This window comes from Lactuca saligna, chromosome 3 (assembly GCF_052625555.1).
Source record: "Lactuca saligna cultivar CGN05327 chromosome 3, ASM5262555v1, whole genome shotgun sequence".
In the NCBI taxonomy this organism is placed as follows: Eukaryota; Viridiplantae; Streptophyta; class Magnoliopsida; order Asterales; family Asteraceae; genus Lactuca; species Lactuca saligna.
This window is the reverse complement of record NC_136419.1, coordinates 180,633,743-180,705,831: the sequence shown is the minus strand read 5'-3', so window position 1 is coordinate 180,705,831 and position 72,089 is coordinate 180,633,743. Positions and strand designations below refer to the sequence as shown.

The following is a 72,089-nucleotide window of genomic DNA, read 5'->3' as shown; positions in this document are numbered from 1 at the left end:
TATATATATATATATATATAGGGGTTGGAGACAACCTTATAGTGGTGGTGGTGTTGTCTAAAATATGTTATCTTCTAAATATTTAAAATAAATTAGGAGAGGTGGGGTGGGAGAGTCAAGATGTATGACTCTACTTCAGGTAAATCCACTATCTAACTCTATTAAGCTCCTATTTGTAGATTCTTAATACATGATGTGATAAGATTGCATTTTGATGTTTTGTAGGATCGAAGAAAAGAAAGGAAGCTTAAAGGAAGAGTAAGTTGAGTGTGATCACCTAGAAATGGATTTCGATCGCATTATTCGAAGATCGGATTTTGAGCAGTTGTTTAAGAGTTAGGATAGATTGCTTAGAAATCTTAAGTAACATAGTTTTCATTTGTAATTTCATTGTACGGACAAGTTTTTTCCGCATTTTTATAAATAAAATAAATTTTGTTTTGTCTTATTTATCCTTGCAATGACATTTGTGAAAATTGGTGTTTGTATGTTTCTATTGATAGCAATATTGAAAAGGATGTGATTCTTAGTTATGTTATTCGTGGTAGTGTTAGAAATTCACAAATAAGGAAGATTCTCATCACCCAAGTTTCAATTGGACAAAAACTTGGAATCATGTGACTGGTATTGTATGATGAATGAGAACCTTCATATTTGGGAAATTTAGACCAATTCCTTGTTCACATAAGTATGTGAGTCAAGTGAAGGACTAGGGGATCTAGTACGCATTATTATGCACTAGGTCAAGTCCACCACAAAGAACGATAAGAATATTCGTCATTATTTGCTAAAAGTTTAGTAAATATGATTATGCTTACAAGATTAAGTGGAATTCTGAATCATTGAAAAAGTTTCAATGTATAGGAGAACGAATAAGAAGCATCAATTAGGCAGAAAGATAAAAGTTTCTCCAATCTAAAAAGAAGGTAGAGTACTTAAGTATCGTATTTTATGATCAACTTAGTGATTATGAAACCGTGTTACAGTTGATCCTCTAAGGAACCCTTATTGCACTAGTATGGCTAAGAAGAGGAATCAGAAATTATTGGAATGGTTAAATCAAAAGGTGAATCATACTTCGTTCCAAAATCAAATCTTAGAGTTGAAATCCAAGATTGTGACTTGAGTGACACATATTAAAGAAGTTTTATAACACACTCATCAAATGTGGACTAGAAATTGTCTTCTTATTCTTGCACATTTGAAATTGGTAAGTTGTGATGTCTTGGATAAGACAAAGATCAACTAAAACTAATTGTGTGAAGTGTTTATCTTGATAAGAACCCACACTAACTCTTGAATATTTGTTTGTCAAGGAATGTTTCTTGACAAGAGAATCTTATATGTCAAGAAGTCAGTGGGAGTCTAAATGATCTTGAAAAGTTTCAAGAACTAATCAAGAGTAAGCCTATTGTTAAACACTAGTACACGACTTGAGGTTTGTAATCTATCGTGTTGACATATTCTTGTTTCTGTGTCATTCCAGTTGAGTTGAATATGCATGTGAGTTCTATGAGTTCTCACTTAAATATATAAAGGCAAAGCACCTTAATCATTGAAACTTCATTGATCTGTATGGGTGAGCTGCACAACTACTTAGAAGACATGGTAGGCACATGTGCTGCCAGATGGCAAGAAATAAAAATTGAACAAGTTCAGTCCATGTGAGTTTGGATTTGTCACAAACATTGTCTTATGATTATGGTTATCAAAAATTCACATGGATAGGAACACATACACCATAAAAATCTAAGTGATAAGGTTTCTCTCCGCTTCATGAAAATGATTATGAGGAAACGCTTTCACTAGGAACATTTTAATAAGATAGCGTTTGTGTAAATTGCATTATCAAATTTGATTATGATTACGACACCCCTCTTCATAGTTTGAATTGTGAGATTTGACATTTAGTTTGAACATTTAGGACGTATTAATATAAGTTCTGAAATAGTTTAGACACACACATGAGCTTTCTAATGTAAGGTGTATAGGCTTATCGAAGCATCATGTATCAGAAATATGAACTTCGATGAGAAAGTCAATAAGTATTGATTTGTGGAAGTCTAACTATTTTTTGAGTACATGTCAAAGCTAGTGGGAGCATAAGTGTTATACTGATAAGGATATAATCATCATGTTAGTGGGAGCATGATTAATATGTGTTGCAAGTTAGCAAATATTAATTATAGAAAACAAGAGTTTCAATTTGCAACGTCGTAGAGGTTGAAAAGTTGGTTTTCTATAATTAAGGGGGAGAAATTTATACTTCATTTCAAATCTAAAAGCTTAGATCGAGAAATTTTAATAAAATTTAGTCAAATGACATATATGAATGTTATCTTGAAAAGGTTCATCATAAGAAAATTCTATATATGTAACGTATCATGTCTTTATGTAAGATATTATGTAACGTATCCCATACGCTTCAGATATAGGATCGATTACATATGCTGTAATATTCGACAATTCTAGTAACACCCCGAGTTCAGAAGTGCAAGTTCAGGGTTCTTAGTGTAAATAAGGAAGGCCGACTCGGCGAGTCGATGGATAGACTCGGCGAGTCGAGTCACGATTCTGGTCACACGTTAAGTGACCAACTCGGCAAGTCGGAGGCTGGACTCGGCGAGTTGGTGCTGGAATGAGAAAAACCCTAATTCGGAGTTTGTGCTATATATAAAGAACATAATACCCTCCCTTCAGCCTCTTTACATTCCCTTTGAGTCCCAGAAACCCTAATAGCCATGGGTGAGAGCTTGGAGAGTGTTTGGAGCTTGAGGAGTGAATTTGGTGGAGGAGACTTGAAGAGAAAGACGCAACCATCAAGGATTTTGTGTGGATCCAGAACCCACTCCAGTTTGGGACACATTTGTGAGGTATTAAGCTGTTATCTTGAACTTTTCTTCTAGAATCATTCATATGTGGAGGCTAGGGTTATCCCTGGTTAAGGGAATTGTTATAGAAGCTAGATCTGAAGCTGAAACTTCAGATCTGAAGCTCTTTTGAGACCTAAGTTCATAAAGTTTCAGTCCTTGGATGATTGGTGAAGCCCCTTTTGTCTAAAACCCAAGCGCTAGTTGTGTGTTTTGAGTTTATATCTTCTTGATATCACGTAAAGTTTGCAACTTTACGTGAGGAATAGCTTGTAGAAGGGTAGATCTATGGATTGGAGCCCCATCATGGCTTAAAAAGCCACTGCATGGGTTAAGAGCTGGAGATACTCGGCGAGTTGCATGGGTGGACTCAACGAGTTGGATGAAGATAGGAAAGAACTCGACGAGTTGGAAGAACAACTCGGCGAGTCTGTTCTTGGACTCGGCGAGTCTGGTCATGGAGTCCTAATCTTTTTTGGTTGAGTTGTGAATCGGTGAGTCGAAGGATGACTCGGTGAGTTGAGCATGAAGTAATTCAAAGTTTGTTGAACTCGGCGAGTTGAGTCGTGGATTGGGGGTTTCCGAGTATAGGGACTCGGCGAGTCGACGGGGTGACTCGGCGAGTAGAGTTACACAAAAAGGTGGACTTTGACTGAGGACTTTGACTTTGACCAAGAGTTGACCAGTTGACTTCCAAGGGTATTTTGATAATTATTGGTATTTATTGAGTTCAGTCATTTGGTATTGATCAGTGGTGGAGTTCGTGTCGGAGGTTGGAGCAGCGTGATCTTATCTCTTCAATCAGCAGTTGCGAGGTGAGTTATCCTCACTATATCAACATGGTCTAAGGCAACAAGGTCGGCCCTTTATCGGATGAGAATCCGGGTAGTTGTTATGTTGTTGCTTTGCTAGATGTTTTCATCCTGGTAGTTAGGATGGTATATGTTAGAGACCTGGTTAAGGTCGGTATCCTGGTATATAGGATGATGCTATGTTAGTGACCGGTTAGGTCGGTATCCTGGTTAGGATGTTTTTATGATATGTGATCTGTTAGATCGGTTGACTAGTGGTGAATTTCTATATGATTATATGTTTATGTGCACATAGTTGTTGGACTGGGGTTGGGTTGAGGCGGGTCCTGCTTTGTGCTGTAGGCTAACATACCCAGGGCGGACCAGATATCCCGAAGGCCCAGCGAGCGGTCCGGATAGGCTATAGGCCCCACGAGGGCGGACCAGACCTGCCGAGGCTCGGAGAGTGGACTAGGCCGACTGAAGGCCCGGTGCAGGCGGACCAGTCATATTGTAGACTTAGAGAGTGGACCAGGTGGGTTGAAGGCCCGGTGCGGGCGGACCGACCACACTACAGACTCGATGTATGCTACTAGACTCAGAGGGTGGACCAGGTGGACTGAAGGCCCGGTGCGGCGGACCAATCACATAGTAGACCCGTAGTGCATGGCTGTTTTGTTTATGATATGATATGTTATGTGTATGGTATATGTGGTTGGTATTTTAGGGGTAACTCACTAAGCTTTCGGGCTTACAGTTGTGGTTTAATGTTTCAGGTACTTCAGGAGACCGTGGCAAGGCAAAGGCGTGATCGTACCGCTCCTCATGTTTTATGTATTTATGATGTGGTTCTGGGAAATAATCTGATAATAAATGAATTGAAAACCTTTTTGTAATGAATTAATGAATATGGGTTGTTTTTGAAAAGTTTAAATTGGTTGAAATTTTTTGGATGTTACAAGTTGGTATCAGAGCCTTGGTTTGAGTGAATTGGAGGAACATTCGTGTGAATCCAATCTCAAATCAAGGAGAATTTTCAAAAAGAAATTAAAAATGGTTTTCAAAAATAAGTAAAAGAGGATGCAGAGGGTACGATCAACCGGAGCCAGAAAGTTACCCCAAAACTTACCATACAAGTTATTTGTTTATGTGATATGTTAGAACATCATGCTAGTGTTAGGCTAGGGATTTTCAGGAAGTGCATGATAGAGTTGCCTGATTGTGATGCCTGCTAGCCTAGGATCTCCTTTTATAAGAGTTTTGTTGTTCCTCTAGGAGTGAAGATAGAGTGCTTGCTATGTTCATTAGTGTTTGGGGCGTTGTGATGATACTTGAGACAAATATGGGTAGGTGTGGAAGGTAGTATGGGCCTGTAGTAGTGAAAGCACAGGACCCATACGCGTATCAAGGAAGTCACAACCTCTGGGTGGTTGATTAGAGAGTCATTCTAGGTGGTTATGAGAGGTTCTGAGGATCTCTTGGTGTATTGTTGAATGGCGATTACGAGACGTTTCGAGGCAGGATCCGGTTCGGGATCAGGAGCGGGAGAGGGTGGTCAGGAGGGGTCAGCACCACCTGAGATCGTTGGCCATATGAGTACGGACGAGTTGGATGCCAGGATTCGTGAGATCCTGCATGATGAGGTTGCTGCTATGTTCTGGGCTGAGTTGCCGGAACTGTTTGGGTCGATCAAGACCGCTATGGTCGAGTACTTTGATGATCACTATGCAGCTCTTATAGAGACGGATGCCGCGGTGGCTACAATGGCTGTAGCAGTGGCAGGAGGAGGAGCCGGTAGAGGTTTTCAATATCGGGACTTCAATAATACAAAGCCCCCTACTTTTGATGGGGTTCAGGATCCGATTGTTACGATGCGATGGTTGTCAGATGTTGAGGGATGTTTCTTCACATGTTCATGCTCTACTGATCAGAGGGTGAGGTGTGCTCTGAACCTATTGAGGCTCGGGGCAAAGGATTGGTGGAGGTTGACTACGGGGTCTTAATCTGATGCGCAACGTGCTGCGGTTTCATGGGATCAGTTTTGGGAGATGTTCAACACTCGTTATGTTCCAAGGGTTGAGAGAGAGAGAGGTTGGCTCAGGAGTTCCTGGAGCTGAAGCAGGATACAGAGTCAGTGACGGAGATCACCAGGATGTTTACTGAGAGGGTGATGTTTTGCCCTGAGTTTGCTTCGGAGCAGGCTTAGATGTCCCGATACCTGAGTATGATCAAGAGGGACATCAGGCAGTTTGTGTCCACGCAGAGATGTGATATCTTGTTAGAGTTGTAGGAGGCCGCTCGGCGGCGTGAGTTGGAGATTGAGTTGCAGTTGTGAGAGCAGAGGCAGGCCCCAGTGTAGTCGCAGTCGGCACCGAAACGCTCCAAGACCGTTGATTCAAGGATGGGAGATCAGAGCTGCCGCACTTGTGGGAAGTACATGAAGGGTCACACCGGAGTTTGTAGGTCCGGTGGTGCGTGCCGCAAGTACGGAAGACAGGGGCATTATGCGATAGATTGTCATCAACCAGCCTCAGTTCAGGATATGAGGATTTGTTATCAGTGTCATCAGGTTGGTCACACGAGGGCCAACTGTCCGCAGCTTACTGTCGGACCAGTGCAGGCTCCAACACCGGCCACTTTGAGGATTACAGGTGGAGGTCAGGGTAGAGCAGAGCCCCCGAGGGCTCAGGAACGTGCTTTTCAGCTTATAGCAGAGGAGGTCAGGGCAAAGCTGGATTCAACTGCAGGTATGTTTCCTTCTTGATATCTTCTTATCTTATGGTTGTTATGGAGTATTTTATACATGCTAGTCTCATTCGCATGATTCATGGTATAGTATTCGTTCATCTTTTCGTCATGTTTATCATATGATCGAGGGTTTTGGTATTGGGAGTCTTAGTTGGTTATCATCCATGGAATTGTTGGTGGGGAATTAGGCTTTTTGGTGTGCTTGTCGCGTATAGCATTTGTAGTTTGAGGAGTACTCAGTTGAGGGTCGAACTCCCTTAGAGTATGAGATATGTGCGGTTGGAACGTGATTTTGTGGAAGTGCTTGTTTCAGGATCAGTTCATGGGTAAGAGGAGTATGTTGAGTAGGAATGATTGATTATGCCGGTTCAGTCACCGGTGGTTTGTAGTCAGTGCTCTAAGTGGGGATAATTGGAAAATTCTCAAGAGGATCGACAACATGAGAGGTCAATTAGCTGTGCGGGTTTCAGCAACATTTCAGTCAGCTAAGAGCGTGGGATGGTATGAGTAGGTGGCAGACGGTTGGGGCAGGATACAGACCAAGGTTGGGCCTAAGGTTAGGCCGAGATTTGAGGATATGGAATGGAGTTAGAGTTCGGAACCCCAAGAGGGCTAGAACAATATGTACGGGAGAGATTCCCGGAAAGAATGGTTCAGGGTGACGTAAGATAGTTTTGAGCGGTCCGAACAGACTGAAGGCCAGAAGGTGTACCAGTCAAACCGAAGGCTCTGGGAACGGTCCAAACAGGCTGAAGGCCTAGGAGGGCGGTCCAGATATGCTGAAGGTTCCAAAAGTGGTCCAGATAGGTTGAAGGCCTGGTAAGGCGGTCCAATCATGCTGAAGACTCTGCATGTGTTAGCGGATCGGTACGAGTAGAATGAGGAAAAAAAGTGTCACCAGGGGGTAATAATTGATATGGTCTGGCCCCAAGCATTGATCATGTTAGTGGAAAGCGGTGCATGGACCCGATAGTCCCTGCGAGCAAACTCAGAGTATATGGAAGTTCAAGAATAGCAGTTTCTCTACATGGATAAGGTAGAGTGAAGTGTAGCTCATTGGCACGTGCAGGTGCGGTAAGGGTTGTTGAGTGGATTTCTCGAAAAGGGAAGGGCATGTATCTCCGGAAGGAGCATGAGTACTCCAAAAGAGGAGGAAGTATAGTAAGTGGATTATCGTCAATGCTTCAACTATTGGTAGCAAGTACTGGGATGGTTCCAGTGGTATGGAAACACATCCGGGTTGGGAGTCTGTTGAGGTTGCGGAATGATTTCCAGTAGTGTAGAACAAGAGGAGTTCGGAAGGGATGAAAGGAGGGAGCCTTGGATTTTTTGTATTGGTGTGATCAGGAGGTGATGTATGTAGTAGTAATTCATTCCAGGGATGTCTGGAGGTATCGTCAGTGTGTCGGGTTTTCCACCCCGAGGATGTTAGAGCAGAATCAGCATGCATACGTGATTGCAAGAGAGAGCTCATGAGAGTTTCTCAGGAGCTGAAGGATGTGGCATCCTGTCAGCTCGGGAAGAAACAAGTTGGATTCGAAAAAGAAAGCGGGATAAGTCCCAGAAGTGAATTTGATAAAGGATATTCCAGTTGAGTAAGAGGGTAGCAGCTTGGTATTGGGTCGGGACTCAGTGGTCCAGGGTGATGTCTAGCTTTGTAAGGGGCAATTGATTTGTTGTGATCTGGGGTGATGAAAGTATCATCGGGTGATCATTGGTTAATGAAGGTTGTTATCGGGGAAAGAAGTTGGTGGCCAGCTTGAATCGGTTGTCGTAACTCTAGGAGAGAGGAGTTGGACTTTATAGTGGTTCGATAGCATCAATCGGAGGAACCTGGGTCGGTTGATATCAGGAGGTGCATTGTGGGAGTATCATCGGAAATTGTGTGCTGCAACAGGCTTCGAGGACGAAGCCTAATTTAAGTGGGGGAGAATTGTAACACCTCGAGTTCAGAATTGCAGGTTTAGGGTTCTTAGTGTAAATAAGGAAGGCCGACTCGGCGAGTCGATGGATAGACTCAACGAGTCGAGTCGCGATTCTGGTCACACGTTAAGTGACCAACTCGACGAGTCAGAGGATGGACTCGGCGAGTTGGTGCTGGAATGAGAAAAACCCTAATCCAGAGTTTGTGCTACATATAAAGAACATAATACCCTCTCTTCAGCCTCTTTACATTCCCTTTGAGTCCCAGAAACCCTAATAGCCATGAGTGAGAGCTTGGAGAGTGTTTGGAGCTTTAAGGAGTGAATTTGGTGGAGGTGACTTGAAGAGCAAGAGGCAACCATCAAGGATTTCGTGTGGATCCAGAACCCACTCCAGTTTGGGACACATTTGTGAGGTATTAAGCTATTACCTTGACCTTTTCTTATAGAATCATTCATATGTGGAGGCTAGAGTTTTTCTTGGTTAAGGGAATTGTTATAGAAGCTAGATCTGAAGCTGAAACTTCAGATCTGAACCTCTTTTGAGTCCTAAGTTCATAAAGTTTCAGTCCTTGGATGATTGGTGAAGCCCTTTTTGTCTAAAATCCAAGCGCTAGTGTGTTTTGAGTTTATATCTTCTTGATATCACGTAAAGTTTGCAACTTTACGTGAGGAATAGCTTGTAGAAGGGTAGATCTATGGATTGGAGCCCCAACATGGCATAAAAAGCCACTGCATGGGTTAAAAGCTGGAGATACTCGGCGAGTCGCATGGGTGGACTCGGCGAGTTGGATGAAGATAGGCAGGAACGCGACGAGTTGGAAGAACAAGAGTTGCGAGGTGAGCCCCAACATGGCATAAAAAGTCACACAGAAAGGTGGACTTTGACTGAAGACTTTGACTTTGACCAAGAGTTGACCAGTTGACTTCCAGGGGTATTTTGATAATTATTGGTATTTATTGAGTTCAGTCATTTGGTATTGATCAGTGGTGGAGTTCGTGTCAGAGGTTGGAGCAGCCTGATCTTATCTCTTCAGTCAGCAGTTGCGAGGTGAGTTATCCTCACTATATCGACAGGGTCTAAGGCACCAAGGTCGGCCCTTTATCGGATGTGAATCCGGGTAGTTGTTATGTTATTGTTTTGCTATATGTTTGCATCCTGGTAGTTAGGATGGTATATGTTAGAGACCTGGTTAAGGTCGGTATCCTGGTATATAGGATGATGCTATGTTAGTGACCGGTTAGGTCGGTATCCTGGTTAGGATGTTTTTATGATATGTGATCTGTTAGATCGGTTGACTAGTGGTGAATTTCTATATGATTATATGTTTATGTGCACATGGTTGTTAGACAGGGGTTGGGTTGAGGCGGGTCCTGCTTTGTGCTGTAGGCCAACATACCCAGGGCAAACCGGATATCCTGAAGGCCCAACAAGCGGTCCGGATAGGCTATAGGCCTCACGAGGGCGGACCAGACGTGCCGAGGCTCGGAGAGTGGACCATGCCGACTGAAGGCCCAACGCGGGTGGACCAATCATACTGTAGACTCAGAGAGTGGACCAGGTGGGTTGAAGTCCCGGTGCGGGCGGACCGACCACACTACAGACTCGATGTATGCTGCTAGACTCGGAGGGTGGACCAGGTGGACTGAAGGCCCGGTGTAACGGACCAGTCACATAGTAGACCTGTAGTGCATGGTTGTTCAATTTGTGATATGATATGTTATTTGTATGGTATATGTGGTTGGTATTTTGGGGGTAACTCACTAAGCTTTTGGGATTACAGTTGTGGTTTAATGTTTCAGGTACTTCAGGAGACTGTGGCAAGGCAAAGGCGTGACCGTACCGCTCCTCATGTTTTATGTATTTATGATGTGTCTTTGGGAAATACTCTGATAATAAATGAATTGAAACCCGTTTTGTAATGAATTAATGAATATGGGTTGTTTTTGAAAAGTTTAAATTGGTTGAAAATTTTTGGATGTTACAATTCTGTCTTTTCCAAATGCCTAGGGCATTAACAGGGAAAAGGACCCGAACCGGATATTACTAAAGTAGTTAAACAATTGTCAAGGACAATCTAAGGTTCGCCAAGGATAGGTCACTTGTGGGCAGTTGGTAGTATAGTAATGGATGGACCATATTGACATAATTATAAATAGATATGATTCTATTTACAATGAGTTGTCATATGGCAAACATGGAAATGTTTCCATAATGGGAGTTGGATATTAAGAATCTATGTATATTAGAAACTTTTATGTAAGAAGGATGTTCAAAGGAATATACTTTGAATGTGAGACTTCATAGAGTACTTTATAATATCATTGGCAAAGTCTTTGTGACTTTGGTGCTATGACATTACAAAAGTATTACTGCATAAAATATTAGAATCTAACATATTCTGATTGTGGCAAGAATTTGATGTTCTTACACTTGTGACAAGGATTGGGAATTGTGAAATGGGCATCATTCGAAATGTGTTCAATTGATATATTTCATAAAGTAAGGATCATAGATAAACATACTGTGCATGCTTGGAGCATGGGATGACTATTGTTTCAATTCAAGTGTTAAGTTGATTATCCGAAACATTATACAATGAATAATGTGTAATCGATATGGTGATTAAATAAAAGGTGTTTTATTTATACTCAAAAGTTTGAGACCATATTGGATTCGATTATTCTTGTGTTTCAGTTCGCATGTTTTGACTTCCAAAATAACTAGGTTATTCAAACATCTACATTCAATCATACTTTGGAAGTAGGTAATGAGGTAAGACTGTCATGAATCTGACTGTAGATTGTCCAAAGCGTTTTAGACATAGCAAAAGTCTATTGCAGTGCTCATGAGTGCTCCTGAAATAAGATTTGAGTATTGGATTAAACCCACGCTCACTTGAACCACTTCATGGATTTTATCACGGGTGATTAGTGAGACGATAATATCGCATATTCTTGAAACAGAGACATGTAAGTTGTCGTTTCTAAGTCGGTTGCACATTGACATATGTAAACGCACCAGTAACTTGGTGTTATAAAAGATATTATTGTGTGTGATTTGATGAGTAAGTACAAGCGAGCCTTTGAGTCGAAGTTTATCCATTCCTTTTACCCTAAGAGGGATAAAAGCGATATTTTTGGGCCCCTCGATGATTTAGTGATGACACCCTAAGCGCTTGGCCAAGCCAGGACTGATTTGATTTGTTCAATTAGTCAGTCGTCATAAATCAGAAATCGGGAAACAACACATGAACAAAGAGAATGATTATAATCCATGTCTCAATTCATACGATATACAGAATGGAGGAATATATGATCCCTTATCTAAAGGACACGTTGCTGATAAGATTAGAGTTCGACAACAACTTTTGAAAGCTACGATGGCTAATTAGGTTCTGAATTCGTACTTGAAAAATAGTTATTAGACATATCCAAGTGGGAGACTGTTGGATTAGGTGTCTAAGCCCATAACTATTTTGGTATGAACTTGACCCGATTATGAGCATGGTCATTTTGGGTTGCGTTCACTCATGCAACTTGATAAGATGACAATAGGAGAGAGAGTAGAATTTATTATATGAATAATAAATTAATACTTAAAATGGTTTTATTAATATATACAAGATTAATACATTATTTGGAAATCATATTATTTAATTAGTATTGATCAAAAATTAGTTTGGAATTAATTTGATGGTCAAAAGAGACTGATTAAATAAAGGGGACTAATATTGTAATTATCAGATAGTTTCAAGTTGGGCTATAGACTCCTAATAGAAGGGGTTGGATGAAATATATGGGAAGCCCATAAGGATTTCGTCTTAGGCGCCTTCTAGAAGGGTTCTATGGATTGCTTAAGGCCTAAACAAAGAATTAGGGTTTCCACCGGAAACCCTAGCAGCCCACACAACTATATAAGGACCCTTCAGCATGTGGAATACGGCCTATGCTTCTTAGAGTTTCCTTAGACGAATTCTTCTTCTCTCCCAAGTTATGCTGTTTGCATTGAGTGTTTGTGACTCCATTAGAGGTGCAACACTTGGGGAACTGGGCTTTCAGAAGTCAAGATCAAGAACGATTAATCATGTTATTACTACATAACAATAGAGGTAAGATCTAAACCCTAATCATATGTGATTTTCCGGATTTTGTATGCTAGTTTTAGGGTTTATGCTTTGGTATTCAATGTTGTATGTTCAAATTAGAAAAACCTAGATCAAAGAAATTAGGGTTGCATGTACACCATATGAATGATGTTACGCTCAAAATCCATCAATAAGACTATAAGACTTCGATATAATATCTTCATAACATACAATACTCTACAATTTCGTCTTTCAAATACACCATTTTGTTGTGGAGTGTAAGGCGATGAAAATTGTGACCAATTCCTTTATTTATCAAGAAATATTCAAACACTTAGTTTTTGAACTCAATTCCATTGTCACTTCTAATCTTTCGAACAAGATTTCGCAACTGCAACTCAATTTGCTTCACAAAATCTATCAACTTTTGCAAAGTTTCTGACTTTTTTTTACGAAAGAACACCAAGTGAATCGTGAAAAATCATCAAAAAATAACAAGTATATACTTATTACCTATGATGCTTTCAATTAAAGATGGATCACAAATATCAGTATACAATAATTCAAGTGGTTCGAATATCTTGTTATTCATTATTGAAGTATGAATCTTTCTACTTCGCTTTCTCATTGTGTAGGCAACACACAAATGATCTTTCTCAAATTTGAGTAAAGGAAGTATTCGCACAAGATCTCCAAGAACAAGCTTGTTGATGCATTTAAAAAAAAGATGCAAAAGACTTATATACTATAACCAACTATCCTCTAAAGATGCTTTCATAAGTAAAAAAATATAAGGTTTTCCTTCAATGGGCTACATGTTGAGAGGATACATCTCACATTTCCTCTTTAATTTCAGAACAACTTTATCTGATTCCTTATGAACAATTTCAGATCCTTCCTCATCAATTTTAACTTTTAAGCTAATACCTCCAACAACTTGAGAAACACTTATCAAATTATGTTGTAATCCTTCAACATATGCTACATTCAGAATTATGAATTTTCCATTGGTTATCATGTCATATCCTTTGATTTTTCCACTCGTATTGTTTTCAAACTTCAGTCTTCCTGCATCCTTCAGACTCTGAAATTCTCTTAATTATGACTTCCAACTAATCATATGACGAGAACAACCGTTATCGATATATCATTCTGAATCATATTGATCGTTACCCACCACATGTGAAATCCCACCTATTTAGGAACCCAAACCAGCTTGGGCCCATGTGAGATTTTGGATTCCAAATTGATTTCGTAATCAAAACATTATTCACAATTTTTTCCTTTTTAAAAACCGAAATCTTTTTATCACACAAATCTATTTCAATTAATGGATTTTTTTTTAAATAAATTCTTTTGCTTTTGGAATCATGTTTTTCAAATATTCCTTTTCCTTTTCCTCTTTCTTTTGTTTCATTTCAATTTCCTTTAAAATAACATCTTGATTTGAAACAAATTTCTTTTGAACAAAAACTTGTTTTATTTTAGTTTTCTTTGAAAAGACTTTGATTTATTAACATTTTTGTTTGATTTCTCATTTTTTTTTCAAAAAAGAATTTGAATCAAATGTGAATGTGAATAATATTTTTGATTAAAAGACCTCGATGAATTAACAGACTTTTGATTTTTCACATGAGACGTAGAACAAACATCTTTCTGATTTTTAACAGAATTTGACATTGACTCTTTTTGTCTCCAAATTTTTTTGTCTTTCCTTTAAATTCTTTTTATATCTAGCAATCATTGCATTTTTTTTCTGTCTTTCTTTTTATTGACAAAATGATTTGGTTGATCATTTATTTTAGTTTTTTCAATCAACCAATCATCATTTGAAACACATTTCACATTTTGAGTTTCATTTATCTCAACAACCTTATGTAAAATCATCACATCATTCAAAGGTTCCAAAATGTATTTTCCTTTTACTTTCCAAGATGTCTTCTCAAAAAGACCTTTGGTTTCATCATCATTATCAATTGGTGCATACCAAAAATAATTATCACAAGAATTATCATTATTAGTCTTAACAATTGAAGTCAAATTAGGAGTATCACACATTCTTTAATAAAAAACTTGATTTGGTGTTTTCTGAACTTTTGGAAAAACAATTCACAACAATGAGATATGCTTCACTTGACGTATTGTTCATTTCGTGAAACTTGCTATTGCATTGGTCTTTTGTACGGCATTCGCCACGATCTATAACGATGTGAAATAGCTTTACAATGTGAAATGTGGTTTAGCTTCCCTGAATGTATTCGAAGAGATGGGATTTTTTTTTGGAATATAGTTGGGCTAATGGGTTGCATGATTTCATATTGTTGTGGAATTTGTTGATAATGAAAGTGTTACGGGTGGGGTCAGGGCGAAATCATAGAGTCAGTAAATTGATGAATCCAAAGGACGAACATTTGTATGTGATTTGTTTCAATCAAATCTTGGGGTGAGATTGGAGGGAGTGTTGTTTGGATTTATTTCTGAAACACAAAAGTTTAAGTTTTTGTATAGAATTGAATGTATTGTGGTGGTGTGAATTGTGTGATATAGAATATGGTATTTGTTGTGGTTAATTTAAAAAACTTTACAAAAATAGTCATTTTAAAACAATCACACGCACAACGACAACAAAAAAGGTGTGGTGGGCTCATCTTGTGCGGTGGCCTTATTGTATGTCCCTCAACTAAAGGGTGTTGTGTTCACCGCACCACCAGGTGACATGTCACCTATCGCGGTTTGTGGTGCCCTCCATTCTGACCTGTTTAAAAGCAAAAAGATCCGAGCAATATCAAAAATATATTTATATTAATAAGCAATTTCGGTAGCGACGTTGCTTGGTAGGTCCCCCCTATTTTCCCTTTTTTAATCCTATTTTTACTTGGCAATTTCAGCCCGTCTTTTTTAGGCCTAATCTTTACTTGGCAATTTTATCAGCTGTCCTTTTTTTATTATTATTTTTTGGTCCCTACCACGTTTATATTTGTAATATGTCACTTTCACCCCTCAAATTTCTAAACTTTTGTAAAATCTGATTTTTTTTCTTAATAACATCTTATAGCTTTTATTATTATTTGAACATTCTTTCGTTAACTTAAAAAAAATCGTACTTACTTATTTTTATCTAATTGTCCCCTCAACTCTATCAAATGTCAATTTGACATCCTCACCTTTAAACTTTATAAAGTGTCGATTTCATCCCCTTAAGTTTTCTAAACTCTCATGTTAACCTATAAACATACTGTTGCATCGACATTGTATATTTACCTGCCAACATATGAAATGACATCTAACTTCTATCAATATAATCATCAAAATTTAATTTACAAAATGTATTGATGCCGACTGTGCTAGTTATACTTTAAAAACTCAATCATTTTCGTATAACCTAAATCCAAACAACTTCCGATTCCGACAAAAATCTATTAGAAGTTTGCAAAAATATGTATAATTAGGACAGTGGTCCAAAAAAGGATGTGTGATGATTTATCCACTTCACTTATGGACAAATATACCTTCCATTTAATTTCTAGGTATTTGATTACGAATAGGTGGTGATTTGTATAACACTTTTTAGCCATACACAACAATTAATGTGTAACACCTAAAGTCTGGAAGGCCAAGAAGGAAAGAAAACCTTAAGTCAAAGGGGTCAACTCACCGAGTCCAGGGCGAAACTCGGCGAGTCCGAGCGGGATCCAGGTTCAAGAATTAGTGACCGACTCGGCGAGTCGGCTATGGGGACTCGGCGAGTCTGGTCCGAACAAGGAAAACCCTAATCCCGGGAGTTGTATCCTATATAATGGGTGTTATGTCCCTCCCTCAGCCTCCTTATCATCCTAGAGAACCTGTAAACCATAGATTTCGTGTGAGCTTCCATCATTTGAGAGAAATAGCTTTGGAGGAAGGAAACTTTGGAAAGGAACTTGAAGATCAAGAAGGTTGCTTCAAAGGGGAGGTAAAGATCCGGGATCCACTTCAGTTGGTGTTCATCTTGGAGGTAATAAGCTGCTATCTTCCCTCCTTTGCATCTAGATCTACTTTTGTTATGAGATTTGGGGGTTTTGTGGTTGTTTGAGACCCAATTTGAGTTTGGGACCTAGATATGTCGTTTCCACTTCAGATCTAGTGTTGGGATGGTCCAATACATCATAAAGCATCAGAAGATGAGTAGTTGGTGAAGCCCTTTTGTCCCTAAACCTAGCCCTAGAGTGTTTTGAGCCTTGATCTCTTTAGTTATACGTAAAGTTTGCAACTTTACGTGAGGATTGAGCTTTGGGAGTAGGGATCTATGAGTTGGAGCCCCTGCATGGCTCGAAAAGCCACTGTATGGATTAAGAACTGGTGCAACTCAGCGAGTCACATGGGTGGACTCGGCGAGTTGGATGAATTTGGGCAGGAACTTGGCGAGTTGGAAGAACAACTCGGCGAGTTGGTTGAAGATAGCCTTGGACTCGGCGAATCTGTTCTTGGACTCGGCGAGTCTGGTCTTGAGGTCCTAGCCTTTTCTAGTTAAGCTGAGAATCGGTGAGTCAAGGGACGACTCAGTGAGTTGAGATGGGATTTTTCAGAGTTGAGGGACTCAGCGAGTCAGCGGGCTGACTCGGCGAGTAGGGTCAGTCAGGAAGTTTGACTTCGTCTGAGGACTTTGACTTTGACCAAGAGTTGATCAATTGACTTCCAAGGGCATTTTGGTAATTATTGGTATTTATTAGGTTCAGTCTTTTGGTATTATCAGGGGTGGAGTTCGTGTCGGAGGTTGGAGCAGTGTGATCTCATCTTTTCAGTCTGCAGCTTGCAAGGTGAGTTTACCTTTGTGTGAATGGGTCTAAGGCCACAATACCGGCCCATATAGATACAAGTAGGAAGACCCGGGGGTTAGCCCTAGGCTCAGTATGCTAGTATAATATTTAGGACGAGGTCCAATGATAGCGGGCGGGTGCCCAAGGAATGGTTTATATTTTAGTTTATACTTGTTGTCTGTGTGATACATGTATGTGCCTGGTAGGGAGGTGAGTGTGGGTGAGATCTCGTATCTCACGGATAGTAGAGTGTGGATGGTGTTCCACATCTCATTAGCAGCAGAACAGGGGCGAGGCCCAAGTTAAGGAAAGAGTGAGTGTGGGCTAGGCTCGTATCTCACTATCAGTAAGGGCGTGGACGGGGTTCCATGACTCATCAGTAGCAGGACAAGGGCGAGGCCCAAGATAGGCGAGGCCTCAGGATAGGATTTGTGAGTATATGTTAACTTATGTGTTCTTATATGCTTATGTGCTATTATATGTTAGCGGGCGGGGCCCAGTGACAGGCGTGACCTAAGTTAGAAAGATCTGTATCCTAGCGGGGCTCGAAGCCAGGTAGGGGTGTTGAACGGGTAATTTTTTCAGGTTTTCGGGTAATTCGGGTTTTTCATGTTAGAAAAATTACCCGTTACCCTACCCAAACTAAATTCGGGTAATTCGGGTATCGGGTCGGGTTTGGGTAATTCGGGTATTACCCGATATATATAATTCTTTTTTTGAATTTCACCTGAAAATAAATTTAATGAAATAAATACGTCGTGCTTTATTAGTCTTGTTTATATAAACAAACGAGACATAAACGAAGTTACTCAAGCTTTGAACATTGAGATTTTATAGTCAATAATACATGAGATATCAAGTAATTTTTTAACAACTTAATCTAATCTAATAAGATGTTAAAAAAACAAACACCTAAAGATCTTAATTTAAAAGTTTAAAATATTTAAGATAAATGTAGCCATAAGTTTTGCCATGTTCTGAAGTTTTGTCAGGATAATGAGTTTGTTAGTTGCAATAAAAACTATAATATAGAAAACAGTTAAGTTTTAAAGAACGTGATGATATATAAAAATTGCTTTTAATATTGTTAGTGTCGTATTGTCATAATAAATATATTTATGTTTTACAATAATGATAGTTAGTTTAAGCATGATCAAATACCTGCTATATAGTACAAGCTCTACAAAAAAAAGGAATTTTTAAAATAATTTGGGTAATTCGGGTATACCCGAAACCCAAAAAATTTACCCGACCCGAAAATAAATCGGGTAACTCGATTACCCGGAAAAATTTACCCGATACCTGAAAAAATCGAACGGGTAATTCGGGTATCGGGTATTTTCGACAGGGCTAGGTCCAAAATAGCGGGCGTGGCCCAATATGTGCAGTATGTGGTTATGCATGGTATGTGGTAGGGTGAGGAACTCACTAAGCTTCGTGCTTACGGTTTTCAGTTTTGGTTTCAGATACTTCCGGTAGTGGAGGGAAGAGCTTGGGGTGATCGCATGACACACACCATATATTAGACAGTCTGTGAATGTTTTAATCTGATAATGAACATGTGTTTTGGAAATTAATACTCTGGTTATGATATCGATTGATAATTATGTTTAAGTAATGTTTAATAAAAGAAATTTTTAGTCTCGAATTTTTGGGTCGTTACATAATATTTTAGATGATTGTATTGTACAACTGTATGAAACATAATTTTTTTGTATGGCTAAAAAAGATTATGTACGGATAATTTCCCATTAAGAAACGAAAACCCCATGATTGCATACTCCAAACATGCATGACCCACATCCCATGGTGCTGCTTCTTTAGCGGGAAATGCTTCTTCCTCCTTCGACAATGTTTTTTTGGTCGATAACACTTCTTTAGCCGGTTTCCTCTGGTGTTGTTGCTTTAACGACTTCTTCTTCTTCATATCCCACTTTCAAACAGTAACTCTAAATTTGAGGTTTGATATTGATTCTATTAAAATATGCGTGATATATTGTTTTTTATTATGCTATACCTCAATAACAAATTACGATTTACGATTATATCTTTAGTAAACTTTTAACTGATTGTCTCGGATCAATTAAACCAACAAATGTCAATTTTAAGTTTCTTCATAGTTTTTAGTAACTTCATGTACATGCATACGACACATTAGTAATTTAATGTTCACTTGAGTATTATGGAAAGCCATGTTGCTTCTTATAGAAAGAGCACCTAGAACATGTAATTTAGAAAATTAGGACATTCATATTTAGGAATAATTATCAATTAAATTAGAAGTTATAAATCCATATTTATGGTGAACTTTTATAAGTTCTGTAAACAAATGTAGATGCACTTGGGACAAATTTCTTTAGTCGAAGATTTGATGTACTTGGGATGATACATTCATGGTTGTGTGATTAGTTTTGCATGATTGACAATTTATTATTTTTAAAATGCGGTTTCGTTCGGTGTAACTAGTTCCGGTTCAAAAAAAAATTCCAAAATTTGTAATTATTTTAAAACCACATGTTAACTACTTATTGATTCTGAGTCTATTAAACTTTTGTGTCTTGTTCCTTAATGTGATGTTTGATTGTGTTAAAATTAACTCAACAAGAATTATTAATCAAATTCTATGATACAAAATCAATAGCTCTATTTATCTAACTTCAAATTTGAATCATATGATGAATTACTAAAGAGTGTACAGAATTTTTATTATGCCTAAAAGGGTATGTAGTATCTGTTCGAGATTTATAGCGGTTCCTATTGAGATAAATTGTGACCACAGATAAAAGGAAGAACACATGATAAAGTTTGATAACATGCCACTTCCAAATTAAATACATAACCAACTTTTTCAAGTAAATATACAATAGAAGTAGTAATTAGAATATTTGATATATATTAATCTGAATATTTTTATTGGGTAACATTTTATTATGATTTGATATCCATTATTTTGAAATTTTTTTTTTTAAGTGGTTGATTTGTAATAGATTTGTTTAATTAATGTGCTTATAACATTTTTTTTTTTTTTTTAAAATTAATTGTTTTATTAAATTAATGTGTTTTATATCATCTCTTAAAAAAATAGATTCGGTGGTGTAAAAAATACCATATAAAAAAATAAGTATTAAAATGAGGGGTAGAAATGTTAAAAGAAGAAAATTGATGGTGTATTCGATGAGAAAAAAAAAAGAAAAAAAATAAAAGAGGTATAATAGTTATTTTTTAAAAATATCTATAATTTAATAAATTGAAATAAAATTTATAATTCTCAAATATAACGAGTTTGACATATTTATGATGAGGTTATCACCCATGAAAACCACGGTCGGTATATTAAAAACTTTATATAAATATAAAAAATAAATGTAAAAGAAATTAAGATATTATCGATCGTAAGTAATTATGAATTAATTTATTAAATAAAATAAAGAATAAAATTATTAGAATATAATTTTGTATTTTATATGAATGACTAAAAAAAACACGTATTATTTTTTTAGGTTTTATTGGTTAAAAGAAGTAGGTGTCCTTTATTTTCAGTGTATCAGTACCCAAAAGCAAAAGGGATCAGTGACCTCACATGGCGATCTTCACTTCATTTCTGCCCATAAATACCCACAATACCCACGAAGCAAAATCACAACAAGATCATCAATCCCTTCCTTTCCATTTTGCATAGACAGACCCCACTTCTATTGAGCAGAAAGGAAACATCATTCAACAGTAGATCACGATCATTCTTAACAGCTCGCCTCGCAATTGAGGGCTCTTAGTCCTTGAACCGAAACTCTGATTTTCTCGCACCCTTCTCTTTCTTTCTTCTATTTTCTACTTCTTTTTCCGTCTATTTCTTAATCCTCATTTCCCGAAAACCTTCAATAGCTGCTGTTGTTAATGGTAATGACTCATTATTATCCGTCTTTTACACAATTTCCTTCCTTTAGTCACGTTTCTCGAATTGGATTTGTTAATTAAGTGGATAATATGCAGGAGAAAACGTGAGATTCAGAAATATTACTGGGTGGAACACTCATGGCGTCTGATCTTGACAAAGAAGAACCCCCTGACCCTGAGGTAAAATTACAGTCCATGCATTTAATGTGTTTTGTTTGATAATTTGTTCTTGAGATCCTTCAATTGTTTACCTTTTTGGGGGTTTTATAATTGTTATGGATTCTGATCTGGTTTTCTATGATTTGTTGGAAGCAAACCAGAAAACAACACAGATGTGCAGAAATACTACATATAAAACGAGAAAAGAGAAAAGTTTCTTCACACATATATGAAGGAGGAAGAAGAGGTACTTGTACTCTAAACTAGATCTTTTATTATATCATGAAGAACACGTTTTACATCTGTTTACAACCAGATTACCCTTTCAACAAACACTCCCCCGTAATCTGGACTTTAACATTTTTTAACTTTATGAAAATCTACAATCTTTAAGCCTTTGTTTTGGTTCCATGTTATCACTTTTCAAAACACATTTATGTTTACAACTTTGTCTTTTCTTTCAAAGTACGTTACTTTTTCCCTTTTTTTACAGACCCACGTGATTTGTCCTCTTCTTTTACACACAATGTACTACAGCCTTTGTTGACACACCATGTGACTTCTGTTCTTGTCCTTTTCTTGAATTTAATATAACCATTAACCATAGCGTGAAAGACAGTTCCTTCTCTAATATCCTCATTTTTTTTTTTTTTTTTCAATTTGTTTTATTTCAAAACACTTAATGTCATCACAAGCATTGTTCTGAATCTTTTCATCCGGATCAGTGGACACTCTATCATCAACATCTTTTCAACTTCGTCACAATCTCATGCCATGCATCATCATTTTTCAGTTAGGTTCCTTTATATTTGTGTTCTAATATGCAAACAAATGAGTTTTTTTTGAAGGAAATATTTTCTTGCTTTGAAAGTTAATTGATTAGTTTGCTTTTTTATTGAATACAATCGTTGCAAAGTAACTTCAATTCAAGAATCTAAATTCATTTAATTACTAGCCATAAACACATTTGTTTCCATTAACCAAAGAGCGAACATCTTGACCTTTGTGAATCAGTATGAGTTATTTGTTTCTATGAAGGGCAGATCTAAGGATTTAAGATGATACATAGATTATTGGGCTACGTTATAACTTTTAAATTTCAAATCTGTATCATATTGGAAGATATACATGTTTCTTAATAAGAAGCATAAGAAAAATACATTCTATAAACGAAAATGTCCATATGCCAAAATTCTATTAATACTAAACTGCAAATTTGGTCCTGTGGTTTGCCAAAAAATATGGATGAAGTCCAAAAAGTTTCTGACTTGCACCATTAGTCCAAAATTGAATCTTTTTTGTGGTTTTGGTCCCTGATAAAATTAAAATAACTTGAAAGGACTATTATGCGCTTCCTATTTTCTTTTTACACTTTTTAAAATATATTTTAATATTTTCAAAAAAAAAGACAACCCCTACATTCAGTAACCCCCCCCCCCCCCCCTCCCGGTAAGCTTGATAATCATAACGACGACTCTTTGTTTGGCATGTCTTCGCATCAAACTCAGACACACACACACATAATGAAATCATAGATTTTGGGTGTAAGTAACTGAACTCAGAATCAAATAGCACCATAATGGGTTCTCTTTTAAGAACATTTGCACATGCCTAGAGAGTAACTAACATCAAATAGCACCATCTTGTAAAAAAATGTCAGACAGGTTGTCTTTTAAGAAAATTTGAACATGTCTTTTAAGAAATTCCATCTGCAGTTTTCTGCTAACTATGAGGACCAAATTTGCAGTTTTGTTAAACTTAATACATCCATTTCACAGTTTAGTACATGAAATTCACAACTTAATATAACAAATTCACTGTTTAATACACAAAAATTATACATTCACATACACCTTTAAATATGGAGGATAGTGTTTCTTTCAAAGTTTAATTTACACAATATTCACAATTTAAACTTTACACACTTTACTCAAAATTATAGAAAATCGTATCTACATATAAATGCTTTATTTATATCATATTTAAGATATAAACACAAAATTCATAAAAAATATACAGTTTAATACAGTCAATTCATAGTTTAATATATTCATTTCACAGTCTAATATACAAAATTCACAACATAATATAATAAATTAATAGTTTAATATATACAGTTCACAACTTAATATAGTCTGTTTACTATTTAAACATAAAATCCACAGTTTAATGCATTCAGTTACAATTTAAAACGCAAATATCACAACTTAATTTACAAAATTCATAGCTTAATACAATAAATCACAATTTTAATACACAAATTTAAAAAGAAATAGTATAACATTATCTAGGTTATACGATTCATAGTAAAACTAAAAAAATTAAAAAGAAATAGTATAATATTACCTTTATCTCTTTCCAGAATCCAAGTCGTTTATTTGCTACCTCATTAACAAAAAAACACTAGTAAGCCAAAATGAAACTCCTCAGTCTCTCGCATCAAAGTTGCTTCTTCTCCGGCGACCGGTAAGCGGCCAGAGAGTAAGGGAGGAACGCCAACTCTCGTAGTAAGGCGCCGGAGGGCGATGAGCGATGGTAGGTCTAAAATAGTTTTTTGATTTTTGTAGTTTTGGTTAGTGATTATAAATGTCACAATTAATTTTAATTAATGTCATTTTTTTCTAGTAATTGTTAGACAAAACTGTCATTTTTAATATTTATAAATATGTATTTGAAAAATGACAAATATACTCTTAATTAAAAATTAATTAGAAGTTGTTCTTATGATTCCTAATACTTTTTGGTATATATATATATATATATATATATATATATATATATATATATATATATATATATATTGAGAGAGAGAGAGAGAGAGAGAGAGAGAGAGAGAGAGAGAGAGAGAGAGAGGATAATTTTTTCAACCATCATTTTAAAGTTTTATATCCTAGAGAATATCTAAAGATATGTTAATTCATTATTTTTCATCCTCTTTCCATATTAATATTTGAAAAATAAAATAATTTTTTGTATGAAAAGTATGCACCATATGCACATTTCTATTGAAAAAAAAACATTAAATTTTTTTTTTCAACGAATTACCTTCTATAGTAACGTCTTAGCAAATTAAGATGTTTTAAAAAACTATCTATAAAAATTTGAAAAATATGCATATATGCACAAACTCAAATGTGCATAATTTTTTACACATTGTTTTTGAGTTTATCTCGTATCATAAAAAAATAATTAAAAATATTTAAATTCAATATTTTTTTAACATCTTTCTATATTAATATTTGAAAAAAATTTAAGTAAATTGTGCACCATACGCAAATATACACATATTAAAATATACATATATGCAAATATGTATATGTGCACATTAATGTACGGATCAAAAACATTTTAATAAGTTAAGACCTTGCTAAAGAAGGTGATTAGTTGAGAAAAAAATTAAAAAAATATATTTTTCTAATGATGTGCATAATGGTATGTAAGAATATCGAATACCAGTATGGATAGACTTAAAAAATGATGAATTTATATATTTTTAGTTATTTGTTTATATAAGATAAGTTAAAAAAAACATTTTTCCAAATCTTATGCATATGATACACATGTTATGTATATATATATATATATATATATATATATATATATATATATATATATATATATATATATATATATATATATAATTGAATATCAATGTGTCAGAGCTTAAAATATGATGAATTTACATATTTTTATTTATTTATTTTTATATAAGATACGATCTAAAACAAGGTTTAAAAAAAAGTGATCCTAATGATCTTAAAATAGTTAGTGATCATCTACTAGATCAATTTGGATCAAATTTTTTCCAAATGATATGCAAATGATGCACATGCTATATATTTTTTCATATATATATATATATATATATATATATATATATATATATATATATATATACACACACATACACACATTAAAACAACAAAACGATAAACATTTTAAAAAATCGCCATTGGAAAAGATTTTATAAACTATACAAACAAAGATAAATAAATAATGTTTTGTTTTACATTTTGCTTGTTTTTTAGTTATACAAATGTACAAACAAGAATAAGTTTTAAAAAATCAACATATTTATCTGATTAGAAATATTAGCTTGTCATGATATGTTATTTAATTCTAACTATTATTATATTTATCTTTATGATTTCGGATATTTATTTTAATTTTAAACGTTTGTTCGAATATATATAGTAAACAATATCTTCGAACAAAACAACAAGAAACATTAAACAATATATTCAAACAAAACGTCAAAGATTTTAAAAAAAAAAAAAAATCCACTCTTACAGAAAATTAATTATACAAACAAGAATACATTTTTTAAAATAAATTAGTTAGACATGAAGAAACAATAATAAAACATTAAAAAATACTTTAAATAAAACATTAAAAATTGTTAAAAAAAATTGGAACACCACTTTAAAATAAACGAATAAAATGTCACAAAGAATATATTATTAATACTTTATAATATTTTATAACATAGTTTTAATAAATTGTCTTATTAAATAGATTTAAAAAATGAAAATGATTTGTATATTATAAAAACATCAATCCATCATTATTTTATAATTAACTATTTTATTATAAAAAATGGGTATATTGTTTGATAATATAATACGTTCAATCTTACATAAATATTGTCATTAACACATATTCTTACTAATTAAATCGTATATAAGGTTATTATACACTTATTATTATTAATTTTATTTCTGTCAAAATGTTTGTCAGAATTATTATTGGGTCGTATTCTGTTTGAATGAAAATGACTGAAAAACAATGTGTGAGAACAAAAATAAATAATAATTAGCAAGAATGCATGAAAATGACAATATTTTAATCATAATGCAAATTTATTTTATTTAATATAAAAATAATTTTTTTTATAAACTTTATCTAAAATATTCAAACTACAATACATCATTGAATATTTTCGCTTTCAATTTTATATTTAAAAAATTGAAGTATAAAAAACATCAATTTATCTATTTTTAATTTGTATGTGATGTTATTTCGAGATTTATCTTTATTTTTTATTATACAAATATACTTATTTTTATAAAAATAAAAATAAATATTTGTTCATAAATTTGGTGAATATTTGTATTTAGTCAAATGAAGGACCAAAAAGATAAAAAAGCATAGTTTGAGACTTCACTTAAGCTTATTGCCTTTTAAAAAAGCCATCATGCATTAAGTGCAAATATTTGTTCATAAATCCCGTGATGCCAAGTTACTAATAATGCCTTCAATTTTCATGGAAAAATGACGAATTGTTTACATTATGGTGTTTTCAGAAGGAACTGGTTCAAGGACCTTGAAGCTGTTTGGTACCGGAAATGTTAAGTTTATCGAGGATGCAGCACGAAAAACATTATGGCAGAGTTTTAAAACACCAAGGTGTTGTTTGTTTTTTCGAAGCGAAAATGTCTGAAATCTGCGGATCACCTCTGCAACCCTCTGTAGCAGAAGAGGTGGACCAAACGGCTGCACCATTTAATAAAAAATATGTTTGTTTTTTAACGTCTGCATATTGCTACAGTAAGTTAAAGTAAGGTGTAAAGAGGTTTGAAACCGTTGGCTTAGTGTTGTGCCATGCAGCACACACGCAACGGTTTTTAAGTAAGAAGTCTTCTGAAAAACAAACAGCTATGAAGAGTCAAGTGTTGCGTGTGTGCTGCGCTGCGCAACAATAAGTGGTTTGAAGTGGTTTCTTAGAAAAAACAAACAACAACAGATACTGGAATGAAGTTGGACAAAAGTTTAACGGTGACATTATGGAAAAGTCTCAATGATCCAGGAACTGGAAGCTACCTATTTCGGCAAGATGAAAGAGGCAACCAATACTTCGTTATTATGAAAGATACAACATATCATTGGAAAAGCAGAAACCCAAAGAACGGCTTTGATGACAGCAAAATGTTCCCCGAGGCTGTGAGTTTGCTATCAAACACAACCACAGGAGATCAACATGTAATTACAACTTATAACATAACTTATATTGTGACCAATCCTTACTCAAGGTTGGTAATGAACTACACAGGCCATTTACAATATTTTAGTTGGCGAAAAGCGAGTAAACAATGGGTTTTGGAATGGGAAGCGCCTAGAGATTGTTGTAGCGAATACCGTGTGTGTGGGTCATTTCGGATATGCAACCAAACAAATGATCATCAACCATTGTGTAGTAGTTGTTTGATTGGATTTCAGCGTGCTTTACATAGGGATCATAAGGTTGGATGCAAGAGAAAATCTGAAATATGTGAGAATACTACAGATACATTCGTGAATCTTACTATGATTAGTGTTGGTGTTACATATGTGACCTTCCAAAAATCAAATAACAAGTCTGTATGCATAGAGAAATGTCATGAGTGTGTAGCATATGCTTATACATCTTAGCAAGAGGAACAACTAACGGATGAAAGCCGCCATGATACCCAAGGTTGTTGGTTCTGACATTCTCAGCTTCATAATCTTGAAGCATAGGGCAGACATAATATCTCCATCCGTGTTTCTGCAGGTACTTCTTAATATCTATCAATTTAACTTGCAACAGTTGTGAACCGATTGTACCTTTCACAGAATTTGCATTAATTTGCAGAAGAATGATATATAAAAAGAAATTAATGAGAGATGATCATGTTTATAAAATTAAGAGCTGATGAGTTTGTTAAGAAAACATAGGAAATTATACACGTTTCATTTCTAAATCAAGCAAAATATCTGATAGCCCTTTAGTCACGTTTTGTGGTTGATTATTTAGTAAGTTTTATTAACTGCATGAGTCGGCGTAAAAAAATCTTGTAAATAGTTTATTTATTTATTTTTAACGAAAACTTATATTCAGGGCATCAAGTCAAAGGGCGATCAGAATTTCAAAAACTTGTTGTTCCTCTCGTTGTTGGTCTTTCTGTTTTGGGGGTTACAATCTTGTGTGTGGTTGTGTATATTTCTTATACCAGATTGGTGAATAGAATAGCAAGTAAGTTATTACAAATCCTGTAGATAAACACATTTTTTTTCCTTTAAAAATGTTTTCTTTGTATATTTATATACTAAGGCTTACCATCACCTATTTTTGGTTTCATCTCAGAGGACAGACGTAGGATTGAACTTGAGTCCAACAATATGAGCAAAACATGCCATTGTCAAATGTGATCTTGATGCTGGGAAGTGAACCCGACACCCTCCCAACTTCAACCGATCCAACTCATGACTCACAAAAGGATCATGCCATTGCCTCTTCCTCTGGTTTGCCTAAAGAAGACCCACAATTTAGCAAAAACATGACGGAAATTACTATATTACACCTTCGTTGATACTTTTTTACACCCTCCAGGTATGTATATATATATATATATATATATATATATATATATATATATATATATATATATATATATATATATATTAGAATGACCAAGCTAACTATAAAGAAAAAAACAAAGACCAATGTCCAAGGAGAACAATTTACAGAGGACTATCAATCAATCTGCATCGGTAGAGAAATCTACTTGTTGAAATATTTTATTATACTTACAAACTTCTTATTGAGAATACATACATATCAAGTCTGAAATGTTTGTATTTCTTGGAGGTTTAGTTTATAGATATATTGGGAGTGCCTTTGTATGAGAATTGTTGAGAGGGACTTAATGCATCATATGTTCAGAACTTTTGGGTTTCAGCTCGTTTATTACAAACTTCTAGGTTGTAGGACAAACAGGTTTTACCCAATTGCTTATGATGCGTGTTTACTTTGGTCCATGCCCCGAATCTCTACCCGATGTATAAATTAGATTGTATGTGTGTGTGTGTTGTTCAGTCATAACAACAAGATACAACACACTACATATCTATTTTCTCTCTCTAGCTCTCTCATTCATAAGGATTCTTTGTTGTTTAGTGTTTTAGAGAAAAGTTCTTCAAGTGTAATCTTCTTTTTTCTTCAATATAGTTGAGTGTAGGATAAGGGAGTGTTTTGTAGTGAGGTTACTATGTACACAGTGTAAGCAAAATTCATTAATCGTACGATAAGTCGATAATTATTACTCCCTTCGTCCCATATTAATAGTTTATGTTTTATTTTTGGTTTGTCCCAAAATAATAGTCTATTTCTAAAAATAAATATCCCTTTTACTAAAATACCCATCATTATTAGTTAACATACCATGAAATTAAATGCAACAAAAAGGTAAAACTATCATTTCATTTAATAAATTAATGGTAATTAATGTTTCTTAATTTGTGTGTGTTTTTGTCTATGAACAATAATTTTTGAACAAAGGAGTATAAAATAATCAAAACAAATGAATCACAGTACCATAAATAATCTTATATAGTTACATGAATATCAAGGATCTCCAAGCATTCTTAGCAACAAAGTTCTTCAATTGTTTATAATCAATACTATCTAATATAGCGTTCTCAACAGTTATCATTATCAATTTATTAAGTACTTCTTATGACCTTGTGGATCTATTAATGACTTCGTATTAGAGATAATTTAGAATAATTAGAAAAGATTTCTTGTATCTCCATATATGTTAGGCTAGTTTCTTACCTTATCTATGTGTGTGTGTGTGTGTGTGTATATATATATATATATATATATATATATATATATATATATATATATATATATATATATATATATATATATATATATATACACACACACACTAGGGATGAGCAAATGGACCGGGGAACCGGCTGGAATCGGTACCGGAACCGGAACCGGCACCGGAACCAGAACCCGATGGAACCGGTCGGGCCGGGACCGGGACGTTATTTTTGTGGATTTTTGGAACCGGGAACCGGTAGGAACCGGAACCGATATAACCGGAACCGGTAGAACCGGCAAAAACCGGAACCGTATCATGCTATTTTTCAAGGACCGGTTCCAACATTTGAAGACACGACAAGAACCGGTAGAACCGGAACCGATAGAACCGCCGGGCCGGTTCGGTTCTTGATTTTGGCCGAAGCCGGTTCCCGGTTCCGGTCCGGTTCGGGCCGGTTCCGACCGGTTCGGTCCTTTTACTCATCCCTAATACACACACACACAAGATACATATTCAAGGGAAAAATACTCTTATATGGTATCAACCATAATTATGGTCCAACCCTAAATGTTTCCCCCTTGTCTCCTTCTTCTGCCCCTATAGATCTTTTCTTCCATGCTCGTCGATCATGTCTACATCATAGGCTTCTCTTCCTCTTGCCACCATACTTCCGCTGCTCACGGTTAAACTCAACTCAACCAACTATCTATTATGCGTAATCATGTATTACCACTTCTTTCTTTTCAGAAATTGATTGATTATGTCGAAGGTACCCTTCTTCCTCCAACTGCAACCATTGAATTAGAGGGAAAATCTACCTCCAATCGTTCCTTCTCAACCTGGAAAGAAGTTGATCAAAAAGCTTACCTCACCTTGCAATCTTCTTTTTCTGAGGAAACTATGTATGAGACCATAGGTCTCCAAACCGCCAAAGATATTTTGACAGCCCTTGAGTGTGTGTATTGCTATGATTCTCAAGAATGCATGCAAACCATTCAAGGGATTTTTGACAACTAAAAAAAGGTACCTCTATAGTTGCAGTATTGGACGCAAGTTCAAAGCTATATGCGACCAATTATGTGCTATCGGCAATCTTGCAGTGATAATGATAAGAGTCATTGGTTTTTACGTGACCTTGGTTCCTCGTTTGAAACCTTTTCTACGATACAAAGAGTCGTCCGTCCTCGTCCTACACTGATCGATTTAATGGCCAAGCTAAAATCCATAAACTCTTTCTTGCTTCAGTGACCAACTCACCGACACCTGCTCCCTTTACTACACAAACTCGTCGCAACAGCCAACCATCCACTTGTGGCCAATCTGGAAACTCGAGGGTTGCCTTCTATAGTGGTGATGGTCGTGGGAGACGCCCACTATGTTGCCAATTTTTTCCGAAAGAATGGTCACTATGCAAACATATGTCCTGATCTTGCTACATATGCCACCAAATGTAACATTCAAGATTTAGTGGTATGTTCTTTTTTAACCCTTTATGTGAATTCTTTACAATTTGGTCCCTAGCCGAGTACGTTGGGCGTACTCTATGACTACGTTGGGCGTATTGGCTCTTCTGATAGTTGCATAGGCGGACACGTATGTTGGGCATACGTGGGAGTATGTGGAACATACGCTAAGAAAGGTTAACCCCTAATTTTTAGGGTTTGTGCCCTATTTAAGCAACTTATGTTGCCTTAGTCATATCTTTTGGTCAGCCTGCACTCCCCTAAACCCTAAGAATGAATCCCTAAGTGCCTTTTGTCATTTTTGAGCTTGGAAGTGAGTTTTGTTTATTTGAAGGAAGAAGAACACTTGGAGGTTACTTTAGAGTGGCTTGTTTGAGCTTAGAAGTGAGTTTTGTTGATTTGAAGGAAGGACACTTGGAGGTTACTTTAGAGTGGCTTGATCTTTTAGATCCATAATCAACATTATCTTTGTAAGCTATTTGAGGTATAAAGTTCTCTACTTGATGATTCCTTATGTTAGATCCAATTTAGTGCTTCATTTGTGCATTTTTGCGTCCTTAAACCATATTTATGAGTATAGTCTACTTCAGATGCCATGGATGTTAGATCTTAGCACCTTTGAGGTCCCTTGACCATAAAAATGTAATCTTTATGAGTTATACCGGTCCATTCATGCGTTAGGATCCGTAATATGGTTCTTTTTGAGTTTTGGGGGTCCTATTAAGTCATGCATGGGAATAAAGTTGCCAACTTTAGTTGTTAAGTCACCATTTGGGATCAGATTTGAGAGTTTGGCTTAGTGACTTAACCGATTAAGTGCTTAATGGTGAAGTCTGGTCAATTGTGTTGTACGCTGGGCGTACGCAGCTAGTATGTTGTGCGTACTGGCAACCGATGTAGAATGTAGGGTGTAAGACTTAGTATCTCGGGCGAACTCAACAACATTAACTTTCAGTTGACTTTCTTGGTTTGGGCCATATTTTGGACTTTAGGGTTTGGGCCTTGTTGGGCTATTAGACTTCTGACGTTGGGCACCGACCCCACATATATGTTTCTACTTCTTTAGGCAACCTTGAGAAATACATCTAAGTTTTTGTTTGGTGTGCGTGGAAAGTGAGAAATGACGGGATCTTCAACAAGATTTATGTTTCTACTTCTACAGCGGCAGATTTCATCTTTCCCATCGTATAAGTTGAAAGTGTGACTTAGTGTATGTGTATGAATAATGATCAACATGTTTTTATATACAAAGATAAGATAACAAACTATCATAAATATTCCAATCTCACCTTATTCTTGCTTGACTGGGGAGGCTAAACGTATTTTCTCATTGACCTCGTGTTCATGCTCCATTAGATAAGCTATTAGTCTTGAAAAGATCAATAATAAAGAATCTGATGGCAGTTCCAAGATGTTGACTATTTCAGAATGTTAGAGCATTCAACTTGTTAGTGCATATTCAAGATATTAGATATAATTAAAGAAAACTAGAAATATTACCCATAACAATATATTAGTGTTTTTAAAAAAAATATATAATTATGTTTTTTGAATAAAAATATAAGTATGTTTTTTTTCGGTTATAAAGAATAATATATTGTTTTATGTTAAAAATAAAATTAATGTTTGAGTTAAAAATAACAATATGTTGTATTCGCTTAAAAAAGTATGTTGTTGCTAGTTAAAAATAACAATATGCTAGACCATGTTTTTAGTATATAGTCAAGAAGATCCCAAGAGCCTCAAGGTCTAAAGCCCTATCTTTAACTATTATTTATAATTAATAAAATGCATAATCAAGACTCAATTATTAGCCAACACCACAATTCTAGCCTAAATGCTTTTTTGTCTTACTTGATACATCTAATAAGGTGTATAGACTACACTCATAAGGTTTTATTGTTTCTTACTTTCTTCCATGTGGGACTCCCACAAGTCAACGAATAAAGATATGTCTTGATGCAACAAGTAGTTTGGAGTCTCTAAACAACCATGTAATTGAAAATAGTAGAATTTTTCATTACAACATAAAGAGTGGAAATGATTTGGTGGATCACAACTTGAATGGAATAATCTTAAACATGGGACTTTCAAGAACAATTATTGTTAAACATGAGAGTAGGGATGACAATGGGGCGGGGCTTACCATCCCTGTCCTCGTCCCCGAGTTCGTAACGTCATCCCCATCCCCATCCCTATCCCCAACGGATGCGGGGAATTTAATCCCCTCCCCTTTAAATTTTGGGCTTATCCCCGACCCAACCCCGGTTCATCCCTGTTCTATATTCAAATCAACTTAAACAAAAAATAACTTCAACTTACGTAAGATATCCAAACCAGATGTCATAATTAGATTGTGTTTACATCAATCATAAAGTCTATCAACCATCAAAATGAGAATATGATTACACAAAAGAAATTTCAATCTTTGGTTCTATTTGTTTGCTTGAAAAATTACTCAACATCATCATCATCATATGCAACCGTCTGATCAATAGCCTTTGGTTCTCCTTGCTTTTTACCTGAAACATATAAAACTTATTTTTAGAAAAACTAATATTTATGCACATGTATGATATAACAATTGATATATTTATTAAAAATTTACCTTGAAGTTCCTTCCGTAACCAACTTTGCCTACACATGAATGCCCCAACTGTTTCTGGTTTGAGTCGGTTACGTTGTTTTGTCACCTTATTCCCGCTCATGTTAAAAGCTGATTCTGAAGCAACTGTAGAAATTGGAATCGCTAAGATATCTCTAGCAATATTATGTAATATAGGAAACTTGGAATCATTACACTTCCACCACATTAATATATCAAAACCTTCCTCTTTCGGTAACAACTTATCAGCTAAATAATCATCCAACTCAGTTTTTTCAAATCCATCATCCTCAAAAGCATATCCTCGAAATTCAACTCCCATGTTGATTTGATTAAAGTAGAAACCCCTCCCTTGGAGATGGTTGTCGCACATTTCCGTTTCCAAGAAGCTCCTCGTTTATCATCATGTTTCTTTTTATACTCTTCAAATAACTCAGTAATTATGTTACGTATTTGCATAATCTCACTTCTTGCTTCTTCCCCATATAACTTTGGAAAGAAATAATTGATCAACTTTAACTTATACCTAGGATCCAAGACAATTACTACACTCGTAACATTATGTATTACATCCCAATACTTCTCAAATTTGAACATAGTTGATGCTATAGACTTAATAACACTATTATGAGATACTTTCCAACTCAACAATGGTAGTTTCATATCACAAATCAAAGGGAAGAAAATGTTTGACGTGGGATATTTGGTACCAGAAAATTTTTCAGCCACCTGATAGAACAATTTCAATTTTTCACAAACATTCGATGCCATATTCCATTCATCTTCACTAGGAAAGCAAACATAATGTTTATCTTTTTTGCTCGAACGATTAAAAACTTCTCTATACTCCAAAGCAACACTCAACATCATATAAATGGAATTCCACCTTGTTTTGCAATCAAGAAGTAACTCCTTTTGGCAATTAACACCTACTTGTCGAGCAAAAAGTCTAAAATCTTGTATTCTTTTAGGAGAACTTGTCCAAAAGGAGACACTATTCCTAACATTCTCAATTGCATTGGTAATCACAGAAAATCCATCTTGTACAATAAGATTAATTATGTGTGCCAACATCGCATATGAAATATTCTCCCTTTCAAAATTAGCGACGAAGTAGTAAGCGTACCTAGAAGCTTTTCGACGATGGCATCATTTGCTGAACAATCGTCAAGTGTTAATGTTGACAACTTGTTGTCAATGTTCACTCCAAGAAACATTCCATTATAGCTTGTGATAGTGCATCAACAGTGTGTGGAGATGACACATGTATAAAGCTGCATTAAACAAAATATAACACTTCAAAACTTCATCAAATATAAATTACAAATAATTACATTAATTAGAGTAAATACCTCATAATTAGATTTTGTAACTTCCAGTTGCCTAGATATATAATGTGCTGTGATTGCCATGTAACCTTTTTTTTTTTTGGTTACTTGCAGTCCACATATCAGACGTGAGAGCAATCCTACTATCATTCTCTTCAAAACATTTCAAGATATGATTTTTTTTATCCTCGTATACCTTCATTATATCACACTTGACTGTATTACGACAAGGCACCTTAAATAAAGGTTGAAGACTTTCAGTATACTTTCGAAAACCATAATGCTCAACAATGGAGAACGGATAATCATGAATTATAATCATCTTTGCTAGTTCATCTCTAGATACTTCAACATCATAGGAATACTTACTCATATAAGCTTTACCATCAATAGTTTTGTGCCCTTGAACTAATATATGTTGTCTAATGTCCCTTGTATTTTTCCTAAGGCATATCCTGTAATGATCTTTCAAATGTGTTGTTCCATCATTAGATATACCAGTCAATTGTTTTTTGCAGTATTTGCACTTCGCCCATCTGCAAACACCATTAATATAAATGGGAATAAAATGGCTCCAAGCAGCGGATTTCAACCTTTTATTAGGATGCTCAATAGCCGTATCATTTTATACAGGTACCGATTCATTATCATCTTCATGTTCATCATTCATGGCTAGTTGTTTATCATTTTCTGAAGTAGCCATCTATAACTACAAAACAAAAAAGTAAAACACAATTCGTATTAGTGCATCACTTTATCAAACAAAAAATGATTGTTTGTGTAACGAACCGTTCCCGGTATGTTAATTCATTGGTAATTGTTGTAAGTTTTTCAAGAGGGACTCGGTGAGTTCATAGCCTGACTCGCCGAGTAGGGTCGCGACTTCGAGCACGCGTGAGCCGGGGACTCGGCGAGTCCATATCCCTGACTCGGCGAGTCCATCCGTATGGGTGAAACCCTAAATCCCCGGGTTGCCCACTATTTAAGTCACCTTATAGCCCCATTCTCGCTTCCCTCACCCTGAGAACACTGTGAGAAAAACCCTAATCCACCTTGAGAGCTTATAAGTGTTTTTGTGCCATTTTGTGAAGGTGTGAAGAAGGAGAAGAAGAAAGGAGCAAGGAGAAGATTTGTAGTGCAAAGATCCAAGGGCAAATCTGAGTTATTTGAGGTATTTTCGGATTTCCCCTCTTGTTATATGCTTTAAACCTCCATTAGAGCTCTTCTAAGATCTAGTTGATGCTTGTTCCAAGCCTTATGTTTGCATGAATGCCTTAATAAGTCGAGATATCTTTAGATCTGAATGATTGGGTGTTGTAGAGCCCAGATCTACTACCTTTTTGGAGTTACTTTGCATATTAACCATAGATCTACCCATTTTGTGCATCTTTTAGCCTTATTTCCCTTATTCATGAGGTTGTACACGTAAAGTTGGAAACTTTACGTGGTAAATCAGCTTATTGGACTCAGATCTATCAATTGTATGTGTTGGATTCAAGCAAAATCGAGTAAAAATCAGTTGCATGGCAGCAACTCGGCGAGTCGGGAAGAACGACTCGGCGAGTTGGGTCGCGAGTTCCCGATTCCTTCATTTTTACCAGTGTCGAGTGGATCCAGTGAGTTAGAGAGTGGACTCAGCGAGTTGAGGGTAGACTCAGTGATGGAGGGACTCGGCGAGTTGTTCATACAACTCGGCGAGTCCAAGGCAATCTTCTTAAGATCAAGAACAACTCGTCGAGTTTGTTCATCCGGCTCGGCGAGTCGGATGAAGATTGTCTGAGTTCTTGGATCAAGAGGGTACTCGTCGAGTCGATGCCACACTCGACGAGTAGCAGCGAGTAGAACTGAGAAGTGAGAGTAGGACTCGACGAGTTGGGCGGCCCAACTCGGCGAGTCAGCCCAAAGAGAGTTGACTTTGACCAAGGGTAAAAGAGTCATTTTACCCCAAGTGCAGTGTTTAGTATTTGATTGAGTGTGTTTATGGACTTGTAGCCGAGGAGATTCAGGAACAGCAGCCGTTAGCTTCCCGAGCCACACACTCAGCAGCCAGCTTACGAGGTGAGTTTCCTTCCAGTAGGGACGGGTCTAAGGCCACAATGTCGGCCCGTTCAGTTAGCAGTAGTTTCCGGATTTAGGTCCGATGCAGTAGCTAGTATGTTTGATGCCTTCGTGGCTCGGACATGATTTGTGTGCTATGTCTTATGTGTTAAGTGTTATGTGTTCCGGGCTACGGCCCGATGTAGTATGCAGTATATGTGTTCATGCTAGATGAGGTGTTATGCTATGCGATGTTCAGACAGTCAGTTCCGGACTTCGGTCCGATGCAGGGGACAAGGTCCCAGTCGGTTCCGGACTTCGGTCCGATGCAGTTAGTTCCGGACTTTGGTCCGATGCAGTTAGTTCCGGACTTTGGTCCGATGCAGTTAGTTCCGGAATTTGGTCCGATGCAGTCAGTTCCGGACTTCGGTCCGATGCAGTTAGTTCCGGACTTCGGTCCGATGCAGGGGACAAGGTCCCAGTCAGTTCCGGACTTCGGTCCGATGCAGTTCCGGGCTTCGGCCCGATGCAGTGGGCAAGGCCCAATATGTGTTTATATGTTATTGTATGGTATGTGGTTGTTTGGGGGAGCTCACTAAGCTTCGTGCTTACAGTTTCAGTTTTGGTTTCAGGTACTTCCGCAAGCAAAGGGAAGAGCTCGGGGTGATAGCATCGCACACACCACAGTTTAGCTCTTATCCTGGGGATGGTTTTAGTTGTTTTGGATTTGATATAGTATGATACAGTTTTCCGCACAGTATTTTATTATGATTTGGGATACATCGCGCATGTTTTTATGTTATGATACTCATATTATGGTTTTGGTATTATTGAAAAACGAAATTTTTGGGTCGTATTTTTGGGTCGTTTCAAGTTGGTATCAGAGCCCTGGTTTGAGGGATTCGGATACACTTCCGGGTGTATCTGAACTCAAACTAAGGGAAATAAAAGATTTTAGTAAAATAAAAATGTTTTACAAAAAGAATTTTGAAAGCACTTAGAAAGAAAAAATTGTTTTTAAGATAGAGGTGTGTGCATGCGGTCAGCCGAGCTCAAGTAAGTACTCCCAAATTACCCATACAAGTTATTTGTTCAGTTTCAGTTTCAGTAGAACAGCATGCTAGTATAGGGCTAAGGATCTAGGAGAATGCCTTATGTGCCTGCTTATGTGTTACAGCTTTATGAGTATTGAATGCTAGAATTGAGTAGACAACAGTAGGATAGCCTGTTTAGGTTATGCCTGATAGTATGAGCTTAGCATCCTATGCTAGTGCAGTTTCTTGTTATGAGAATAGCTTTTGCCTGAGTCTGTTTCCCTTATCCGGATGCTGCTTGCTTCGTGCTTGGTGGGGTTCTGAGTACTGGGAGTTAGCCATTAGGTGAACACGTCACACCACATGTAATCAGGTTTGAATAATCCCAGAGTGCTGGAACTGGCCCTATTGCGCAACTCTTGTTTGAGTCCAGCCGTTGTAGGGACGGATCTTTTACTTGAAGGATTATCTGATCTTCATCACATGTGATGGTGTTTAGGTGGTGGCTAGCTGGCATTATGAGGAGACCTACAGCAGCTGAGGACCAGTCGTGTTGAGCTTGAGGTTTCCCTAGGGCAAGCCTAGGATGAGAGTAGCAGAGAATGGCAGTAGTAGAAGTGACTTGGTGGAGTCAAGGCAGTTCTTGAGGAAAGTACGGATAGATGTGGAAGGTAGTATGGGCCCGTACTACTGAAAGCAGAGGATCCGTACTCGAATCAAGGAAGGCCAAGACAAGACCAGGAAGCTAGTAGTAGTATCATGATCCCTTGAGATATTTCAGTGTTCTGATGTTGTTATGATATGTTTCAGAATGGTAGTTTTGCATCCGAGACCAGCAGTCGGCAGCTCAGATGCCGGAGGGGGATCAGGATCGGGATCAGGCCTGGAGGTCGGGCAGATGGATGAGCAGACCAGAGAGTTCCTTTCTTCTGAGGTTACCCGCATCATACTGGAGCAGACTCCTGTGATCTTCGGTTCGATCAAGGAGGGTATTTTAGAGCTGATGGATTAGAGATTGAGTACTTTCCGTGCTGAGATGGCGGCCGTGATGGGGTCGCGCACACTTACGTTCAGGGAGTTCAGGGCATGCGGAGCTCCAGACTATCATGGGGCGCGGGACCCCATAGCGAGTACCAGATGGTTGGCGGATGTGGCCAACGCTTTCCGCACTAGCAGGTGTACCGAGGGGGACAAGGTCAGATTGGCGTCCTGTCTTCTGAAGGACAGGGCACGGGATTGGTGGGAGGAGGTCGGACATGCCATCGGGGATGATGCGACATTGGATGCCATGAACTGGGCTGATTTCTCTACCAGGTTCAGGGCGGAGTTTGCACCAGTCATTGAGGTGCAGCAGTTAGCTAGGGAGTTTCAGGACCTGAACCAGACTACATAGACAGTGGCGGAGATCACCACCAAGTTCAGGGAGAGGGCTCTTCTTGTTCCACAGTATGCAGCCGATGAGGAGATGAAGAAGGCCCGTTATCATGAGATGTTGCGGAGTGACATCCGCATGTTTGTGAGCCGGTCCAGTTGTAAAATGCTGGACGACATGATTGCCAGAGCTAGAGAGAGGGATATTGATCTCGAGATGGAGAAGAAGAGGAAACCGGAGGCGGTTTCGGGTTCAGGCAGTGTGGGCAGAAAGCCCAAGGTTTCAGATCACAGGTCTAGGAGTCAGCATAGCCACGGTCGGTGTGGCAAGTGTGGGAGATTGCACGAGGGGGCGTGCAAGGCAGGGAGTTCCGGCTGCTACAAGTGCGGTCGGATTGGGCATTTGAGCAGGGATTGTACGGCCCCTGCTACTACGGTTACAACATCAGATCTGATTTGCTTTCAGTGCAATCAGAGGGGACATAAAAAGTCCCAGTGTCCCAGTCTAGCTGCAGCAGGGAAGGTGGTTGCACCTGCCCCTGCCACCTTGAGGATTACGGATGGCCGGCAGGTCCGATCTGATGCGCCAGTGGCGAAGAGCAGGGCGTTTCAGATGACAACAGAGGAGGCGCGAGCGACTCCTGATGTGGTGACGGGTATGTATCTTCCCTTCACCTTTTAATTATCATTATCATTTGAATATTACTTGATGATATGTTTTATTTAGGGTCGTTCTCGGTGAACGGCATCTCTGCTTTGGTATTGTTCGATTCGGGGGCTACCCGATCATTTGTATCGCTTGCGCTTAGCAAGAGATTTAGCAGAGCTCCAGGGGAGCTGGATTGTCCATTAGAGGTTGAGATAGCAGATGATAGGACCGTGAGGGTCGGCAGAGTACATAGAGGGTGTTCCCTTCAGATATTTGATGAGCAGTTTTCAGTGGACCTGGTTCCTATTCCCATGCGAGGGAATAAAGTTATTGTGGGTATGGATTGGCTAAGCCCCAATGGGGCGGTGATTGATTGTGAGCTTCAGCTAGTGAGGGTTCGCACTCCCAGTGGGGGAGAGATAGTGATTCAGGGCGAGAGGCCCCAGCGAGGACCGACCTTTTGTTCCGCCGCAAGGGCGAGGCGCTATGTTCAACAGGGTTGCGCCGGTTTTGTAGCTTACGTCTTGGATGCCCGGGAGAAGGGCAAGACGACGATTGATGACGTTCCTATTGTTCGTGACTACCCGGATGTGTTTCCCGATGATTTGCCGGGGATACCTCCAGGGAGGCAGGTTGAGTTCAGGATCGACCTGGTTCCTGGTGCGGCTCCGATAGCCAAAGCACCGTATCGACTTGCTCCCCCTGAGATGCAGGAGTTGTCTACACAGCTTCAGAAGCTGTTAGACAAGGGTTTCATTCGGCCGAGCAGTTCGCCTTGGGGAGCGCCGATCTTATTTGTGAGGAAGAAGGATGGGTCGCATCGTATGTGCATTGATTATCGGGAGTTGAACAAAGTAACGGTGAAGAACCGTTACCCACTTCCGAGGATAGATGACTTGTTTGATCAGCTTCAGGGAGCGTCTTGGTTCTCCAAGATCGATCTACGCTCCGGTTATCATCAGATGAGGGTTAGAGATGAGGATGTACAGAAGATTGCTTTCAGGACCCGGTATGGTCATTATGAGTTCGTAGTGATGCCATTTGGGCTCACCAATGCCCCAGCCGTGTTCATGGATCTCATGAACCGCGTGTGCAGACCGATGCTGGATCGGTCGGTGATAGTGTTCATAGATGACATCTTGGTATATTCCAAGACACAGGGGCAGCACGAGGAGCACCTGCGGGAGGTGTTGGAGACTTTGAGGAGGGAGAGACTTTTCGCAAAGTTCTCCAAGTGTGAGTTCTGGTTGCGCAAGGTGCAGTTTCTTGGTCATCTCGTCAACCAGAAGGGTATTTTGGTAGATCCGGCCAAGATTGAGGCCGTGATGCAGTGGGAGGTCCCGAGGTCTCTATCTGAGATTCGGAGCTTCCTGGGGTTGGCAGGGTATTATCGGAGATTTATTCAGGACTTCTCCAAGATAGCAGTGCCGCTCACCCGACTAACCAAGAAGTCGGTGGTTTTTCGTTGGGGGCCTGAGCAGCAGGCGGCGTTCGAGACTCTCAGGCAGAGATTGTGCGAGGCTCCGATCCTTACCTTGCCAGAGGGAGTAGAGGATTTCGTAGTCTATTGTGATGCTTCGATCACAGGTATGGGAGCAGTATTGATGCAGCGAGGCCATGTGGTAGCTTATGCCTCGAGACAGTTGAAGCCTCACGAGGCTAATTATCCTACCCACGATTTGGAGCTGGGGGCAATTGTGTTTGCCCTCAAGATTTGGAGACATTACCTTTTATGGGGTCCGCTGTACTATATACACGGATCACAAGAGTTTGCGATATCTTATGGATCAGCCGAGTTTGAACATGAGGCAGAGGAGATGGTTGGACGTGCTGAAGGACTATGACTGTGAGATCCTTTATCATCCAGGGAAGGCCAATGTGGTGGCCGACGCCCTGAGCCGCAAGGTGTCGACGGCCCCTATCAGAGATCTGTGCATGAGGATGACAGTGATCACTCCGTTGTTGGAGCGGATCAAGGAGGCTCAGATGGAGGGCCTCAAGGAGGAGAGGCAGAAGTGTGAGAGGATAGTGGGCCGAGTAGCTTCATTTGATTACGACAGTCGGGGTTTGTTGACGCTTCATGGTAGGGTGTGGGTACCGTACTGGGGTGGGGTACGGCAAGTATTGATGGACGAGGCTCATAAGTCTCGATTTTCTATCCACCCAGGAGCGACGAAGATGTATCGAGATCTTCGACCTGATTATTGGTGGCCCTGCATGAAGCGGGACGTCGCTTGGTATGTTGAGAGATGTTTGACCTGCCGGAAGGTCAAGGCGGAGCACCAGAGACCTCACGGCAAGATGCAGCCGTTAGACATTCCCGTGTGGAAATGGGAGGATATCACCATGGATTTTGTCACCAAACTCCCCAGGACCGCACGTGGAGTGGACTCGATATGGGTAGTAGTGGATCGGTTGACGAAGAGTGCTCATTTTATTCCGATTCAGGAGAGTATATCGGCGAAAAAAAACAGCTTGAGAGCTTATAAGTGTTTTTGTGCCATTTTGTGAAGGTGTGAAGAAGGAGAAGAAGAAAGGAGCAAGGAGAAGAGTTGTAGTGCAAAGATCCAAGGGCAAATCTGAGTTATTTGAGGTATTTTCGGATTTCCCCTCTTGTTATATGCTTTAAACCTCCATTAGAGCTCTTCTAAGATCTAGTTGATGCTTGTTCCAAGCCTTATGTTTGCATGAATGCCTTAATAAGTCGAGATATCTTTAGATCTGAATGATTGGGTGTTGTAGAGCCCAGATCTACTACCTTTTTGGAGTTACTTTGCATATTAACCATAGATCTACCCATTTTGTGCATCTTTTAGCCTTATTTCCCTTATTCATGAGGTTGTACACGTAAAGTTGGAAACTTTACGTGGTAAATCAGCTTATTGGACTCAGATCTATCAATTGTATGTGTTGGATTCAAGCAAAATCGAGTAAAAATCAGTTGCATGGCGGCAACTCGGCGAGTCGGGAAGAACGACTCGACGAGTTGGGTCGCGAGTTCCCGATTCCTTCATTTTTACCAGTGTCGAGTGGATCCAGTGAGTTAGAGAGTGGACTCAGCGAGTTGAGGGTAGACTTAGTGATGGAGGGACTCGGCGAGTTGTTCATACAACTCGGGGAGTCCAAGGCAATCTTCTTAAGATCAAGAACAACTCGTCGAGTTTGTTCATCCGGCTCGGCGAGTCGGATGAAGATTGTCTGAGTTCTTGGATCAAGAGGGTACTCGTCGAGTCGATGCCACACTCGACGAGTAGCAGCGAGTAGAACTGAGAAGTGAGAGTAGGACTCGGCGAGTTGGGCGGCCCAACTCGGCGAGTCAGCCCAAAGAGAGTTGACTTTGACCAAGGGTAAAAGAGTCATTTTACCCCAAATGCAGTGTTTAGTATTTGATTGAGTGTGTTTATGGACTTGTAGCCGAGGAGATTCAGGAGCAGCAGCCGTTAGCTTCCTGAGCCACACACTCAGCAGCCAGCTTACGAGGTGAGTTTCCTTCCAGTAGGGACGGGTCTAAGGCCACAATGCCGGCCCGTTCAGTTAGCAGTAGTTTCCGGATTTAGGCCCGATGCAGTAGCTAGTATGTTTGATGCCTTCGTGGCTCGGACAAGATTTGTGTGCTATGTCTTATGTGTTAAGTGTTATGTGTTCCGGGCTACGGCCCGATGTAGTATGCAGTATATGTGTTCATGCTAGATGAGGTGTTATGCTATGCGATGTTCAGACAGTCAGTTCCGAACTTCGGTCCGATGCAGGGGACAAGGTCCCAGTCGGTTCCGGACTTTGGTCCGATGCAGTTAGTTCCGGACTTTGGTCCGATGCAGTTAGTTCCGGACTTTGGTCCGATGCAGTCAGTTCCGGACTTCGGTCTGATGCAGTTAGTTCCGGACTTCGGTCCGATGCAGGGGACAATGTCTCAGTCAGTTCCGGACTTCGGTCCGATGCAGTTCCGGGCTTCGGCCCGATGCAGTGGGCAAGGCCCAATATGTGTTTATATGTTATTGTATGGTATGTGGTAGTTTGGGGGAGCTCACTAAGCTTCGTGCTTACAGTTTCAGTTTTGGTTTCAGGTACTTCCGCAAGCAAAGGGAAGAGCTCGGGGTGATAGCATCGCACACACCACAGTTTAGCTCTTATCCTGGGGATGGTTTTAGTTGTTTTGGATTTGATATAGTATGATACAGTTTTCCGCACAGTATTTTATTATGATTTGGGATACATCGCGCATGTTTTTATGTTATGATACTCATATTATGGTTTTGGTATTATTGAAAAACGAAATTTTTGGGTCGTATTTTTGGGTCGTATTTTTGGGTCGTTTCAGTTTGAATGGTCTGTTGTCATTATGTATTCTATAACCATATTCAATAAATATTCAAACAAAAAAAATACAATCTAAATAACTCTTTGTTATATATAAAAAAAGGTATTCTATAACTAGTTAGTTAACCACATTCATGAATGATTAAATGATGATAGAGAAGTAAACAAGAATTTATATGGGATAATGATGTTTTTCAATTTTTGTTCCAATAATGTGATATTTTATGTCTCAATATTGATAGTAGCCTAGTAGGTTTGATTAATTACTCGAAATAATCACGAGAATTTGATGAAGTCGTGCATTAAATATTAATCATAATAATCACAAGAAAACACCACAATAATAATCACAAGAAAATACCACAATAATAATCACAATTGTTCAAAAGAAACACAGAAAGCATACCTACTTGGGAGTCGCTCATAGGGATGCACGATGACAAGAGTGAGATGGAGGCAGAAAATGAGAAACGAGGTGAAATAGCAGCCAAATTAGAGTTGGGAATTTAGGATTAGAAAATTAATTAGAATGGGCAATTACTTATCAATAATGGACTCTATATGGACTATGGATTGTAACACTCTGACGAATGAAATTATGGGCTATTTATAATCAATTACCTATATATATATATATATATATATATATATATATATATATATATATATATATATATATATATATATATATATATATATATATATATATATATATATATATATATAATCAAAGCGGGTGCGGGGTAGGTTGGGGATTGATATATCCAAACCCGGCTCCTTCCCCAGTTTTAGTCTAACGGGGATCCTCGGCCCCATACCCGAGACCTGTTTTTACGGGGAATACCCATCCCCAATTGGGGCGGGTCAACCGGGTTCCCCACCGGGTTGGGCCAAATTGTCATCCTTACATAAGAGTTCTATCATTACCGAGACTAGTGGAACTTATTAGTATTTGGATCTGCTATATGTGTCTTTCGGTAACCTCACAAAGGAGTCAGATGTTTACTCCATTTGTGTGGTTTTATATGACATGTTAAGCGCACGACCATGTTATAATATGGACAACGTAAGTAATAACGATCAATATCTTGTGGATAAAGTCCGAAGCTACTCTGAAAGGTAAAATTAAAAGACATTATTGACGATACATTACAAAGTTAAATGAACTCAAATTCTTTCAATACATTTGCGAGGATTGCATATCGATGCATGCAGCTAGGTAGATGCAATTGAAATTACGACCCTCAATGGTTTCGATCATAAAAGAAATAAATAAATTTTTGGAATTGCAAGAAAGTTGAATCTTTCCTGAAGTGGTTCTTTTGTGTCTACATATGGTAAATACCTAGAAAAAACTTGTACAACTTTCTGCTAACATTTCTCTACAAATTTGTTTGAACCGGAACAACGAGAGAAACAAAACCGTAGGTATGCTAAAACTTGTCGAATTAAACTTAAAATGAATGATTAAAAATATTTAATAAACTTGTAATGATTTATCAATTTCATTTCAAGATTACTAAATACTTGTCATCATTCTTTGAGTTCAACAAATATTTAGCATATATTACCACAAAAGAACCACTATTACTGCAAAAGAACCACCATTTAATCAAATTTGTAGAGACAAGTTAGTTGAGAGTTGTACAGGTTCTTTCTAGTCGTTTACCATATATTACCACAAAAGAACCACTATCGGAAAGATAAACTTCCAAAGATTCTTGAATTCTTTTATGGCCAAAACCATTGAGGGTTGTTGTTTCCATTGCATGTGCACGCACTAATATGTAATCCTTGCAAACATATTGAAAGAATTCGAGTCCTTTTGTCTTTGTAATGTATCGTCAATAATGTCTTTTAATTTTCTTTTTCGGATTAGCTTCCTACTTAATTTGTCTACAAGATACTGATCGTTATTATTTACAATGTCCTTAACATAACATGACCTTGGGAATACCATCTCATGTAAAACCACACCAACGGAGTACACGTAGGACTCCTATGTAAGGGTTCCCGAAGATACATATAGTTGATCCAATTACCCATACATGTTAATAGTCTCGATAATGACATAACTCTCACGTTTATCAACAACGATTTTTTCTTGAAAATCGTATATCTGAGACCATTCCTTGAGGTTTTTATCGACCAATATGTTTCCACTCTTTAAGTGGCAATGTATAATTCTATTATTTTGTGGTGTATAGACTCCAAACTACCTCTTGCATCGAGACATATCTTGATTCGTTGTCTTGTAGGACTTCGTCCCACATTAAATAAAATAAGAAACTTTAAAAGTCTTACAAGCTTTTGTCTCTACACCTAAGACTGTAAATGAACCAAACATTTAATGAGCTGTTTGACAAAACGTCCGTTTGTTTTTGTTTGTTATATTAACAAACAAGCATAACTATGTTTTTCTATTTGTTTAGTTAAATAAATAAACATAAACAATGATTCTGTTCGTTCAATTATATTCATGAGTGTTCGTTTATGTTTGTTTGTAAACATTCATTTACTTTTGTTTGGGAATATAGATGGACTAAAATCATATTTCATCTTTATATTTGAGGTCTTTTCTTGATTTTTTTGATACTTTTTTGTATTATAGCATTTACGTATAGTTCTCTTAATTATGTACAGTTACACATTTGAACATTTATGTTATATATGTTTGTTTGTTTGACATCTTAATAACCAAACACACATAGACACAAACAATATACTTTTTAAACAAACAAACATAAAGAAGAAAATCATTTTTTTTATTGTTTAAGTTCGTTTGTTACTTCAATTAAACTTGAACAAACAAACATGAATAACTTCTGTTCGTATTCGTTTGGTTCGTTTACATCCCTATGTACACCTTATTAATTAATCAAGTAAACCAAAAAGACATTTCGACTAGAATTGTGATGTTAGGTCCCGTTTGATAGTTTCTGTCTGGGAAAATGTTGTCTGGGAAAGTTTTCCGACTGAGAAAGAAACAATGCTGTTTGATTGTACATCTGATTGATTGAGCTGAATGATGAAAAAATGTAATAAAAATAAAAAATAAATTAAAAAAAAAGTTATTTACAAAAATTAATAATCTAATAAAGAAAGAAAGATGCGAAATTTAGTGCATAATTGTCTTTCCAACTCATTCAACCAAAAAGATATGATTTTGGGGCTTTCTAGGAAATATATATCTTACCGGGAAAGACCTTTTTTTGTGCAAATCAAACTGTTTTTCCGATCCATTCAACCATAAAGATCTGTTTGGACCTGGAAAGATGTGTATCAAACGAGACCTTAGGCTAATAATGTAGTCATGATTAGACATTTCATTAAATATTAAATATAAATAATAGTGAAAGATGGAGCTTTGGGGCTCTTGGGCATTTTCTTGACTATAACTAAAACATGATTTCTAAAAACAATCAATAAATTGTAAAAAAAAATGAATATTTGAAACTTACATAAAATAAATAATGAAAGATGGAGCTTTGGGGCTTCTTCTTATTACAATGTTCTACTTTCACATTCTTAGTTGTTATAGTAATCAAAGTTTCTTCCAATGATAAACGTATTAAATGAAAATAGACTCCTCTAATAAATATTTCAATAAAAGTAGGATGCAATAATAAAGAACTAGATAAAGGTAGTAAGTTATGATAATTAATCAAATAAAAGTAATTTGAATTTTAATTGATATAAGTCATGGGTTTAAGTCTCGGTAGAGAGATAAGTGGTTATTTAGGAATAAGTTAGTTAGTTTGCCGTTTAAAAAAAAAAAAAAAAAAACCTAAAACCATAGTTAGTGCCAAATTTGTGACCAAAATCCCTAAGCGTGCTTGAGAAATATATATGTAAGTAAATGAAAGCAAAGTGTTATTATCGGTTCCATCTATCGTTCGAGCCTGTATGATTACTTCCTAGCTATCCATTAAGAAGGGACAACCAAAAACTATGTCAGCAACTTTGAAAAACTGATGGGTCAACTATGGGGATACCTTTATTCAAATTAGGTAGTAACTATCTTTATTTAAAATTAGAATATCTATTAGTATCTAAATTAAAATTATCTTATAACACTTATATATAGGGTTTTGATATATCTTTTTTATTATGGAATAAAAATTATAGAGTTTTTACTCTGTTTTAGATGTGCCTCGAGTAACAAGTCTTATTATAATCATACTAAAGATTTAGTTAACAAAGTCAAAACAAAAGAAAATAAGAAATTCAAAAATAAAATTAAAGTTATAAAATAATATTGATTAATAATATGGACATGTTCGAACACAATGAAAGAAGATAGGTTCCTATTTCTTCCATTTAGACCAAGGTTTTAGAATTTATCAGCATATCAATTCATAAATTGTGATCAATATATTTGTACCTTGGTGTAAAATCTATTTTCACGATAATGTGTAGGGTTGCTCTTTTTCTTTATGGTCTCCAAATGGGTGAAAGCATGAGTCTCTAAAGAAAATATGTCCTGGAATTTTCACCCATTTTAATAGTATTTCAACAATATATTCAACCTGTAACAAAAAAAAAAAATTACTTTTTGAATTCATTTCTAGCAAAAAATGGAAACATAAAAAAGAAACCAGAATATAGGTGTTTCCTTTTATCTTAATGCAGAAAAAACGACTTAATAGAGAAAGTCAAGAAATCCTGACTTTTTACAAAATTACAATTATTTATTTTTACCTTTTGTTTTTCTCAAGTATATTATCATTTTTCCAAATATCTTTTAAACATATTTTATCTAGATGGTTCCGGGATTTTGATCTTTTGGCTCGTGAATCAAATCAAGATTTGCTTAAATGCTAAACTTGTTTATGAAATATTTATAAATTAAGTCAAGGTTCACCTCTTTGTCAAAAGATACATCAAGAGCCACTTAGAGAAAATCGATTAATCAAATCGATTGATTCATCTACAAAGTTTAGGTCCAGCAAAGTAACATCAACACACATAAACTTAACATTTTTATGGTGTCCGTTGATGCTCTCATTGTGCAAGAATAAGCAATGAAAACAATAAGAACAACCATAGAAAAAAATATATAACTTTTTTTAGATTGTTTGTTACACATGACATTATTACATATGACATGACAGATTGTACAATATTTTTCATGTCAATGGGACAAAAACTACAACTTTTTGTCCCAACTAAAAATGTGGGATCTGAACTCGCTCTCAATCTCTCATCTCTATTTTTCATGTCAATGGATAAAAACTACAACTTTTTGTCCCAACTAAAAAGGTGGGACATGAACTCGCTCTCAATCTCTCATCTCTCATCTGTGAAAAAGACAAAAATGTCTTCCTCATCCTCAACATAGAAAATTTCCCTAATCCGGTCTTGTTGTCCCAGGTAACAAATGCAATCTTCTAGAGTGAAGCTTTTGCATACCTTTTTCACCGCACTTTCAATGAAATCCAAAGCTATGACCTTCCTAAGAAACAAATAAACATGAGAGAATTTTCAAAAACTAAATACGATCAACCAGTGTTTTAAAAATCGGTTGAACAGGCGGTCGAACCGGTTGGACCGGGAACCGAGGAAGAAAACGGTTCAACTATCAACGTTTTTACACAAATTTCTGAACCGACCGTTTTTAGATTGAACCGGCCGTTTTTGGAAAAAACCGGTTGAACCGGTTAAACTAAATAAAAATACATGAAAAAAAAAATCATTTTCAATAATAAACTTTGGTGGATTTTTTCACATCGATTTAGATTTCTATAAATAAAAACATATGGTAAATGTTATGTTGTTTTTTGATGCACTTGTATTCATCTTCAACTATAATTTGTTTCGGTTTTATACTTTATTTTATTTTTGACGTATGTAAATTAATGTATAACTTATAGTTATGTGTTGTTTTAATGTATTTAGATTGATCTACAATTTATTTTTATGTGTATTTTTAATGTTTGAACTTGTAGACGTCAAATTTATGATTTATGTATGTATGTATGTGTAGAAAAAAAAGATGAAAATTATAAAAACCGATTGACCCGACAGTCGAATCGGTTAACCGGGAACTGGTCGCCATACCGGTTCAACTAAAAAACCGATTTTTAAAACGTTGCAATCAACATGACAAATCAAGAAGTATATCGGCATTACAAAGAGAAAAAACCAAAAAAGAAATTGATAGGCGTGTAAAGTACTAAAGAAATTAATGCAATTATGTGCACAAGGTAAACAAACATCATGAAAATACAACACATGAAAGATGATGCAAATGGTTTTTTTGTCACTAGAATTTTCGCATATTGACATTTTGATCTATAAAATGTATTTTTTCTTATGCTTCGTATTAAGGAACATGTATATCTTCGAATATGTTACGAATTTGAAACTTAAACGTTATAATGTAGCCCAATAATCTATATATCAAATTAAATTCGCATATCTGCCGTGCATAGATTGAGAGCGAGTTCATGTCCACCGGGAACGCGCCGCGTACGTCGGAATTTCATATTTCCAAGTTCTAGTTTTTACCAAGTTGTGCTGATAACTAAAACCTAATAAGCTCATATACCACTTTAAGCTTTATTAGCATTAATACACTTAATCATGGCAGTGGAAACAAACATAAATTTATCTAAGTGTACATGCACCTTAGATCTGGGTTTACTAGTTATAGCACCGAACTATAAAAACTAACTAAAATGAAGATTACTAACCTCTTAGTTCTTCGATTGAGACCTTGTGACTGCAAGAAATTTGCAATGAATGGATGACCCAAATCAGTATCCCTCTAGGAATTAATTAATATGTAAGATCTTTAATTAATTAAAACTATTTAATTAATTCCAAAACAATAGTTATGCCATACTCCAAGTATGCACACTATGTTTGTCTATGATCCTTACTTTGTGGAATAGATCAATTGAACATAATTCCAATGATTTTCATTTCACAATCCCAAATTCTTATCGTAAATGTAAGAATTCCAAATTCATGTTATTTACCGAAATCTGTTAGGTTCTAAACTTATATGCATTGATCCTCTTGTAATGACTATGCACAAAGTCATAAATACTTGTTAATAGACATTACAGAGTATTCCAATAGAGATCAATTCCACGGAAACGAAGTCTCAAATTTAAAGTACATTCCTTTGAACATCCTTATTGCATTAAGTTTTCTAATCTTACACAGATTTAATGAATAACTTCCACCTATGAAACATTTCCATATTCCCATTCTGACTATCACTTCTGAATAAGAGTTACCTCCTTTCAGAATATGTTAATATGGTCCTTTCCAAAACTTTACACCATACTTCCAATTGTCTATGAGGAACCAATCTTTGGTAAACCTGAGATTGTCCTCGATAATTGCTTAATCATTTTAGTCATATCTAATTCTAGACCTTTTCCCCTCTTAATGCCCTAGGCATTTGGAAAATTTATAAAGGATAAACATTAGACAAAATTGCAAGAATGGTCCCTATGGTTAGGTCGAAATTGCCACTTTGGGCCAAATAGGTTTGGACTAGCACTTAAGGTCCAAAGGTTTTCATTTTCTTGCCATTTTGGTCCAATTTACTTTAATTTTTTTTAATAATGACCAATTTACCCTTTGTTTTTACTTTTTAAGTTTTTTTATTTAGTCAAATACTTTTACAATTAAAAGAAAAATAAAAAAGAAAATGTCTCTCTCTATCTCTCTCTCTCTATCCCTCCCTCTTTCTTTCTCTCTCTCTCTCTCTCTCTCTCTCACACACACACATATACACACACACATTCTCTCTCTCTCTCTCTCTCTCTCACTTTCTCTCTTTCACTCCTCCCTGTCTCTCCATTAGAACCTCAAGCTCTCTGTATCTACTCCGAGCATCTAAATCACCACCCTACATTATTCTTTCCAGAACCGCCACCTGCAGCTACCATCACCCCCTCATGTCAACACCACCATCAGATTCCACCATTATAAAAGAATAAAAATTAGAAATCATTTTTGTTTCTTGTTTTATCTTCTAGTAAAATAAAAGTTGATCAGCTATGAATCATCAAATATTAAACACTGATAACCAAAATCAAATTAGAAATCAACAATCTATCTTTGAATGTTCATCGATTTTAAAGCACACAAAGCATTCAAAATCATATTACAAAAGTACTAATCTATCCAAGAATATTCAAAAATCACTTTTCAAAACTAGATGCAAAAATCAGATGTTAAAGCAAGCCTGAGCACACACGATGCATCACCACCAAGAAACCCTAGCCGCCATGAACATCCTAGATATGTGAAAAAATCATATTGTCCATCCTCTATTACGGTAAGCCAATAAACCCATTTCCACGAAGCAGAAGATACTGATTAGAACAGGAGACGAGAAGGTGGAGAAGATGATGAACAGTACCCGTATAGAGCTGGTACTAATTTTAAAGATTTGAACCGGAGAGTCACAAACACCAGAGAAAACACACACACACACACAATGTATTGAAGATTTGAGCTAGAGGGAAGCCGACATAAAAGATCGATAAAAACCATAACACAAAAACGGGCTTAAAAATTAGATTTTCCGGTGTATCTAAGGTCGAAGATGTTGGTGGTAATCAAACCACCGATCTGTTTTTACCAGCACTCTAGTCTCAAGGATGGTGGAGCTCAATGGAGATGTTTGGGCTAGGGGAGAGGATCGATGGGTGAGAAAGGATGGTGGAGTTGGGTTTTAAAGAAGATGATGGTGGTGGATTGAGTTCTTGGTATTAAAAAAAAAGTTTCCATTTTGTGTGTGTGTGTGTGTGTGAGAGAGAGAGAGAGAGAGAGATTTTCTTTTTTATTTTTCTTTTAATTATAAAAGTATCTGAATAAATAAACAAACTGAAAAAGTAAAAAAAAAAGGTAAAATGGTCATTATTAAAAAATTTAAAGTAAATTGGACCAAAGTGATAAGAAAATGAAAACCTTTGGACCATGAGTGCTAGTCCAAACCTGTTTAGCCTAAAGTGGCAATTTCGACCTAACCACAAGAACCATTCTTTCAATTTTGTCTAAATATTATAACACATGTAATCGATCCTATATCTGAAGCATATGGGACACGATTCATGATGTCTTACATAAAGACATGATCCTAGACCAGTCTTTTGTTACAATATTTTTTAATTGCCATGTTTTCATAATTATACTATGAAGAGGGATGCCGTAATCATAATCGAATTTTAAGAACACAATATATACAAAACTTACTTATGGTGAACCATTCCAACATAAAATTCATATATATATATATATATATATATATATATATATATATATATATATATATATATATATATATATATATATATCCTTGACTAAAGATGATTAAAATCTTAATCTAAGCTTTTAGAATTGAAATGAAGTAAAATTTCCTCTCCCATAATTATAGCAAAACAACTTTTCCCAATTGAGAATTTTGTTTTCTAAAATTAACATTGCTAACTTGCAACACTTATCATAATTATCATGCTCCCACTAACATGATAATTATTAGCATAACAATTATGCTCCCACTAGCTTTGACATGTATCCAGAAATCAGCTGGACTTCTAGAAATCAATACTTTATTGACTTTCTTACCAAAGTTCAGATTTTTGATACGAGATGCTTCGATAAGACTTTATCAAAATCATACACATTTCCTTAGAATGCTCATATGTGTGTCTAAACAAATTTTAGAACTATGAAAAGGGATGTTGTAATCATAGCCTCAATTGTTTAGACCTTTGCCATTTCTCACAAGTCCATGTTAGTGTGCCGGTTAACCACCCACGCTCCATTAATGACTTTGAGAATGCAAATTTCATAATTGCTATCTACTTAAAATCTATTTAGCGAAAGCGTTTCCTAACCATCATTTTAATGAATCGGAGAGAAACCTTATGACACTTAGATTTTATGGTGTATGTGTTCTTATCCATGTGAGTTTTTCATAACCATAATCACAAGACAAGGTTAGTGACAAATCCAAACTCATATGGATTGAACTTGCTCAACCTTAACTTCTTGCCACCTGGCAGCACAAGAGGCTACCATTGCTTCCAAGTAGTTATGCAAACAACTGAGAACTAATAGAAATCACATGCATAATCAACTTTAACTGGTATGGGCACAGAAACACGAATATGTCAACACGATAGGCTATAAACCTCAAGTCGTGTGCTAGTGATAAACAACAAGTTTTATTCTTGATTAGTTCTTGAAACTTTTCAAGATCTTTAAGAATCCCGCTGACCTCTTGACATATAAGATTCTCTTGTCAAGAACCATTCTTTGACAAAACAAATATTCAAGAGTTAGTGCAGATTCTTATCAAGACAAACGATTCACACAATTGGCCTTAGTTGGTCTTTGTTTTATCCAAAAACATCACAACTTACCAATTTCAAATGTACAAGAGTAAGAAAACATTTTACTCTACATTTAACAAGTGTTATAAACCTTCTAAAGATTATGTCACTCAAGTTAAAATCTTGGAGTAAGACTCTAAGACTTGTTTTTGGAACGAAGTATGATTTATCTTTTGCTTCAACCATTTCAACAATTCATGATTCCTCTTCTTAGTCAAACAAAAGCACTAAGATGTCCTTAGAGGATCAATTGTGATATGGCATTGATATTGCCATATTTATACATATTTTTAGCCAATATTGATTTACATTTTTACTAATAATTTGTTTTTTTGCATAGAATATTAATACTTATAAGCTTAAATTATTATTTTGCAGCCAACTAAAAGCATTTTCGAAGAAAGGGACCAACAATGACAAAACATGGAACTTTGTAGACTTGGAGAATAAAAGAATAAGAAATCCAAAAATTTAACTCTAATCACGACGTGGACCACAAGATCACGACGTGGCCTTGAATCTTCCAGAAGATAAATACGTGCGAAGTAAGAATTCGTGCCCGATAAGGATATCTCTTAAATCACGACGTGAAGCATCCTTTCACGACATGAATCACAACTTTCGGGAAAATTATATAAACGCTTGATCATTACGATTTTAAAGACTTTTAACCAACTTGGAGGATTCCTGGAGACGACTTTCAGAAGAAGGAAGACTTTGGAATTGGTTTTCAACACCAAGGAAGAAGAAGTTCGTAATTTGAGTTATAGATTGGTACATTTAAACATGTATTTGATTATGGATTTTGTTTGTTTAGTTGTTAGAATGTCCAACTAAATCTAGTTGCTTCTGTTAGCTAGATGAAGTTGGAACTCATGGTTTTAATGCATTAGATTTGACTTTACTCATTGGTAATATACTTGTGTTGGATTGATTTTACCTAGTATGTTGTTTCATAATTAATTACTTAAAATTCTTGTTTTGTGTAGTTAGTGAATACAAATCTGCATGAATTTGAATACCTAATAATTCAATGAACACTAGTTTATTAGAGCTAAGATCAAACCAATCTTAGTTAAGCAATTAAATTATTAAAATTAAATTGTGCTAGAGAATCCATGATTATGACAATAATGTGTGTTTATCAAATCAATCTTACATAGCTCCAATCCCATTTAATAATTGATTTTGTGTTAACTATTGTGTGACCATGCATAGATTTACATGAATTGATTAATGTTAGTAGATTTAGAACTAAATTTCTAATACTTTATTAATTGGTAACCAACAGTAATTTTCATAATTAATGTATAACCATTGAGTGAAAGTGGATTCGAACTAACATAAGTGTTTTGTTTATTGATTGAGTTTGTGTTAAAGAGTTAAGTTCATCTAAATTTGCAAAATTAGATAAAACCCTTTTCTTTTTTAATAATTAGGTTAATTTAGTAGTAGATAAATAAATTAGTCAAAACCGTTCCCTGTGATCGACACCCGACTTACCCAAACTATTCTACAATTTGACTAGGTACACTGCCTAGGTGCAATTTAGTTAGTTGAGTTAGTTAAGTTATAAATATAAAATTAGGTGTAGCTTATTGCACGCATCAGGTATCTTAATCACTAAGATAATCATTAAAGATGATACTAAAGTACTCTCCCAACTTTTCAGATTTGAGAAACTTTTATCTTTCTACCAAATTTGATTCTTCTCATTCGTTCTGCCATACATTGAAACTTTTCCAATGTTTCAAAATTATACTTAAACTTGTAAGTATAACCATATTTACTATACTTTAGTGAATCATGACGGATAGTCTTATCTATCATTGTGGTGGACCTGATCAGCGTGCAGCCAAGTGTACTTGATCTCCTAGCCCTTCACTTGACTCACATATACATGTGAACAAGGAGTTAGTCTTAATTTCCCAAAGATGAAAATTATCATTCAACATACAATACAAGTTGCATGTGTTGAATTATAAACACTCTTTTGAATTATAAACACTCTTTGATCGATTAGATCTTTGCAACAGGTAGATACAGAAAGTAAAACAATGAAACAATACTCAAGAATGGATTTGAATGTGTTGAATGATTAGAACGTTCAATCCTCAGCAGAGCTCGATAAAGAACTTCCGTTGTAGAGGATTCTAGGGTTACAAAAGAGATCTTCTTAAATTACACGTAAAAACCCCGATCTATCAGTTATGAAAAAGATGCATGCAAGCAACTATTAATACACAAACCCTAGTAAAATAAGATACGGATGGACAGGCCCATGTCGTATATAAGATGGGCTAGGAAGCGAGCCCAAGACGCAACACCAAGTACCCAACAATCTCCCCCTTTGCGTCAATTGGGGTGAGACCTCACTCCAGCTTGCTTATCCCTGCAACACTGGCTTTCTTGACGGTCTTAAACAGGAAGGGGATGATAGCAAGAAGTGTTTGTCAGAAGTGAATGTACCAATTTATCATATCATTGAAGTACTTTTTATCACTTTCCGAGTTCTGCTTGCAACGATTGATTATACCCAGAACATACTCCAAACAGGTAGTAGTGTAAAGATGTTTGTCAGGCAAAGCAAACAGGCATTTCTAACCTTCTGCTTTGGTGAACATGACTGAGTTCTGTTTCGGATCAATCTTTCCCATCTTCATTCGGTTTATATTGCTTGCAGAACCGACTGGAGTGATGATGGGCTTCTTCCTCAGAACATTGGCAACCTCTTGATCAAGCGTAGCCACCTCCAAAATATAGCAAACTAACATTCTCTTGAAATGGTCTATGATCGGACCATATTCGGCTTCATTGACAAGAAGAATGTTGTGCAAGACAATCCAATCGTGAGGGTTGAGGTTGGGAAGATCAGCCAGAGAGATGGAATGCTCAGATTTTTCAGATCCCCTCAAGACCTTGAATCTAACATTAACGAAATTACCTTCACGAACAGGTTTGAGAACCCGAACGTTGGTTATCTTCTGTGCGCTCCATGTCTGGTACTGAGGGTGAGCAGTCCTCAGGTAATAGTCTATAAACTCCCTATCCACCTTCGGGTGAGGATGGGGAACTTCAGCTGTATAAGCGAACGCATGGAAGATGAAGGCCTTTCGGGTCAGGGGCATGTCGAACTGGGAATCGACTGAATTGACACGGTCTAAGGAGATGACTGGTTCTAACCACAGAGTGCAAGGGGACTCAATGGCTTCTTTGATAAGCACTTCGAGAGTCCAAGGAGGAAACAAAGTTTTCCTGCTTTCAAGGAGATCATGAGCCTCCTTTATCTTTCTATCCTTGGCCTCGGCTTCCCTAACGATGCGAGCATTTTCATCCAGCTCTCTCTCTCTGGTCTGCTTCCTAACTAAGCTGACAATCGGTTCTTGATCATCACTTTCATCACTGTCGTCGGCAATTTGTTTGGCTTTGGTTTGAGCACTCAAACCTGATGAAGGAACAGGTGTTGGTTTGGGTGCTTTCGGGGGGACAAGTGATGAAAATGGAATAGTTTGAGCTTTGGAAATTGGAGGGGGTTTCGGTTGAGCTGTGGACTTCTTTTCTCCCCCTTGTTTCGGATGGTCCTCCTTCTCAGGAATGCCTTCGATACGGCTAAGCAGGGCAAGAGCTGGAGCGAGCTTCTCTGCAAGACTACACCTCACCGAATAGTTGAGAATCGGATCATGGGCTTCAATGATGTTAGACAGAGCTCCGTGGACATCCGAAACACAACTCTTGACCACAGCCTTCTCAGACCAAAGAGAATCGATCTCCTTCTCGGCTTGGGAGAGCTGATGAGTTGCCAAAGTAAGCTCGGAAGACTTGAGAGCAAGCTCTTCCTTTGTGGTGGATTCGGCGGCAAGAGTGGCTTGGAAGGAAAGAAGACGATTCGCAACCGAAGACTGAAATGATTGGTTGTCTTCTTTGAGTTTTTGGCGAAAGCTGGAAAATTGATCTTTTTTAGTTTCGAAGGAATGGACCAGCTTCTCCACAACGGTGCGGATCTTCTTAGTGTTTGTCTCTGATGCCGCCTGTAAAGACTCCAGCCAGATCTGGGCGTCTTGAAATAGTTTTTTGACTTTTTCGGTCGCAACAACACTAGCCTTCGTGGATTTGTCAATGGCAGCAGCAGCTGAGCTGATAGAGGCTTCATGTGCTTTGGAGAGTGACTCCACCATACCCTGAATGGCAGCCTCCGAAAAGTGAGATGTTGAGGAAGAGGAAGAAGCCACAAGATTGTCAATTTTCTCATGGAGTTCCTTGATGTGCTTTTTAGTGACTGGAGCATCATCATCATCATCATCACTCTGAAGTTGATAGGGGCTGTAGTAGATGGAGTCAAAAACGGTATCCTCACCTCCCAAAAAGGTTTCGGTTTCAGCAGATGGAGTGGGAGATAAGGGTGCGGTTGGTGGTTCGGTAGTGATAGTGGGTTCGAGAGCAGAAGTAGGTTCGGGTTGTGAAGTTGGAACCCCCGTATCAGATATATTGGTTGGAACTTCACGGGTGGTAGTTGTGGTGGCTTCTGTGAGAAGTGGTGGGGGAATGGTGGTTGTTGTGGTTGGAAGAGAAGTAGAGGTAGTTATGGGGGGAATAGAAATAGGGTTAGATATGGAGGGAATGGAAATGGAGGAGGTTATGATGGGAATGGAAGAGGTGGTTATAAGAGAAGGGGAAGGAGGTTTTGATGAAACATGTACCTCATGACCAGGCGAGTGAGGCGGAGTTTCGCCTCTAGCTGACTTATCTGAGTCAGAATGGTTCTCTTCCGAATCGCTGGAGGAAGAAGAGAGAATAAGTTTTCTCTTGGGCTGTACTTTCATCTTCTTCGCTGGTGGGGAAAGATCTGGTTTTGAGGGTTTTCGCTTCTTAGGAGAAGGACCCTTTGCCCCCTTTGCTGCTTTCTTTATCTTCCCTTGCTCGGGTTTCTTCCCTCTAGCAGCAAGTTTATCTGCATCATTAATGGACTGAACCATTTCAGCAGAAAGTTCCCTTGGGCCCAAAGGACGAAAGTCCTTGGAGGCTTTCATTATGATGCTCTCCTTTGACACCCCAGCGGACATAGAGTCCGGAATGGATCCGACGAAAGAAAATTTAGTCGGATCGGTAACAATTATTTTGGTGGTGTGGAAGACGCTGATGGTGGAGAGAAGGGAACCTGCAACAGTGGGAACATGAAGTTTATCCATGGCCCACTTGGTGATGAGCGTCCAGAACCTGGCGTAGGATACCTCAGTGTGGCGAGAGGAATAGGCTAGGCTCTGAATGAGTTGCTGCCATAGAACCGAGCCATAGTCGAGGTTAAGGCCGTGATATAGACCATAGAGAATGGTCATAAACAATTTGCTGGCCCCATCAGAACCAGAACTACGCTCAGAGAGCCCTTTGAACAGAATGGTGAAGAAACCATTCCATGGAGGAGGGAGACACGGCTTCTTGAACTTGGTGACCGTCGTGAGAATCTCCGTGTAACCCATGTTGTAGAACATCGAAAATAATTGCCCGACGGTGATGGAATCGGGATTAACCCTAGAATCATCGGCTTCAAAACCTAGGAGCCAGCAGAATCATTGCTTGGAGATGGAGGTCTTGTGAGAAAGAAGATCAAAGTAGATGCGATCCACTGATCTATCATAATAGGCTGTGGAGAAGACCTGGGAAAGGCATTCCATAGGCACAACTTCAACCTTGGAAAGAGCGAGCACCAATGGAGAGTATTTGAGGCACTCCACCATTGGATACATATAATTCTCGTAAGCTTTAGGGTTGAGATCAATCACCAGGATTTGTTGAGCGCGGATAGGAAGAATATTTGTGCGTGAAGAGGTTTCCTGAACTGATGAAGAATCCGCCATTGTTGAAGGTAGAAGATGATGAACAGTAGATTAGAAATCGCCTGATTTTGCTCGTTTGAGTTGTGATTGTGGTAATTTTGGAATGAAGCAGATGTGTTCCTTTTATACCGTGGGTAGAGGAGAGAGAAATATCATCCCCAAATCTTCTTGATACATGAAACGGTTTCGAATTTGATAGAAGCGCGATGGTTGGCACCCCCGATGATTACGCATGAGAGAGAAGAACTGTTCCGTTTTGCACATGTGCCCGTCACCTCACTATTGAGGTCGTTACTTTGTCGGCTGAGTCAGCATCTTATCTGTTTAATAGCTATCATCCAAACATAAGATTATAATGGAACCGAACGAGAATTTTGGAAAATCAAAGATTTTCGTGCATAGAGTGTGAAAGATAAGGAAATAAAGCGAGATATATGTGGGAATTTGTGATGTCAGTATAGACACAAAACAGTTGATCCCGGGCACAAATCACTTTCTTCAAGGTCAAGAGAGACCTTAAAGTGTTTGTATGGATCTCGTTGAATTACGATCAATCACTTTCTAAGAAGTGTTGAAAGGCATCTTTTTGTAAGGCTTAAAAGGGTGGCTTTTGCTTCAGTATAGAATTCCGGACCTTGACATAAGACTGAGACTAAATGAAGTACTTGTGAGACCGATATGGTCTGTTGAACAAATAGGCTGGATAATATATATAGTGACTTGTAGAAAATGTGTGATGGTGAAATCTCAAAAAAAATTTAACTGGATTCTAAGGGAAGAAATGTTATGGTAAATAACAATTTCATAAGAATCGCACAACCAAAAAGAGATTTCATGTTGACCGTCAATTCATGTTAGGTATTGTATTTTAGGTTTCACTAAGTACGTAGTGACACGTGGCTTAGATCATAAACACAGAGATTGTGTGACCATAAACCTCAGTGGTTAATTCTGAGAGTCTCAAGGGTTACGATATGGGACCAAAATATGATGGAGAAAAGTATGGAGGTGGTGAAGAGAAATGATAGTACCTCTGCTGAAAATAGTGACCAAGCAGTAAACTCTTAACCCATATGAGAAAAGAGTAAGGTAGCTCAGGATTAGAATAAATGGAGCAGCCTTATTGGGAAGACAAGGTTTGTATATACCCAGTCATTAAGGCTTTTATTCAAAATCAGTTGAGGCTTTGGACAACATGCAGCATCATGCTTCTAGGGACGCTTAACTAGTCAGTATAAAGAGTGAGAACCAAACCTGTCCCATTGATATTTAAACCAGAATGAAAGAAAAAAAATATTTTTGGAGATTTTAAAATTTTGAAATGAGAAAAACCAAACAGAATAAGTAATAAAAAAAATTTGAACCGAACCCGAAATGGACCGAACGCTCGGTTCATTTCGGTTCCTAAAAAAATATTTTTGGATTTTTGGAAAACAACTTTACAAAAGTTTACAACCATAGACAACTCTTTTTTGAGATTAAGCGAAAATATGTGCAATGGGACCGAACCTGAAATAGACCGAACGTTCGGTTCATTTCGGTTCCCATGTGAACCGAACCCGAAATAGACCGAACGTTAGGTTCATTTCGCTTCTAACTTTTAACTTTGGGATGGTGTCTTTGGTACCGATTCTGATTCCATCATTCCTAGACCATGAAGGATTTTATTGAAACTGGCTTCAGGTAGGGCTTTGGTGAAGATATCGGCCAGTTGATCAGTGGTTCGTACAAATTGAATTTCGACATTTCCATCCTCCGCATGATCCTTAATGAAGTGATACCTCAGTGCCATATGCTTGGTCTTAGAGTGTTGCACTGGGTTATGACAGATCCTAATTGCACTTTCTGAATCGCAATATAGTGGGATCTTTTTCATGTTGAGTCCATAATCTCTGAGCTGGCTTTGGATCCATATGACTTGAGATGTGCAGGAGGCGGCTGCGATGTACTCTGCTTCGGCTGTAGAAAGAGAAACGCAGGTTTGCTTCTTTGACTGCCAGCTGACCAACTTCCCATCAAATAATTGGCAACCCCCTGTGGTGCTTTTCCTGTCTAAACCACATCCTCCAAGGTCCGCATCAGAGAAGGCTTGAACGAAGAAGCATGAGTTGGATGGATACCATAGACCGAGAGATGTAGTTCGCTTCAGATACCTGAGTATGTTTTTCACTGCAAGCATATGTGGTTCTCGTGGGTTCTCCTGAAACCTAGCACAATAACATACGGAAAACATGATATCAGGCCTGCTAGTAGTAAGATACATTAAGGACCCAATCATCTGGCGGTATAGCGTAATGTCAACTGCTGGTTTCTCCAGTGAAGGGGTGAGTTTGGTGCTGAATGCCATTGGAAATTTGACCTTTGAATATCCCATCATACCAAATTTGGCAAGAAGAGTTTTGGTGTATGCTTCCTGGTTGATAAAGATGCCTTCGGGTCCCTGTCTAATATTTAATCCAAGGAAAAAGTTAATCGGACCCATGGAGCTCATTTCAAATTTAGTCTCCATCATCTTTCTGAATTCAGCTGTTAAGCTGGGATTTGTTGAGCCAAAGATGATATCATCGACGTAAATTTGTACAATCATAAGGTGGTTACTTTCCTTCTTACGAAAGAAGGTTGGGTCAACCGAACCTTGTTTGAATTTAGACATCTTTAAAAACTTTGTTAGCGTTTCATACCAGGCCCTAGGAGCTTGTTTCAGACCGTAAACTGCCTTGTCCAGAATATAGCAGTGATTTGGGAACTTCTCATTGACAAAGCCAGGAGGTTGCTCCACGTAGACTGTTTCTTCGAGTTCTCCATTCAGAAAAGCGCATTTGACATCCATTGGGTAGACCTCGAAGTTTTTGTGTGCTGCATAGGCAAGAAAAATGCGAACAGATTCCAGCCTTGCAACTGGAGCGAAAGTTTCTTCATAGTCAATTCCTTCCTCCTGACAATATCCTTTCACTACCAGACATGCTTTGTTTCGAATCACATTCCCTTCCTTGTCCATTTTGTTCCTGAATACCCATTTGAGACCAACAACTGATGCATTTTGAGGAGTTGGAATGAGGCGCCAAACTTTGTTCCTTTCGAATTCATTTAGTTCGTCTTGCATAGCTTGAACCCAATCGGAGTGATCAAGAGCAGTGTTAACTGTCTTTGGTTCAACTTTTGAAACGAAGGAATTAAAGATACAGAATTCTACTTTTGAAAATAAGGAAGTTTGTTTTGCCTTAAGTTGTGATCGGGTCAGAACCTTTTCAGAAACATCACCCACAACTTGAGAGATAGGATGATTTCTGGTCCATTTGACGAGAGGAGGGTAATTTGGATCATAGGATGGATCCAATTCAGCGTTTACCATCTCTTCTGGTTCGGATTGACTTTCATCGTCATAAAGCATATTGGCATTCTCCCCCTCGAATGATGAGCTTTCTGGAGCAGTCGGACTTTCGGGTATAGTGAAGAGTTCGGGTGCTCCTGTGCCTTTAGATGTTGTGGAGTGTTCAGGTGCTACAGTACCTTCGGGTGCTACAGTACCTTCGGGTGCTATGGAACGTTCAGGTGCTACAGTACCTTCTGGTGCTGTGGAGCATTCGGGTGCTACAGTACCTTCGGGTGCTATAGTACTAGTGTGCTCCCCCTCGACTGAAGCGCTGGAACTGGATACTCCTTCATTCATTCGCCTTGTAGCATCTTCTACTAGTTGCTTCAGATGATCCACCTTGTTGTCTGCTGCGCTGGCTTCCGAGTTAATGGCCTTCTCTGGTTCATCAAATAACTCGACAAACTTCTCAAAGAGATTTGCAATTGATACTGTGACTTGACCTGTTTTAGGAAAGATTTCACCAGTTGTGTCTACATTGGCTTTTAGCTTTTTGACATAGCTATCATCAAAGGTCACGTAATACGTCTCTTCTATTTTCCTCGAACGTTTGTTTAATACCCTGTATGCTTTAGAAGTGAGAGAATAGCCTAGAAAAATCCCTTCATTGGCTTTGACATCAAACTTGTTGCGATGTTCCTTAGAATTGAAGATGAAGCATCGGGAACCAAACACATGGAAGAATTTAACATTCGGCTTCCTGTTGTTGACGATCTCATAAGGAGTGAGCGTGAATCGCTTATTGAGATATAACCTGTTCTGTGTAAAACAAGCTGCAGAGATAGCATCAGCCCAGAAATATAAAGGTAAAGAAGCAAAACTTAGCATGGTTCGAGTTGCTTCACACAAAGATCGATTTCGTCTCTCGACTATTCCGTTTTGTTGAGGTGTGTAGGGAGCTGAGAAGTTGTGACTAGTTCCTCTTTCCGCCAAGAATTCTTCGAATTCTTTATTTTTGAACTCCAGCCCATTGTCGCTCCTGATGTTGCGAACGACCTTCAACTGTACTTCAACCTGCTTAATGAACATCTTTAGCTTGTGAGTCACTTCAGATTTAAGCTTCAGAAAAAACACCCATGTAAAACGCGAGAAGTCATCAACAATAACAAGAATGTACTTGCTACCGCCGATGCTTTTGATTGATGATGGACCACACAAGTAAATGTGAAGTAACTCTAGTGGTTCAACAACTTTTGTGTTTATGATTGATGGATGACTTTGACGACTCTGCTTCCCCATTTCACATGCTGCACACAAATGTTCTCTATCGTACTTGAGCAATGGAAGACCACGAACATGACCTCCAGTGACAAGTTTGTTGATATCTTTAAAGTTGAGATGAGAAAGCCTTCGGTGCCACAGCCAGCTTTCGTCAGATTGTGCTTTTGATAACAAGAAGATTGCTAGATTCCCTTTGATGGGTTTGAGATTTAGGGGAAACATTTCACCTTTGCGCTCTGATTTGAGAATAACTCTGTTCGTTTGCTTCTCAATTATTTCCGAACCCTCATCATCGAATGAGACCTTGAGACCGGTACCTCCAACAAGCTGAGATACACTGATGAGATTATGTTGTAGTCCTTCTGTGTATGCAACCTTCCTGATTGTGAAATCACCATTTGTAATTATTCCATAGCCTTTTATGGTTCCGAAGGAGTTGTTCCCGAACTTGACATTTCCACCGTTTGAAAGAGATTTGAATTCCCTTAGCTCATCCTTCCTTCCTGTCATGTGACGTGAGCAACCACTGTTGATATACCATTCTTCGTCAAACTGCTCATCACTGATAGCCTGCACAAATTAAGTAGTTTTAGGAACCCAAAGTTTCTTGGGTCCACGTGAGCCTTTCACAGGAACAGGAGTAGTAAGAGAGATGTCAACAAAATATGTTCTTTTTATTAACGTTGTTTCATCTTTCTTTTTGATGGTGAAGACTTTAATTTTATTGGGATTTGATGCTTTTGGTTTGAACTCGGATTTAACTGACGAAACCTTTGATTATCCTTTCAGGTCAGTTGAGGATTTAGGTTTTTGAGTTCGAGCAGAATTGGATTTAGAATGGGGTTGAGAAGAAGAATGATTGGAAGAATTAGAAGAGTTATAATGAGAGAATTTAGACTGAGATGAATTCTTGACTTGATATTCTAGGTGACCCTTGCGGTTTTGATTATCAGTGGGACCGAACTTAGAATTTTGGTCTCTTTTTCCCTCTGAACCGAACCTCTGCTTTCGGTTGATGTTGTTTTCTGAACCGAACCTCTGCTTTCGGTTGACACTGTTCTCTGAACCGAACCTCTCTTGTGGTCTAACAGTATATTTCTCTGACTTTAAATTTCTATCACGATATGAGAAATAGGCATTTTGAGATTGCCAAAACTGTTTTCTTTCAGAAAGATTCTTCTTGTATCTCTGATTTCTTTGTTGTTTTTGGTTTCTCATATCCTTCGGCTGATGATGGATGTTCGCCTTTTGTTTTTGCTTTGTGTCAACAGGTCCACTTTGAACTGATGAAGATTCACTTGAATCCGCTTTTTCTTTAGTGACATCTTTTGTACCACTAGTACTTGGTATGTCAAAGTTATCAGGCTTGTTCAGTGGCTCCGGAATATATCTTCCTTTTGTTTTCCAGGATGTTTGCTCTGATAGACCAATTGTTTCATCAACATTGTCGATAGGGGCAGACCAGAAGAACTCATCACAACCATCAGCATTATCTTCGTTTACAATGGCTGTGAGTTCGGCTGTTTGATGTTCAGTTACACCTGTGACCTAATACACCTGATTTGGTGTTGTCCTTACCTTTTGGTAAACAACAGCCTTTTCTTCAAGGTTCGGGGACTTTTGTTGGGACAAGCGAGCAAACTCCACAGAATTTTCTGAGATGAGATTTTTGTGGTTTTCAGGTTCGCTCTTGACAAACTTAGAACAATCAACTTCATCCTCTACAGAAATTTCACTCATATCATCATCCTCATGAAGCTCAGATGCATTTTCAACATTAATTTTATTTTCTGAGCTCAAATTGGCATTCAATGAGTCAAACTTTTGTATGGTTTCGGTCCTTAGATTCAGTTTGTCATTTTCATCCAAAAGATTTTTCAGCATGTCCTTATGGTCCTTGGACTTTATGAAAGATTCAATTTTTTCTAGACCATACATATACGTCGGATTAACATCCTCAGACGAAACCACACTTTCACAATTGTATGCTTCAGCGTCGATTTCATCCTCCTTAAACTCAAGGAAGGGCAAAATCATGCGATGAATTTTCTGCCCTATTTCACAGTTTAAATGAAGTTGAGTAATATTATTGTAAAGACGCTTAGCAATCAAACAAAAAACATTTCGCTGTTTTAAAAGTTTTAAATTGTCTATTTACAAATAAATGTTTTCATCCTTGGTTTTGATTAACTCCGACTCCTTCAGTTCGATCCACATCCTCCGTTCCTCACTCTTCGAAGACACCCTGCTTATTTGGTCAGTTAGGTTAGAATTGGTGACTCGAGTTTGATTTAAACTGCTGTCTAGATGAGAAATTCTTGAATTAACATTTTTTAATTCTTTTTCATATGAGCATTGTGGGACTTTGAATGAAACAAAAACGGATTGTACCTTCTTGATCAGTTCATCGAGCTCGTTGAATTGCACGCTGAGCAGTTTTGCTGTAAAGCACATGTCCTGTTGCTCCTTCGTGTCTTCATTCCCACCATCTGTGTTGTATCCCCTCATCTGAGATACATCAGACACCATCAAGCATTTTCCACCGCTATCCTTCTCTTTCGCCACATAAGCCTTTCCATGAGAAGGCCTTCTTACTTCATCATCTTCGGAGTCGGATGACTAGACCTCCACTCCTCCGAACTCATCATTCGCTACCGAACCCTGCACAATTAAAGCATTCATAGAAGGGTTAGCAGTAGATTTCTTCTTCCTGATCTCATCCAGCTTTTTCAGCAACAAAGCTTCTTCATCTTTTTCTTCATCCTTTTCTGCCATTTTCTTGAGGACACAATCTTTTACATAGTGATTCTTTCCTCCACAGTAATAGCAGCTCACTCCCGAATCTCCTTCAGCTTTCGGTTCCTTCTTTGACTCTTCTGCCTTCGGTTCGTCTTTGACCTTTTCAGAACTATAACTTCCCTGCCAATTTCGGTTCTTATTGGTGGGAAATCTTTTCTTGATGAACCTATTAGGGTTTGATACCATCATAGCATAGTATTCAGAAGTAAGATCATAGTCCTCCATGTTGAGTTCTTCATCTTCCATAACCGTTTTACTTTTGGATAGGAGGGCCAATGAACCCAGGCTTGAAACTACATTTTTCTCCTGTAGTATGATCTTTTCTTGAGATTTCCGAATGCCTACCAGTGTCGCCAGAGAATAAGATTTGAATTGCTCATGCGCTTTAACTGTGGACACTACTTCTCTCCACTCAGATCTGAGGCCGTTCAAAAACATAACCTTCTGCTCAATAAGCTTCCTTTCAATATCATGTTTAATCATCTTGCTAAGAAGATGATTGAAGCGATCGAACGTTTGAGTCACGGTTTCTTCGGCTCCCTGCTTGAATTCACCAAACTCGGACAAGAGTAAGGTTTGAATGGAGTTCAAGATCTTCGTCCGTAGAATACAATTCTCGAAGCCTGTCCCATATTTCTTTGGCAGTAGTACATGAACTCACCAGCCTGAAAGTGTCAGATTGAAGAGCGAATCTGATTAATCTCAATGCTTTGATATTGCACTGAAATTTATCTTTTTCGTCTTGGGCAATATCTTTAACATCTTTCAAAAGATCATTATAGTCCTTTTGAGTTTTAATAATCCTTGAAGTTGCAGAATGCGCGAAGGGTCCCGATACGATTGCTTCCCAGATGAGGTATCCATTGACCTCAGATCCTATAACATAATCTTCAAAGTGATGTGCCCAGAATTCATAATCCTGGGTGTAAAGGATGGGAATCCTCGTTGTTGATCCAATGCTGTTCGAGATATTAATGGGATTGGATTGTGACTCGTCCATGCTTGATCAAATAACCTGTTTGAAAGATCAGACTTGTAATATATAATATTAGGGCAAAACGAATAAGTAAAGAGATACGTCAATTATGGAGTGACGGCTCAATAAATATTAGTTAATGCAGAATAAACCCTAATAGCTTCTTTCACAGAAGAGATGTGTATGAATTATACAGCCTCCTGCTCTGATACCAATTGTTGAATTATAAACACTCTTTGATTGATTAGATCTTTGCAACAGGTGGATAAAGAAAGTAAAACAATGAAACAATACTCAAGAATGGATTTGAATGTGTTGAATGATTAGAACGTTCAATCCTCAGCAGAGCTCGATAAAGAACTTCCGCTGTAGAGGATTGTAGGGTTACAAAAGAGATCTTCTTAAATTACATGTAAAAACCCCGATCTATCAGTTATGAAAAAGATGCATGCAAGCAACTATTAATACACAAACCCTAGTAAAATAAGATACGGATGGACAGGCCCATGCCGTATATAAGATGGGCTAGGAAGCGAGCCCAAGACGCAAAACCAAGTACCCAACAGCATGATTCCAATTTTCTATCCAACTGAAACTTGGGTAATGAAAATCTTTCCTTATTTGGTAAATTATGACACTACCACGAATGAAAGAATCAAATCCATTTTCCAATATTGCTATCAACGGAATCATATAAACAATTTTTTTTACAAATGCCATTGTAAGGAAATTTAAAATAAATAAAATCAAAACTTTTCATTTATTTAAAACTTGCAGAAAAAGCTTATCCTTACAATGCAAATGCATATGAAAAACATGTTGTTATCTATTCCTAAGAAATATTTCACAACTCTTAAATAGCAGCTCAAAATTCTGATCTTCAGATCATGCGATTGAAATCCATCTCTTCACGATCAGAATTAGCTTACTCTTCCTTTAAGCTTCCTTTCTTCGATTCTACAAAACATCAAAATGTGACCTAGTCACATCATGTAATAAGAATCTCTAAATAGGAACTTAATAGAGTCAGATCATGGACTTTACCTGAAGCATTGTCAAATTTGTTGACTTTTACCATCTGTATGGACTTTCAAGTAAATTGGGCAGCTTCGCAACCAATGCCCATTCTTTTGGCAAAAGAAACATATGGACTTCTAGGAATGGTACACAAGACTATCTCAGACTTAGCCTTTCTATTTACCATTGGGTCAAATGACTTGAACATGACTGATCCCTTTCCATTGGGAAGAGAAAGTTTTTCTAGACTACTAATGTCACCATTGTCAATGTCTATGGAAGTTTGGGAAGTGGATCTTCCAATCAAATTTGCTTTACCAGTGCTCCAAATCATTGCTGATTCAGCATCAACAAACGAATAGGTAAGATCAATAAGGATCATATTGTGATCTGTCATGAAGGAGTGACTAAAGAACCTACTCAATAGCCAACTTCCTCAAGAATTCGACACCCAACTCTCCCATCCTGTCAATATGTAACTTCATCTCTAAGATGTAAGCACATATAGACTTTGATTGCCAATAGGGATTGAGTGACCTTGAACTTTTCAAGACCTTGTGGGTTAGGGAGAATAATTGGAGGAGGTGGAGGAAGAGAAGTATGATTTCCATGATCCAATCGCGGGACATCATCTTCATTGTGAAAGCTTGTTCCAAGAGATTTGGGAAGATCATAGTTGTCTGAACCAGACATCTACAATGGGAGAAATTCAAGTTAGTAGATTTAAGTCCTTAATATAACACCCAATATGAAATATTAAGGCTAGGACCCAACACACTATTTTATAACTTAGAAGAGGGATGCTGTGATCCAAGCTATAAAATATTTGAAGGTAGGCGAATGACGATTCACCAATTTCCACCATGAAAACCTAATAGGGTTTTAATTGAATTGAAACTCCTAGATCTTTTGAGATTCATTGAACTTTTCCATGGCATGTTTAAATCTCATTTGTGCCCTCTCAAGTTTGTGACTGGGATGCCGAGGATCACAAACAAGGTGTGAATAACCATGCAAATTAACTTGGTACCATTAATTTTATCACCTAATCGATGTACCGGCTACCCACACGCGCTCCACCAATCTATGATAAACATTAAGTTACCATTTGCCTCTCTTACGAGTCCATGTTAGTTTGTCAGTTACCCACACACGTTCCACTAACTACTTGGTAAGGTACAAAGTGTAATTTCATGGGTTAGCACTAAATTCATATTTTCCTAAAGTAACTAAGATTAGGAATTTAATAAGGTTTAGTTACTTTATATTTATCATTATACTTTTAATGAAAGGAGAATTAATGTCATGTCAAACCCGTTTGGCTAACGACCCTCGCCCAGTCAAGGAAGCGGTGGGTGAGAGTGGACACCCATTAAACTGCCATTTTATAGGCAGTAACCATATACCCCCCCCCCCTCTTATAGATCGGCTTCGTGAATGAGGCCTACTAATGGTAAGACTGACTTTGTTCTTATACATATATATAACTATTAACTATTAATATTATTATAGTATAAGGGTTGAATTTTAACTTTTAAAATTCTAAGGGACTAACTTGGAATTAAAGTATTCATGGGGGAAACTTTAGAAATTCCAAAACTTAAGAGCAAGTTTTGAAAAATTCAAAAGACTTTTGGAATCCATAACATATGCGTTTAATATGGCTTTTAATGGCGAGACTCTTGAAAATCCATAACTTGAGGACAAGTTATGGATGTCATAAAACAATTTATAGGAAAAACTCTTCAAATACATAACTCATGACATTTAAGGACTCATTAACAAGAAAGACTTTTGGTTTTCCATAACTTGAGGACAAGTTATGGAATGCATTAAAGGCTATTTAGATCATCTAATAAACAAACG

General features: G+C 37.4%; 2 long non-coding RNA genes across 8 annotated transcripts; both read left to right on the top strand.

Annotated features, from left to right (window-relative positions):
• The first annotated feature begins 20,761 nt into the window (after positions 1 to 20,761).
• Positions 20,762 to 38,130, top strand: LOC145037557 (uncharacterized). Of its 5 annotated transcripts, XR_013678902.1 has the most exons (10): positions 20,762 to 21,112; positions 21,206 to 21,289; positions 21,422 to 21,515; positions 26,572 to 27,797; positions 28,125 to 28,259; positions 28,371 to 28,616; positions 35,756 to 35,870; positions 36,329 to 36,408; positions 37,230 to 37,295; positions 37,907 to 38,130. It is a non-coding gene; the product is annotated as an uncharacterized LOC145037557 (long non-coding RNA). The 5 variants fall into 5 exon arrangements; XR_013678904.1 differs by lacking the exon at positions 35,756 to 35,870; XR_013678903.1 differs by lacking the exon at positions 37,230 to 37,295.
• Positions 38,131 to 38,925: 795 nt separating this feature from the next.
• Positions 38,926 to 44,616, top strand: LOC145034064 (uncharacterized). 3 transcript variants are annotated; one of them, XR_013677858.1, is made up of 2 exons: positions 38,926 to 40,335; positions 44,393 to 44,616. It is a non-coding gene; the product is annotated as an uncharacterized LOC145034064 (long non-coding RNA). The 3 variants fall into 3 exon arrangements; XR_013677860.1 differs by lacking the exon at positions 38,926 to 40,335 and adding an exon at positions 42,602 to 42,921; XR_013677859.1 differs by lacking the exon at positions 38,926 to 40,335 and adding an exon at positions 43,029 to 43,808.
• The last annotated feature ends 27,473 nt before the right edge of the window (positions 44,617 to 72,089 follow it).